The sequence below is a fragment of the Cyprinus carpio genome, chromosome B3 (genome assembly GCF_018340385.1).
Source record: "Cyprinus carpio isolate SPL01 chromosome B3, ASM1834038v1, whole genome shotgun sequence".
NCBI lineage: Eukaryota > Metazoa > Chordata > Actinopteri > Cypriniformes > Cyprinidae > Cyprinus > Cyprinus carpio.
This window is the reverse complement of record NC_056599.1, coordinates 13,827,432-13,899,520: the sequence shown is the minus strand read 5'-3', so window position 1 is coordinate 13,899,520 and position 72,089 is coordinate 13,827,432. Positions and strand designations below refer to the sequence as shown.

Below are 72,089 nucleotides of genomic sequence, written 5' to 3'. Positions count from 1 at the left end.
CATTTTATCCAGGTGCCATGTTACTATTCTTGCATTAAAGCTTATATATCCAATTTAATCACCAATTTACATTTTTTATATACAAGTCACATTCATTAAAATTCAACACACCTAAGCTTTATTTAGAAATTGTAACTTCATATTAGGCTTCATTCTCAACCTCTTCATTAAAATAAAATATGTGATATAGAAAGAGATCAGATTTTTAATACTTTATCAACAAATATTTTTTTATATCTTTCTACAGAATTGTTATATTCTTTCTATCAGGAGGGATTGTTATTTGATATACAGTTCGCATATTTTGTGATATTTGTTTTGCATACATCACATACTGTAGGTCCATTTTGACTTTATACGTAAAACATATGTGTAAGCAAACGTTGGTATGAGTTTGAACTGTAAGTAGAAGGAAGTGGCTTGGTGTTAGACAGTCTTTTGGCCGTTCTTTGAAACCAAATTCAATTTGAAGCTTGAAGAAGTGTAAATAGTTCTTAAGTTTGATTTCTGATTTGCGTTGTATCCTGACAAATGAAAAGTAAACGGTTACAATGCAAATTTTTGCAGCATTAGGCAAAAACCTTCATTTTTGACCAGGCAATATGGGTGAAGGTCCTTTCAAATAAATACAGCAGTTGACTTTGTAATACTGGCAGAACTCTTTAAACATTGCATTCATTATTTGAAGTGAATGATTTGAATTCAAGAGTCATTTATATGGTTCAGAGTTTGTTTGAGATATCCACTGCCTTTTGGAAATCAATTTGTGTGTTTTGGTATTGAAATGAATTTTGGGAAACTTGTGTATATAGTGTTAAACAGAATTGTTGGGAGAACTTTTGGGAGAACTTTTCATCAATTATTTGTTTTATTTTATTCTCTTATTTACCCAGAGCCAATTCTTTCAAAGAAAGTCCAGTTTCCTGAGAGAAAAAAAAATAACGGCTCATCCAGTCTACAGTTACTTGTGCAAGTTACCTTGGTGTAGGGGCGTCTCACTTACACTTTTGGGTTTATGAGAGTGGGAATGTGATTGATTTATTTTATCTCACATGAACACACTTTCAGGGAGCCACTGTACTGACACTTACTGAAGCCTACTTTTCCTATTCCTGTTGTTTTACAATTGTGTAAGCTAAAACATATGTACACCGAGTGCATTCTGAGACTAAAACACTAAAGCACTGAAGTGAGTACTAAGATCCTTTCACTTTTAAGGCTTCCAAGGACGCAGTAATTTCCCCCTACAAGACAGGACCTATAGTCTTTCATTTCATAGTCTGACATTACTGTTGCATCCAATAAAGTCGGCACAGCATCGTCTTTTAGGTAAAATCTTTTTGAAAATCCTGTGTTGTATTGTGCCATGTTTGTAAATGAATCCATGGTAAAATGAAGTAAACAAAAGACAGAGTTCTTCCTGATGTGGCCCGGAACTTCATTAAAAATAAAGTTCATTCAATCTTTCCCAATGCTGGGATCAGAAGGAAGGCAATGCAAATACTGTTCCCCCCGCCCCCACAAATTGTTGTCTTCAGAGCCATTTTATCATTTTGTTTCTATGTAGACCTGCGCGTTCACCTCTCTCGTGAACACATGCATGAATCGGTGGGCGGGGCTAAACAGGCAGTGATGTCAATCTTCTTCTGCAGAGGCGGTGCTTATCCACACTATTACATCATAGAGGACAACATTCCACAAGCTATCGTTTTGGCAGACTGCCTTTAATATAAGCTGTTTTTAGACTAAAAACAAAGTTTTGAGTTCTGAAACTTACAGGATGTTTTTATTGTACAATGACCTCTTATATGTGATGGGAATTTATATGGGAATTTTAGTTTCTCAGTTCAAGTTCAGTTGTTCCTCAGTTTGTTGTTGGTTGTTTTGTGTATTGTTTACACTATTGCCTTGGATTAACTTGTGTTTTATCTTTAATTAGGAACTTTGCGTCTTCGTCTTTGAAACTTTTATACTGTGACAGAACAACTGACCACAAAATGAATTACGCTGCGTTGGCCAGGAGAAGCCAAGATTTGATGGACTACACTCTTCACTTCTGTTTTCTTGCCATTCGTTCTCCTTATGATGATGAGACAATCAAGTCTCTATACTGGATCGGGGCTAATTATTACCATCAAGCAGACCTCACAGATACCCTAGGAGAGAGTCCATTTTGTGATGTCTGGAGAGGCTCTACTCCTGATCCATCTCATCACCGGACCCAGAGCCCAGCCCACAGCCAACCTGCAACAGAATACAAGCCAGAGCCCACTGCAGATGGGGTGCTTACGCTGTCCTCAGACACAGAGCCTGAGCACCATCACAAGTCTGACTAGTTGTGTGAGCCGGTGACTCCAGTGGGAGTTTTGGTGGAGCTGTACACTGAAGAGTGGCTAAAAGGCTACCCACCCTGCCCACCCACGAATCCTCTCTTCTTCTAGTCCCTTTCTGCACAAATGCTGCTTCATCATCGCTGATTTCACTCAGCTCAGAGTCTTCATCATGGACTCTTAGTTTATTTCGTTTCATTTCCTGTTGCCTTTGTTCTAGTTTCCTGCTCTCTTTAGTTACTATAGCAATTCATTTGTTCATCACACCTTTTAGTCTTTTAGTTTGTTATCAGTGTATACTTAAGTTCCCTTGTTTTCTCAGTTCATTGTCAGATGTCTAATAAAATTGAAAGAGATGTGGTAAAAGTTGTGGCTTGGTTTCTGTTAATCAAGGAGGGACAGCAGTTTTCACTAGTTTCTGCTTTTATTATTGTACTTCCCTGAAGTTATAAATAAAAGCAGTAGCTTACCATGAAGCCATCAGAAATACTGTTTCCCTATTCATTAGAAACAACAGATTTTTCTTGTTATAATGCCAAATAAATGCTTTTCAGTTCGATAATGTATGATAAAAAACATTCTGTATAAAACTTGTAGAGTATAGGGTGATTCATGGCACATTGACACCTCGGGTGCAGATGACGTTCTAAGGATTTAACACAGTCTGTCTTCAACCATCTATGATTATTTGGTCAGATATGGAGTTCGGGCAACTTCCCTTTGTGTTCTGTAAGTATTGTTTTCTTTCTAATATTTAATTAAATATAATAAAACATCATATTTATACATTTTCCAGACACTTTTATCCAATCTTCAATAAACGCGCTGGAAAAAAAAATTAACTCACTGATTGCCCCCAAAAAAAACTGACTTAATACAAATATTGTTGCAACAAAACAAAAAAAATTCCTCCCATCATTATTAAACTGTTCAGTGCTCCATAATTCAGTATGGTCCTGTGATTGAGTCATAGCAATGGATTAAGTCCATTTTTTACACTGAAGTACTAAAATTACAGTACATATCTACAACTAAAACTAAAATAGTAATGAATAGAACTATTAAACTATAGAAACTAAATACTTTTTGTAACAAACAAAAATCTATAAAAAGATTAATATGCACAACAGAATTACTAATACTGAAATTAAAAACAGCAACATTATGAAAAAAGCATTAATCTATCTGTCTTTCCCATATATGTCAATTACAAACTCAGCTGTGCTTCTTAATGTATATATTACACATTGACATAAATAGACCTTCTGTATAAATGAAATAATGTGCATGAAGAAAAACACCAAGTCACATATTATTACTCTTATGCTTGTGATCAGACTGTTGGCTTGAGGTTCCATAAACAGTTCTATACTATAACAATGTTTTAATGTTTACTTGGACACACATGTTGTCCCCCCAAAAATATCTTAATAAGAATTATTTTCAATAATTGTCTCTGCTTTTTCAGACACTGGATGGTTTTCAGAAAACTTTCAGGTTACTTAAATGTTTTCTACATCAGCAGATAATCATCTGCACTCATGTAGACACCTCTAGTTATATACAAATTAGACAAATCTTCTGAAAAATAAATAACTATATCCTTGTCAAGCAGAGAAACATTCGAGCATAAAATGATGTTTTACACAGAAATTCATCAGCTCCATGTTCATGCTGTAATGAGTTTTTCTCTTTGTGTTTTAGTGCTGATTTCAAACATCCACTCTGGACACACTGATGGTGAGTCAATTTGATTTATACATTTCATAACACATAGGTGATTCATGTGTTATGAAATTCATTCTGTTACAAATCAACGAAGAAAACCTTGGGTGTCAATCAGGACACAAGGGATGAGGAGACTGGAGCTTCCTTTCAAAGAGTCACAAATGACTGTTACTGCTCAATCCAGAATATTAAAATAACCCATTTCAAATTTACATAACAATCAAAGGCTTCGAATACATATTAAATGTGCAAATGAGGTCTATAGCACTTTTCATCTAGTTGCAAGAAATGTTGTCAGGAGTCATTGATAAATCCAAGAGAATTTACAAACGTATCGTTAATCCCATTCAACAACATCAAAGAAAATAATACTGGTTAATCCTTTCTGCAGAATAATTGATTCACAAATTACAGACAGATTACAAGGTAAACAACTCAGTATTTCATATAAATCATGTTCCACAATTTAATTAACAAATTAAGATTTTACTGAATCAATCACGTGCACATGAAAACATAAAGTTGGAAATTACACTTGAAACAAGTTTGAATATAAAGATATTGACAAACAATTAGAGCCTGTTCAAATACCCACATTTGCAGTCTTGGCCACTTGAAAGCGCACGCACACAACAGGAAGTAAATGTCCAAGACTGTCCCAGGTCTTAAAACGCCAAAGCGCAGTAGCCTTAACGCACACTAAATCCAAATTATCTTTAATACTGCGCTGAAATGGTATTCAAGGCTAAGTGTATCCCAGCATACATCACATTCTGGAAATAAATCACAAGACTTTTACTGAGATCTCGCGAGAGGTAGCAGAAATCTTTCCAGTGTAAGTTAAATATTAACAATAATTAATCATTACATATAATTTGGTATAGTAAAACCTAAAGTGTTGCACATTTGCAACATCGGTGCAAAGATGAGTATGTTTACTTTGTGCAACATTTGCAACTGCTTTTTTATCACTTGATTTGAAGCACCACAATTACTAAATTGTGTTATTTGTTATAGAACAGAATTATATTTATTTTAAAATCCAAAATATTGAAAATCAAAATAAAGTTTTGTAACACTTGTGTTTTCATAAGAGTGACCCATGGAGTAATGAAAAGTTCTACACAGACTTGTGGTCTTCAAGCAGGAAATATGTCATACAATAAGCGTTACATTTGTTGTATTACAAACACCTTTTTTACAAGCCAAATTACTCATATGACAGTTCTGAGGTGAACAAAAAGTGAACCAGTGAACAAAAAGTCTTCAGGAATACGTTCATACCTCTGAAGTCTTGAGTTTGAACAAGATGATTTAATTTTTTTTTTTGTCTTGATCATCAGTCATTGTAAAATTTGTTAACTCTTTTTACTTGTCCTGTTGGTTTACACAACCATTAACCATTTACAGCCTTGTTGATGAGTCAGTGATAAGCTGCATTTCATGATGCAGAAGTCATTATATATTTCTATAGCACATTTTCCTATAGAAATAAAAAGTTGTAACCCAAAATCAAGTAACTGCAGTCACGCAGTAAAAGCAGCACATTATTTTCATTGTGAATTGTTGTCATTGTACAGAAAGACCAAAAGTCAAAGTGAGCATTAAACCTGATCAACATGTATTCAGAGGAGAGAGAGTCACTCTCAGATGTGACATTGATGGTGAAGGAGTCACTAGCTGGCAGTACAGCTGGTATAAAGACGGTTCAGACAGTGTTTTCAGTGAACTACAGGAACACACATTCAGTTCTGTTACTGAGTCTGACGCAGGTAAATACTCCTGTTATGGAGCAGAGAGAGGAGGATCACGAACATCAAACATCAGTGATGAAGTTACACTGACAGTATCAGGTGAGTTTCATCATCTCTTCATAAACACACACAAGTTTAACATGTTATTAATGAGTGATTCCTGTATTTCAGATAAACCCAGAGCAGTTTTAAGTGTTTCTCCACAGAAGTGGTTGACTGAAGGAGATCCAGTGACTCTGATCTGTGAGGTTAAAGGCTCCTCTACAGGCTGGACATTCAGCTGGTTCACTCTAACTGTTTTATCAGGTAAGATATAGCGTGCTTCATGTGATAAGATCTGAATGATCTGGTTTTATTCAAGCAAATTACTGCTTAAAGGGAAAGTATACCCCATTTAATTTAAACACCCTGGTGTTACTCTAATGCTGTATGCATTCTTTCCTTCTTTTTCGGACCACCTGGGCATGCTCATCCACACTGTATAATGGCAGTGGGTATGATCAGCATCAAGCTTTTGAAAAAAGATGCCAATAAATCATAGAATGGTACCAAGCAACACATACTGTATATTTCAGGTGTTCTTGGGGTATATATATATATATATGTATGTATATATGAAATATATTATTTAACAAAAATCCTAACCTGGTTATTGTCTATAAATAATGTGAAGCAGCCAAAAAACAACCCAAAACAACAAGAGATGAGGCTTATTTGTGACACGTCAGTCATCTTTTACGATTGCGTCTTTAGGTTTATTTTATTCACCGGAAACTTTACAAACACTGAGCCATTACTTCATGGATCAGAAGATTAATCAAGGCAAAAATTTGAATGAATATATGGTCAATAAAAAATGTGTGCTCCCGCACTCACCCCCTTCTTTCCTAATTGATTAATAAAACGTGACATGTAATACAGTGCCTAGAAATCCCAGAAAGTATCCGTATACTTTCATCACAGCTGAACATCTTCAGAACTCTTGTTGTCATGACAGTCAAAATGACAGTTGACAGATGAAAGTGATAACTTAGATATAACTTAAATATCTACTAAAAAAAAGTACATGGATTTTTTAATATTGATCTTTCACAATATTGTTAATGTAAACTATCCCTTTAATGTGACTGAATCAACCTGACTGTGGGTTACATATATAAATTTCTACCCCAAACTCTTACAATTGGTGTGTCTGACTGATCTGGATGTTCAAACAAACATAGCAATGTTTTGATGACTATGACTTCCGTCTCTGCATATTAGGCTGAGCTAGGACACATTAACATTTAAAGCAATTCACTTTGTAGGTCAGAATACCTAGAAATACATCTTTACCGTAACAATTGCACGTTCTCACTTCATACAGACAGCAGTAATCATTATCAGCTGCTCTCAGACAGCAGCAGAGGAGCTGGAGGAAACTACACTGTCAGTTCTGCTGCTCTGAATCACACAGGAGTTTATGTGAGCATATAACACATAGTAAAACCTGCCTTTTACACAACCTACAGCAACACACAACCACTATGGGTCACCGGTCAGTATGTATTTATTTATTTTCATTATTGAATGCACAAATTTAATACATTTCTAAATTGTTGCTTTAATTGTCTTCTCAGGTGTTTCTCCTCCAGTCTCTCTGATCATCAGTCCCAGCAGAACTCAACACTTCACGTTGGTCTCTCTCTCTCTGAGCTGTGAGGACAAGAGTAACTCTAAAAGATGGAGAGTGAGAAGATACACAGACAATAAGCAGCTGGAAGATTGTTTAATATCAAACTGGGGATCACAAACAGGATCTACATGTAAAATCAGCTCCACCGTCCCATCAGACACTGGAGTGTACTGGTGTCAGTCTGAATCTGGAGAGAACTATCATCCTGTTAATATCACTGTTCACAGTGAGTATATATTTCTGTATATATTCATTTCACAGGCAGGTTACAGTAAGTGCATAATGCTGGTTAGTACAGGAAGCAGGGGTCCTTATCATTTTTTATACCAATGACACCGGTATTAATTTGTTTAAAAAAAAATATATATTTTTTTATGCATAAATAGTGTGATTTGTGTGTTAACACTGAAAATTCAAAAAAGAAAAAGTGCACATCAAATACCCAGATGATGCACTTAAAAAAAAAAAACTAAGTGTGGGAATTTTGCTCACTTCATGTACTATCACAGCTTTAATTACATACTGGAGGTGGTGTGGCTATCAGATTCTGATGTTGGATGACAAAATAACCATATAATTCATACACTAGACAGTTGAGTGCATAATGCACAGATTAATAGTGAATAGTGTATCGTGTATAATTTGGGACACAACTTATATTAGTGATATAAGTTGAGAGGTGTATTTTTTTGAACTGGGATTTATACTCTTAAAGGGGAAATCTCACTTTGTCTGTGTTTAAGTGCTATAATCAGGTCCCAGATACACCTACCAACCCAGAAAATTTAGTTTAATGCTTACATGCCATGTGACAGCTGCTTTCTGTGCATGTATTCCAGATGTGTGCGCTCAGAAAACCCTATATCAGAAGTTGGTGCTCTTCAGCCACCAATTTTTAAAAATCACAGCTTCATCGGAATGGTATAAAACTTGGTGACTTTATGGCATTTGGAATGTAAACACACAAAAAAATCGAGGGCATGATTCAAGCAAACTAAGTGGTCGTAAAAAAAATAAAAAGAAAATAGGCACACTTGTGGTCTTTGGTCAAAAATTACCAACCATAGAAAATGAATGGGAAATCGATAAAAGCACAAAAATTCAGAGAACGTTTGTGTGTACAATCTACAAATCTGCCACAATGCAGAAAAAAAGTACACAGCAATGATGGGGTGAAACTTTAAAACAAAAACCAAAACCAACACATTCACTCACACACACACACACACACACACACACACACACACACACACACACACACACACACACACACACACACACACACACACACACAATATGAACTGGTATGACTGTAACAGCAAATATATAAAATTAAAGCAATAATTCAACTACAATGCAGTAAAAAAGTGGACAGCAAGAAAAGAAACACACACTCAAAAAAAACAAAAAACAAAAACACAAAAACACACACACAAATCAAACACACACACACACACACACACACACACACACACACACACACACACACACACACACACACACACACACACACAGACAAACACACACACATACACAATTATACACACTCAAATGGACTGGTATGGCGATACCCAAATGGCCAAAATGAAAACTGAAATCAGATCAGACCCAGAAGAATTAAACTCTGATAAAGCATTCCTGTTCATTTAAGTTACATTTTTAAAGAACTTTAATGTTTTGTTTAACAAAATGCTTTCTGTGTGTTCAGGTTTGACTGTAATAATAATAATTAAAAAACTGACGCTTCAAATCAACATAAAAAAAAATAAAAAATCTAAACCTTTACAAAATTCTTTGAGAATGTCTAAATACATACCCAAACCCACAACTAAATGAAAATAAGTATTTTTGTCTAAAAACAATTATAGAATTTATAGGCCTTTTATATAGAGCTACATAGTTATCTATCTGGGTTTTGCTCTGACACTCTTTTTGTCTTGTGTGTGTTTCTTGTGTGTATGTTGTCTTGTGTCGGCACATGGCCCAGTTGATTGTTTTTCTCAGCCCCTTCTCCTTCTTTCTGCTTTACCACACCCTCTTGTAAGCCTTGATGGTCTAATTGTGCTCACCTATTCATCGTGTGTTTTCTTCCCTATTTATAGTGCCCCTTGCCCTATTGTCTTGGGATTTGTGGTCATTCTTTCCCTCACTGTCACTGTGTTTGTCTGTGGCTGTGGCTGAGGCTGTGTTCCTGTCTCCCTGCCTGTTTGATCTTGTGATCTAGTTCTTGCCCTAGTCTTGTCTCTTGTAATTCTATGTTCTTGTCTTGATCCTTGTTTTTGGATTTGGTCTGTTTTTGTTTTTGCTTTTATTTAAGTATTCATTTAGTTCTCTTAGTCCTGGTCTTTTGTGTGCAGTTTTGGATGATATTTAAGTAATTTGTGTTGGTTAATATAATTACTACTTTTTACCTTTTATTAGTTCTTTTGTTTTATTTATCTCCTTTCTTTCTTTTAGATAATATGGTCCTTCCCATACATCCTCATCTTGTAGTCCTGCCACTGGTTCCACCGGTTAAAGTCCAGGCTGTCCAAGTGGTGTTCCCTTACTGTCTCCCTTTGTTATTAAAATAAAGGTTCCTGGCACTTGGTCCTCTTCAGAGTTGGTGGTCAATAAGTATCTGAGCTCTGCTATGGTGCCTTTCAGGGGTTGGTCTTCTCCATCAGCCTGGTCCTTGCCGCTTCCTCTGCAGCTATTTGGTTTGTGCAAGTGGATTAAACTGGGCCAGGCAGCGAAGCTAAACGTCCAAGTGGTGTTCCCTTACTGTACCCATACTACAAACTTTTACCACTTTTTCATCACAATAAAACCATAACCAAAATAACATCCTCAACACAACCATACTACCCTCTTGTATCAGTTTGTTTTGTCTATAAACCCGTTACTCACCAGATATCCCCCCCCCCCCCCCCCCCCCCGTTACTCACACACAGTCCGTTCATATTCCGCTGCCACGCCCAAGCATGCAGCCGCTGTGGGAAAAATAAAACACAAACATTTTCAAAAAGAGAGCAAACTTCCTCTTCCATTACTCACAAGTGTTCTGCCCCCGTGCGGCCAGTCACTTGAGTTAATTCAACCCCTTGCCACGTGGGCCGAGGCCTGGCAGGCCATCCCTGGCCAATCGGTGGGCAGACACAGCACGGTCATCCACTTTTTAAGGGGTGCCAAGAGGCTGAATCCGCCACATCCCCCTACCATCCCTTCATGGGATCTGCCCATGGTGCTGAGGGCCCTGAAGGGCCCTGCCTTCGAGCCAATACAGTCTGCCAGCATATGGTCGCTATCACTGAAAACTGCCTTGCTTTCTAGCACTGGCATCAGTAAGGCGAATAGGGGAATTTGGGCCTAACAACACTAAAGTCATCCTGAAAGCAAGGCATGGTTACGTACCTAAGGTGCTCTCCACTCCATTCAGAGCACAGGTCATTACGCTCTCCGCGCTTCCTCGCTCTGAAGAGGACAGAGAGCTATCTCTGCTCTGCCCCGTCAGAGCCCTGAGAATCTATATTGAGAGCTCCGCCCCCTATAGGTGGTCAGAACAGCTCTTTGTCTGCTTTGGTAACCGCACCAAAGGGCTCCCGGTCACGAAGCAAAGACTTTCTAGGTGGATAGTAGACTCCATCTCACTAGCGTACTCTTCCTTGGGCCTTTAATGCCCCATTGGAGTACGGGTCCACTCGACTAAAGGTATCTCCATATTCTGGGCATGGTCCAGTGGTGTGTCCATCATGGATATTTGTGAGGCGGTCGGCTGGGCCTCGCCATCCACATTTGCAAGGTTTTATAACATGGAAGTCCCGGCCTTACAGGCCAGGATCCTTTCTACTTGAAGTGACATGAACTGCTTAAACAAATCCAACAGGGAGCCCTTGACTGTATCTCGCTCAAGCTCTTTGGCAATAGTTCACCTGTTAGCTCTCGACCCCTTGGTCTCGAAGCTACAGTAGTACTTTGGAACGATCAACCAGGCCGGGTGTGACCTCTGGAAGCTCAACACATTTTAGCCTTGGATTATTGTTAACTTCTTAGGGGCAATGGTTGCTTATGGAAGTTGATATCTTTAGTCGTTCCACTACATAGCACGGCGTGATTGTACTGAGTTCTCATATGTGTCTAGCAAGACACAGTACGAGTGTAGTATCAAAAGGGAACGTACTCGGTTACTTAACGTAACCTCGGTTCCCTGAGATACGGGAATGAGTACTGCGTTGCTAGCCATGCTATGTAGCTGCATTACTCAGTGGTTACTTCAGTCAAAGTAACCTTAGAATCCTGTGGTGAGCACCCACTTATATAGCCAGACACCCCGCCCATTCTGGTGGGCTTTGGCAGGACTTGGAGGGCTTTGTCGCCATAGGCTCGTACAGCTCCACTGCCTAGCCATTGGTTCGTTTTTAATACACCGCACGAACCAATGGCTGTGACGTTTCACTGCATGAATAAAGAAAGGCTTCAGTTTAGGAGAAAAAACAATTTTTTCCCATATGCATCTAGCGAGATGCAGTACTCGTTCCCGTATCTCAGGGAACCGAGGTTACGTTAAGTAACCGAGTACTTTTTCTCAAAAATACAAATATGTGCGTTCATGTTGCTTACATATGATTGTAGGCCAGTTTTTTTTTTTCACTGAATACAGTGTAATTAGACTTTACCCATTAATATGTTTTTAAGATGTTTTTTAAGAAAAAAGCACAAATACATATGATATGAGCATACGTAACGTATTCTTGGGGCAGTGTTAAGCACTACTGGCAAATAAATGTTTTTTTACAAGGGCTTTAGACATTCGTCACACCGAAGGTATTCCCATAGCAATGGCTTCGCAGCATTAAAGTGACCTTATGAAAGGGAACATTCCCATTGCACAAAAGTTTCTTTATAGTTAAAAAAGTTACATTAGATTATTCAAATTTTCTTTATACAAAGAAAATGAATTATTTTGGAACCCAAAACTGTTCTTCTGTGGCATCGCTGTGAAAACACCCTTTTTGAACCTTTATTTTTAAGCGTATAGAAAGTAATTATATAATTCTTTACTCCTTAAGTCACTCAGTGAGAAAGCAAAGTGTCTGTGGCATGAACTAAAACACATTTTGGTGTTAGATACAGAAGAAAAAATGGGGTTGTTGGGGGAATATAGTGTCATTCAGGGGCGGTTTCTTCATTAGGGCAATGCACCACCAAAGTGTTAAAGAGAGGGATTTTTACTATCACATTCAACCACAGTGTTATTCTAGCTGTGACAGTTATTAGACAGTTTGTTCTACCTCTGCGATCTCTATGTGTTCCAGGAGGGCTAACTCTAATGTGTTTTCGTCATCATACATAAACTTAACTTGTGCAACACTTGGTGGGAACAAACATACTCTATTAATTATCTTTAAAGTGTTAATTCACCCAAAAATGAAAATTATGTCATTAATTACTCACAATTGCTGCCGACCTAGAACACGCATGCGCTGCACCTTGTTTACGAGCAGAAAAATGCACACGCATGTGTGCTTTCGATAATGGAGGTGGACGGTTACTTGGAGGAGAAGAATTGTTGAATAAAGTCGTCACTTGTTTTCAGAAATTATTATAGCTTCGTAAAATTCAGGACTAGTCTGCATGGCCTGAATAAAGCAAACCAGTATCTTATCAGTAAAAATTTGATGGAAGACGATTATAATGGAGGTAAAGATGATTACAATATCAGGTTAAGGCAAATGGTATAATGGTCTGTTGTTGTCTTTCTGTGACTGTTTAAAGCACACGAATGAGACACGTGATTGGGTGTTTGTTGCTAATCATCTAACCGTAACATTTTAATACGGCATCATTTCACACAGTAGTAGTAACAACTTTGGCACAGCAAAGCGTTGTTTGCGAGCCATTCACACAGAACACATTTCTACTTTAAAAATGTTGAGAAAAGGGCAGTGGAATAGTAATTTAACCATAACAGTGACAGTTATAAAGTGCAATCAACTCTGTTTACATAAAGTTTGTGTTTTCTCTGTTTTTGTAGTTGGTGTGATTCTGGAGAGTCCTGTTCATCCTGTGACTGAAGGAGATTCTCTGAATCTATGCTGTCTATATCCATATACAAGACCACCAAACCTCAGAGCTGATTTCTATAAAGATGGATCACTCATCCAGAGTCAAACTACAGAGATGATCATCTCTACTGTCTCAAAGTCACATGAGGGTTTCTACTACTGCAAACACCCAGAGAGAGGAGAGTCACCCAAGAGCTGGATCTCAGTCAGAGGAGTTTCAAATGAATGTGAGCTGATTTATTTCTTCATATGCTCTCATTTGGATACAGTGCTTAATAAAGTTAATGTGTGTTTCTTTTTCAGTGTCTCATTCAGAATCTCAAATCTCTGTCCTCCACACACTCAGTTCTGTACTGACAGTTTGTCCGTATCTCCTAGTGACAGTCGTGCTGATCTTCAAATGCTGCGGGATGAGAGGTAAATTTCTGTCTGATTTATTTAAAACCACTGTAATCATTTTTCATTGATAAACAACTACCTCTTGTGTAACTTTCAAATTTGTTTTAAAATAGTTGGAAGATGACTGTAGCAATTAACACAGGAAAAAAAAAAGATGTGTGAGATGTTTGTGTTTAATTAACAGTTACATCTGTGGAAGAGGAAGAAACTTCTGTTTGACATTCTGTTGGGATGGTGAGAAATGTCAGCTTCATCCTGAATTTCCCTTTATTCCTCATTATCCTATTCACAAGCTTTTACTTGCCTTCTGGCAGTTTACTTGCTGTTATGACCAAGTTTTGAGAGTGATAACTGCATTTAAATGCAAGAATGAATCCCATTAGTTATTGTACTCACTGTTTAAGGAATACAGAAGTCACTCCGATTGACAATGGCTAAACTTTTGCTGTTTCTGTGTATGCCTGCTTCACATTATAACCACAGGAGCACAACACTGTAATTTGTATAAGCCATGTTATTCCTTATTTTAGCTCAAGATTCCTGACTTATATCGCTGCTACCTGTATGCCTTGTAGGTTTTGAGATTATAACATAGAGATATAAAGAATATCTCTTTGAATTTGAGACTTCAGTCTTTGCAACTCCACAGATCTTCTTTATTCACCGAGAGCTTGTAACACTCCAAAGAGAAAGGAAAATTAGAAATCGCATCATATGACCACTTTAAGAGGCGTAACATTTCCATTACACGCTTGAGGAATTCGGCCTATCACAATTCGCTGGCCAATCACAGCACACCTCGCTTTTCAGAGCGATGAGCTTTGTAAGAATCAACGCGTTTCAGAAGGCAGGGCATAGAGGAGAAACAATAATGTACAGTATGTGGAAAAGAAGGTGCTTTTTGTATCTTAAACCGCACAAACACATTTCATTACACCAAATACACAAAATAATGTTATTTTTAGCAGCATCATATGACCCCTTTAAAAACCTTTAACCTCAAGAATGAGCAACAAGAAACCCTCCCTCCTCTGTTGGACAGCTGGCTAATATTTTTCACTTTGGAACAAAATGCTACTTTAATCTACATAAATTATTACAGTTAGTATGGCGTTAAAAAGAATACTATAAAATTTTAAGCAATTTGTGAACTTGCATGTTTTGTTCAGAGCCAGTGAATTTACATGTGCTTATTTTTACACATGCTGTTGTTCTGACTGGTGTGTATGTTGCATATTAGTGTTCACATGGTGAGAACTGTGGGTTGTGGTGACATTGTGGTAATATTTGGATGTTACCAAACAGGAACACATGCTGTCAAAGGATGAATGTTTAAAGTGGTGAAACACATGAATAACAAGAAGAATAATAATAAGAAAAAAAAGAATGAATAGTTAATGCTTTTACAAAATGCTGTTATGTTTGTGATATTTGCTTATGAATTTTAGTGTCTAAGCAATCAAGAAAACACTGTAATAAGGATAGTGATTTACCCAAAAAACTATGAGCAACAGTGATACTGACATTTCTTAACTAATGAAAATTCTTATATGTTTGGTTTTAGTAACATTTCTCATTCTGCATTAAACACTAATAAAACAAGATCTGAAATCAGCTGGTATGAGCTTTTCTTCACACTGGATGTGGTATATTCATTGTGACACCATCAACTAGAAATTCCAAGCAATTTATCTAATCTACTGCAATCTCCTCATTTTCACACCACTCTATTAACCTAAATATAAATAATCATAGAATAATAATATTCTAAAAACACATTTTATAAGTGACTTTCCTCGGATTCCTCAGATCAGTGTCACTGATCAGTCAACAGTGTGAAAGATACAGTGACCAGTCTGAGTCTGATTTTTTTCTTTTTGTACAGTTTATTTCATGATAAGGACCGATTGTTTGGTCTGCATTCATCCTTCTAAAAAGTCTGTGAAAAGTCATGAAAAATGTTTGTAAATACAGTACATGTAAATGGAATAGTTCCTTCTAGAGACATCAAATACTTAACTAAGAAAGACCTCAGGTTGAACATGTTTTGTTGCCGTGTTATACTGTACTTTTGTGTTTGGAATTGCCGTGCTTTTGTTGTTGTTGTTCAGAGTCTACAGTACTTCACACAATTTAGTGTTTAGTTTTCCACCATGTGTGATCTGTATAAATGACATTTTAAGATTCATGACCTTTTTTACACGGTTAAACCAATTTCTGGGGGCTGAAAATATGAAATATGAATTTCTTCCTTACAACTGAAAAAAAAAAAAAAAAAAAAAAAAAAAAAAAAAAAGGACTGTTATGAAGGTGGATTAATTAAGAGGAACTGGAATCATAATTGTTAAATTTGTTTTAATGACCATCCCTTGTCTTTGTGTATTAGTATTAATCTGTGTTGACAGGTACAAATATATTATACAAACTCAAAGTTTTGTTTTGTTTTAGTTAAGTGGCACTAACCCGTGTGAGAGAAACAGCAGCTGTTCACTTCACTTCAATAAATTAAAAAATACAGCTAATACCAGCATTATAATAAAGAACACACCAGAAATATAACCTTTTTATAATGGTAAATAAATGTTAAGTTTAATACTTAATAAGTCAAGACAATATTTCTGTAGAAAACTTGCATATTAGTGTGTGTGATGTTTTCTGAAAACATGTTATAAGATCATCTACATTATCAAATGATTTTCTGTAACACATAAAGTACATTTGTACATCTTGAATCTGTCCTGATGGTTCCTAAGATCTGACCGCAGGTTTCAGGAAAGTCTTGAGTCCTTTAATACAGTCTGTGTCTTTAACTGTCTGTGTCTTCATCTTCCTCAGTCAGTAATGGAGCTCAGACAACCTTCCTCTTGTGCTCTGTGAGTAATTATTTATTTCATATGTATTTCAGTGGATGTTTAATTGCTTATATTATGTAAATGATCAAGTGAATTAGTGTTCCTAGGTTTTTCTTTTCGTTGTCTGCTTCTCAGAGTTTCAAATCCTGCTCTATCGTCCATGCTATATGAGTGAAAGATGAGTTTGAGATAAGAAGTGTGCAGTTTAGTGCTGTTTGTGAAGAGAAATGTACTCTGTTGTGTTGTGGATCAGTGTGTTTGTTCAGGGATTCAGTTTTTGTGCTGTTTAATGGTGTTGAATCAGTTCTGTTGGTTTGTTTTTATTACAAGTAGTTATTGTCCCCTGTTGTCGTAAGTAGAATTTGACTAGTACACAGTTAGTAAGATTTGTATTTATTCCTCTTGCTTGGGATGAGACTGTTGGCTTGATCTTCCCTAAAAAGCATGTTTCACTGCTGTGACCAAATCATGTAAAATATGCTGTCAGATGTCTCCCCCCCGTGTTTATATCTATATTCATAGAGAGTCCCACACAATATCTAAACATTTTATAAGTTCTTTATAATTATCATTGTTTACATACATATATAGATATAGTATACGTTATATATATCTAATATAAAATACTATATATGTATACCTACGTATATATATATATACGATATATATATATAGGTATATTAACATATACTATATATAATAATATATATATATATATATATTATATATATATATATATATATATAATATATATATATAAGTGGGTATGGAAAGTATTCAGGACCCCCTTAAATTGTTCACGTCATTTAAGTTAATTTTTTCCCTCATTGATGTAACACCGCACCCCCATATTGACAGAATAACACCATTGTTGGACATTTTTGCAGCAATTATTAAAAAAGGAAAAACTGAACTTATCACATGGTCCTAAGATTCAGGGAACCTTTGCTCAGTATTTAGTAGAAGTACCCTTTTGATCTAATACAGCCAGTGAGTCTTTTTGGGAAAATGCACAAGTTTTTCACACCTGGATTTGGGGATCCTCTGCCATTCCTTCTTGCAGATCCTCTCCAGTTCGTCAGGTTGGACGGTAACGTTGGTGGACAGCCATTTTCAGGTCTCTCCAGAGATGCTCAATTGGGTTTAAGTCAGGCTCTGGCTGGGCCCTTCAAGAACAGATCACGTCACGGATTTGTTGTTGTGAAGCCACTCCTTCGTTATTTTAGCTTGTGTGCTTAGGGTCATTTTCCCTTGTTGGAAGGTGAACCTCGGAACGTTCTAAGGTCCTGAGCACTCTGGAGAAGGTTTTTTGTCCAGGATATCTTTGTACTTGGGCGCATCATCTTTCCCTCGATTGGCAACCAGTCTTCCTGTCCCTGCAGCTGAAAACACCCCCACAGCATGAAGCTGCCACCACCATGCTTCACTGTTGGGACTGTATTGGACAGGTGATGAGAAGTGCCTGGTTTTCTCACACATATACCGCTTAGAATTAAGAATTAAGGCCAAAAAGTTATATCTTGGTCTCATCAGACCAGGACAATCTTATTTCTAACCATCTTGGAGTCCTTTCAGTTGTTTTTTAGCAAAACTCCATGCATGCTTTCATGTGTCTTGCACTGAGGAGAGGCTTCCGTCGGGCCACGCTGACATAAAGCCTGACTTGTGGATGGCTGCAGTGATGGTTGACTTTCTACATCTTTCTCTCCCATCCCCGACGGCCATCTCTGGAGCTCCAGCCAAAGTGATCTTTTGGGTTCTTCTTCTCTAGCTCCAAGGCTCAGGCTCACCAAGGCTCTTTCTCCACTGATAAGCTCAGTTTGGTCCGACGGCCAGCTCTAGGAAGGGTTCTGGTCGTCCCCAAAACGTCTGAATCCATTTAAGGATTATGGAGGCCACTGTGCTCTTAGGAGCCGTTAAGTGCAGCAGAAATTTTTTTTGTAACCTTGGCCAGATCTGTGCCTTGCCACAATTCTGTCTCTGAACTCTTCAGGCAGTTCCTTTGATGGACCGGTCATGATTCTCATTTGCTCGGACATGCACTGTGAGCTGTAAGGTCTTATACAGACAGGTGTTTGGCTTTCCTAATCAGTCCACTAAGTATAAATCAAACACAGCTGGACTCAAATGAAAGGTGTAGAAACATCTCAAGGATGAATCAGAAGCAAATGGACAGCACCTGAGTTAAATATATGAGTGTCACAGCAAAGGGTCTGAATACTTAGACAATGTGATATTTCAGTTTTTTCTTTTTTTTAATAAATCTGCAAAAATGTCAACAATTTCTGTGTTTTTTCTGTCAATATGGGGTGCTGTGTGTACATTACAATGATGAAAAAAAAATGAACTTAAATGATTTTAAGCAAATGGCTGGCAATATAACAAAGAGTGAAAAATTTAAGGGGGTCTGAATACTTTTCTGTTCCTACTGTATATACAAAATTGTCCCTTGAGTTTTGAATCTAAAAGATTTTCATTAGATCCCCACTGTCCAGCGTACAGGTGTCATTAGCTACCATTATTAGATGCCATTAAGACACAGTTGATCAGTTTATTGTTTCCTACTGTAAATAAGTTTTCCCCTCTCATCTCTCTCTCTCGTCGTCGGATTCTCTTCTCGTCAGGCTCCCCTCGCGGTCCTCTCTCGTCTTCGGATCGCAGGTCGTCCTCTGTTTTTATTAGGTGCGGATGTTCAAACATTCACGTCTGGACCACGGGGGGAAGGTGAGTAAATTTGATTCATAGATTTCATCAAATATTGATCTATTCTAACAGTAACTGTTAAAAGTTGCACTGTTCCAAGTTGAGAAATTACTTTAATTATGATTATAAATGCACTTTAAACAAGTTTGCATTATTCATGGATCTTATGTTAGGAACCCTGTGTTGAAAAACTATCTGCAAACTCATGTTTACAGAACTTCCCCATGATTGAACATTGAGGGCTTATTACATGAACAAATAATAACAACACTTTCCGTCCTACCCTGATGGTTGTAGCATGTGTGTTTTTACAAATCGGGACCAAAAATGGCACATTACAATTTCATTGTGCATTGTTGTGGTACAGAAAGATCCCAGAAAGCCAAGTGAACATCAGACAATGGGATCACCTTCGTGAATGCGCATGTGCAGACAGTGAAATTGGTGGAATGGTGTACATTTAATAACCTGTATTTTTATCATACCAGGGGCTATCAGCTGGTATAACCCCCCTTTATAAACTGTATTTTTTATTAACCAGGAGCTATCTGGACTTTCCTCGGATTTCCTCAGATCAGTGTCACTGATCAGGGGGGGAATCAAACAGTGTGAAAGATACAGTGACCAGTCTGAGTCTGATTTTTTTCTTTTTGTACAGTTTATTTCATGATAAGGACCGATTTGTTTGGTCTGCATTCATCCTTCTAAAAAGTCTGTGAAAAGTCATGAAAATGTTTTGTAAATACAGTACATGTAAATGGAATAGTTCCTTCTAGAGACATCAAATACTTAACTAAGAAAGACCTCAGGTTGAACATGTTTTGTTGCCGTGTTATACTGTACTTTTGTGTTTGGAATTGCCGTGCTTTTGTTGTTTGTTCATGTTAATATACAACACTACACAAAACAAATTTATTTATTATTCCACCAACCATTTATCATCATAAAAAATGACATTTTAATAATCACCACCTTTACAACACTAAAAAAACCAATTTCTGGCTGCAGAAAATATGAAATATGAATTTCTTCCTTACAACTGAAAAAAAAAAAAAAAAAAAAAAAAAAAAAAAAGGACTGTTATGAAGGTGGATTAATTAAGAGGAACTGGAATCATAATTGTTAAATTTGTTTTAATGCACCATCCCTTGTCTTTTGTGTATTAGTATTAATCTGTGTGTGACAGGTACAAATATATTATACAAACGTCAAAGTTTTGTTTTGTTTTAGTTAAGTGGCACTAACCCGTGTGAGAGAAACAGCAGCTGTTCACTTCACTTCAATAAATTAAAAAATACAGCTAATACCAGCATTATAATAAAGAGCCATCAAAATATTGTTTCATTTGCCTTGTTCATTGAACACACCAGAATATAACCTTTTTATAATGGTAAATAAATGTCCATTTTAATACTTAATGAGTCAAGACAACATTTCTGTAGAGAATTTGAATGTTAGTCAGTGTGACGTTTTCTGAAAACATGTTATAAGATCATCTACATTATCAAATGATTTTCTGTAACATAAAGTACATTTGTACATCTTGAATCTGTCCTGATGTTCCTAAAGATCTGACCGCAGGTTTCAGGAAGTCTTGAGTCTTTAACACAGTCTGTGTCTTTAACTGTCTGTCATCATTCAGTCATGGAGCTCAGACAACTTCCTCTTGTGCTCTGTGAGTATTATTTTATTCATATGTATTTCAGTGGATGTTATGTAAATGATCGAGTGTATTAGTGTTCCTAGGTTTTCTTTTCTTTCTGCTCTCAGAGTTTCAAATCCTGCTCTAGTCCATGCTATATGAGTGAAAGATGAGTTTGAGAGAAGTGTGCAGTTAGTGCTGATTGTGAAGAGAAATGCACTCTGTTGTGTTGTAGATCAGTGTGTTTGTTCAGTCATTCAGTTTTGTGCTGTTTAATGGTGTTGAATCAGTTCTGTTGGTTTGTTTTCATACAGTAGTTATTGTCCCTGTTGTCTTAAGTAGATTTTGACTAGTACACAGTTAGTAAGATTTGTATTTATTCATCTGCTTGTGATGAGACTGTTGGCTTGATCTTCCCTAAATGGTTCACTGCTGTGACCAAATCTGTAAAATATCTGTCAGATGTCTCAATGTTAATCTAGATTCATATAGAGTCCCACACAATATCTAAACATTTTATAATTCTTTATAATTATCATTGTTTACATATATATATATATATATATATATAGATATATATATTATATATATATATATATATATAATATATATATATATATATATATATATAGTGGGTAAGGAAAATATTCAGACCCCCTTAAATTTTTCACTCTTTGTTATATTGCATCCATTTGCTAAAATGGTCTGAATACTTAGGACCATGTGATATTTCAGTTTTTCTTTTTTAATAAATCTGCAAAAATGTCAACAATTCTGTGTTTTTCTGTCAATATGGGGTGCTGTGTGTACATTAATGATGAAAAAAATGAACTTAAATGATTTTAGCAAATGGCTGCAATATAACAAAGAGTGAAAAATTTAAGGGGGTCTGAATACTTTCTGTTCCTACTGTATATACAAAATGTCCCTTGAGTTTTGAATCTAAAAGATTTTCATTAGATCCCACTTCCAGCGTACAGGTGTCATTAGCTACCATTATTAGATGCCATTAAGACACAGTTGATCAGTTTATTGTTCACACTGTAATAAGTTTTCTCTCTCTCTCTCTCTCTCTCTCTCTCTCTCTCTCTCTGTGTTTTTAGTGCTGATTTCAAACATTCACTCTGGACACACTGAAGGTGAGTAAATTTGATTCATATATTTCATCAAACATGAGCTATTCTACAGTAACTGTTACAAAGTTGCAAACTGTTACAAACTGTTACAAAGTTGAGAAATTACATTTCATTATGATTATGACTTTAAACAAGTTGAATTATTCATGTGACAATTCTGAGGAGTGACAAGAAAAATATTAATCTATCAAAAAACAAAACAAAAAAAAACAAACATATTTCTTACATTCACACTGTAATAATTTAGATTTTACACAGAGAAACAAGATCTTATGTTAGGAAACTTGTTGAAAAACTTTCTCAACTCATGTTTACAAATTCCCAATGACTGTAAATTGAGGTCTTTTATAAACAAATATAACAAAACTTTAGTCTAACCTGATTTAGCATGTGTGTTTTACAATCAACTAAAAACGGCACATTATTTTCTTTGTGAATTGTTGTTGTACAGAAAGACCAAAAGCCAAAGTGAACATTACACCTGATCAACATGTATTCAGAGGAGAGACAGTCACTCTCAGATGTGACATTGATGGTGAAGGAGTCACTAGCTGGAAGTACAGCTGGTATAAAGACGGTTCAGACAGTGTTTTTCAGTGAACTACAGGAACACACACATTCAGTTCTGTTACTGAGTCTGATGCAGCAGGTTACTCCTGTTATGGAGCAGAGAGAGGAGGATCACGAACATCAACACATCAGTGATGAAGTTACACTGACAGTATCAGGTGAGTTTCATCATCTCTTCATAAACACACACAAGTTTAACATGTTATTAATGAGTGATGTCTCTATTTCAGATAAACTCAGAGCAGTTTTAAGTGTTTCTCCACAGAAGTGGTTGACTGAAGGAGATCCAGTGACTCTGATCTGTGAGGTTAAAGGTTCCTCTACAGGCTGGACTTTCAGCTGGTACACTGATACTGTTTCATCAGGTGAGATATAGTTTGCTTCATCTGATAACATCTGAATGAACTGGTTTATATATATATATATATATATAAGAGAGAATATATATATTTATATATATATAGAGAGAGAGAGAGAGAGAGAGAGAGAGAGAGAGAGAGAGAGAGAGAGAGAGAGAGAGAGATTAAAAATATTTTATCAGTCTGAATACACTGATTATACCAACAAATGTAATTTATAAGACTCCTACAGAAACAACTTGTTGAGTTAACTGCAAAATCTCACTTTATACAGACTGCAGTGATCATTATGAGCTGCTCTCAGACAGCAGCAGAGGAGCTGGAGGAAACTACACTGTCAGTTCTGCTGCTCTGAATCACACAGGAGTTTATGTGTGCAGAGCAGAGAGAGGAAAACCAGTCTATTACACATGGTACAGCAAGACACAACCACTATGGGTCACTGGTGAGTTCAGACTGAATCACAGAATGAATGAGACAGTGCTGAAATTTTCCTGGATTTTTTTCAGTTTGATATGTCTTGAAATTTTATCCTGTCATAATATGGCTACTTTTTAATAGTGACAATGTAGAAAGATGCTTTTGCTATCAGGTGTAGTTACTGCATCTACTAAAAGGGGCTAAATAGACCATATTAACAACAAAACCTTGAACACTTAGCTGCAAAAATGTAAAACGTTTAATTCTAATGGTGGAAAATTGCTATGAAAAAGTAAATATATAACTATTGTAGCGCAAAAGTGTTATGTCCATACAGTAAGAGGACTTGAGGGAAAATAATCAAACAGGTGCAATAAAAATGTATAATCTGACCCACTGAACAAAGAGTTTTAATTATGAAATTGATTTTTATTTTTTATGTGATTGACCACACCTTGATTCTAGGAAGGACTTCACCATCAACAGCCAATATAGGATGGACCATATCCATCTTATTTTTCAATGTGGAAGGAAAGCTGTTTTCTGTGAATGTGTGAGACTTCCGGTTCATTAGCAGCTGTAGGGAAATAATGAGAAGAATAACAAAGTGCAGTAAACAGTAAAACTGTTTGCACTACAAACCAGTTTTAGGATAATACTGTACATTAAAATAATACGGTGAGAGACACACCAGTTTGCAATATCAAGCAGCAAAATGCCGAGCTGATTTGCACAGCTAAAAACAGCTGTAAGCGGATGACACCAGAAGCCAGACACACTGCACCCGCTCTTACAGGAAAAATAAGGTGGTGGATAACACACTTAGTCATTTTAAAGTTTGATTAATATCCATTAGTTTGTATAAAATGCCTGCTAATTATATCTCAGTAAAATACAGCAAAATCAGCTAACTATAAATATTACTAGGTTTTCACTGTATGGGCAGAGAAGAACTGACTCCTGAGTCAAGCCTGGTTTCTTCCAAGTTTTTTTTTTTTTTTTTTTTCCAATGTCAATGCCTTATTGAGGTTTTGTTGGTTGTCACAGCTGTCTTCGGTAATGCTTGCTGATGGCATAATGACAAATATATTAAGGTGTAATTTTATTTATGATGTTTTAAATAAAAATACTCAGTGATGGCTTGTGGATTTTTAGATACAAAAACTGTAGTATTTTTCTAAAAAGCTGCTTTGATACAACATTGTGTCAAGTGTTAGGCTATATGAACAAATCTGACTTGACTTGATTTCATTTACAGCGATATCGTTGACTTGATTGCAAATGATTGCACAGATACGATTTAAACTGAACTGAGCTGCATGATGACATCACTGAATTCAATAGTGAACTGCCTTTAACTGTCATTTTGCATTATTGACACACTGTTTTCCTAATTAATGTTGTCCAGTTGCTTTGACACAATCTATTTTGTTTAAAGCGCTATATAAATAAAGGTGACTTGACTTGACTTGACTTGACTTGACTTGACTTTCCAAACTGTAATTGTCTTCTCAGGTGTTTCTCCTCCAGTCTCTCTGATCATCAGTTCCAACAGAACTCAACACTTCACATCTGTCTCTCTCTCTCTGAGCTGTGAGGACCAGAGTAACTCTGATAGATGGAGAGTGAGAAGATACACAGACAATCAGCAGCTGGAAAATTGTTCATCATCTCTGAGGGGATCACAAACAGGATCTAAATGTACAATCAACTCCACCATCACATCAGACACTGGAGTGTACTGGTGTCAGTCTGAATCTGGAGAGAACTATCATCCTGTTAATATCACTGTACACAGTGAGTCTGTTTCTGTATTTATTCATTTCACAAAGCCCCCATTTTGTGTGTCAGATTTAAATAGCCAGATCCAATCACCCACACAATCTTATTCCTAAATGACAATAAATCCACTAGACCAGTGGTTGAAGTGAAGGGCTACGTGAACAAAATACTGAAATGTAGCCTACCGTTAATTTAATTATATCACATTTGTAAATAAAATTTACCTGAACATGTTTCTCACAGTCAAAATATAACCCATGCTCCCTCTAGTGTACAACAAAATGGTAGTGCTATATTTTGCGGTCAAAAGGTGCACCTCTGTTTGCTCACGTGCATCAATCGGAGTGAAGTGAGAGATGTTAAGGTATGAGTGACGCTTAGGACATTGCTCCATTATGGAATAGTAGAGAGGAAAAAATATTTAAGGTAAGGTGGCAACTAGGTAGACTTAATAGTGTAGAAGGACAGGAGGGTTGCATTGTCAATTTTAATATGTGCATCAATCGGAGTGTCTAGTAGCAATGAGAGATCTTTGGGTTGGTAAAGCTGCTAAGGTACAATGCATAATCTGCATTGTAAAAAGTGCTAGGCCTATATAAATAATGGTGACTTAAACTGACAGGTGAAAAGTGTGTCACTGTGTACCGTTGCGGCTCCCATAACTATTTTGTTATTGTGTAAGGTGCCAGACAAGGGGTGGCTGGGAGGAGGGAGATACACGGGTTGCATTGTCTGCAGAGGTTGCTTAATTTTAGGTTAGGATGATTCCAAGAGCCCGACGATTGCAGTTCAGGGGGTCCAGAAACCATAGTGGCACCCCTGATTGTCTGTGTGTTCTCAACACTTACTGGCATAAAGAACCATATTGGCACAGACTTCCACAGAAAACTGATTTAAGACTCAGACTCTCTCTGATACAGCCAATGAGCCAAACATCGTAGAGTTATCATATCAAGCACACCCATCTCAGTAAATGGCAATTTATTAAAGAAATAAGCCCCAAGAGTCTCTTTAAGACAAGTAATGTTACTTGGCAGCCATCTTTGAAACACCTCTCAGGCATGCAAGTGCAACTCCTATATCTTTGAATGGGAAAACATAAAATTCTCCAAAACTGGTCACTGAGTTTACGATTAAATTTCATATTTGAAATCACCAAAGAAATCTGATATCAACTGTATCATAAATATTGTTTATTTTGCTCAAATAGCATTATAAAAAGCTTATTTTTCAGGCTAGATCAGCCAGTGTGCATGCGCAGTCCTAAGCGCACGTCTTGGAATGCTGACTGTTTCTATAGCAACCAGCTATATGCGCTGACTTTACTGATTAGTGATTGGGTCTCTCATTCAGAAGGCGGGGCTTCCTGCGATTGAGCGGCCATATTGAGTGTTGCATTTTTCCCCATTCAAAATACAAGTGACACGTCTTGGGTATTCTATAGTCTTTGATTATAAATTAACTGTAAACCACGGCTTCACAGGGCTTATTGCTTTTATAAAACTATTATTCCATATACGTAGTAAGGTTTCACAAAATAAAACAGAGCAAAAGTGTAACAATATTAATATAAAACATTATTCTTCCAAACAATGTAGTTCCTCAGAAACGGTTGTGGTTCCAAACAAGTTGTTGCTGAGCAAAACACAAACATAAACAAAGGTATTTGTTTGTAAAGTAATTTACAACAGCTGCGAACTTGGCTCAACCAATCAGAATCAAGGACCTATTTGTTTTATAATTAAAAATATACAATTGGTTGCAAACAAATTATGTGTTTGATAAAAGGGAGTTATTTTACAAAAGCATTTATGCTGCATGTGCACTTTTTTTTTAAAAATACTTTGTGTGGCTATGTGAGAGAGGTGTATGCAGAAGGATGTTAAATGCTCGGGGGGTATGCAACTGTAAAAAGTTTGAAAACCACTGTGCTAGTCTATTAAACCTTTGACTAGTAAACCTTTGGTCAACCTTTGGCCTTTTTTTCAGAAAAAAAAATCTCAATTTATCCAGAATCGTGCAGCTCTAGGTCTTTTTCAGCTCGTAATGTCTCTGTTTCTGTAGTTGGTGTGATTCTGGAGAGTCCTGCTCATCCTGTGACTGAAGGAGATTCTCTGACTCTACGCTGTTTATATGACCATTCAACCCCACCAAACCTCCAAGCTGATTTCTATAAAGATGGATCACTCATCCAGAATCAAACTACAGAGATGATCATCTCTACTGTCTCAAAGTCACATGAGGGTTTCTACTACTGCAAACACCCAGAGAGAGGAGAGTCACCCAAGAGCTGGATCTCAGTCACAGGTGAGAGTCAATGAAACTGTGAGATGATTTATTTCTTCACATGCTCTCGTTCAGATATAGTGCTTGATAAAGTGTTTGTGTGTCTCTTTTTCAGTGTCTCATTCAGAATCTCAGATCTCTGTCCTCCACACACTCAGTTCTGTACTGACAGTTTGTCCATATCTGCTAGTGACAGTCGTGCTGATCTTCAAATGCTGCAGGGTGAGAGGTAAATGTCTGTCTGATTTATTATAACATTATATTCAGTTTAACACCAAATTGGTCACTATTATCATTAATAATGTGTAGCTTGTCATCTTCTGGGTTTGTAAGGTGCTTACTAAAGCTGCTTTGAAACAACTTGTATTGTGAATTTTTTTTTAATACAAATCAGTTGAATCGAATCTGTCTTGCTCATCCTGTATATTTTTTTATCCTACAAATACATATATTTCCTCTCTGTAGTGTCTTTTGGTCAAATGTGTTTAAATTTAGTTAAAAGATCATGATAGGTCATTCATAAAAACAATAAAGATAAAGAGAAAAAAACAAAAAAACATGCATACCTGTTCAAGTAGAATAAATGCTTGAGTAAATGTTTTGTATGTATTTAACAGTTACATCTGTTGAAGAACAAGAAACTTCAATCTTTAATCTGTTGTGATGGTGAGAAAACTTCAGCTTGATCCTGGAATCTCTCAGTATCTCTTTCAATATTTGGGCTGAACTTACTTACTGTAAAAGTCACGTTTTGGGAGTGATTCCTTTTTGCATCTCTCGTTTGTTAAAGTCAACATGAACCAGCATCAAGACCCTTTTGACCTCTGAGAGAAATTCGGGATATTCAACAAGAAAACGTGTAGAGAAGAACTTGATTTTATTTATCTGGAATTAACTGGAATGCAAATAATTCCTGTTACATACAGTGTTTTTGTGTACATATGTGTAACACCTCATTTTTTTAAATTAAAATAAAATCACACTCCTAACAACAAAAACACACTAACTTTACTTCATAAACATAAAAAACAGAAAAGCTTATCTCACAGACGTTAAATTTTAAAGGTGATATTTGCTGCCTTCATGTTTCATCACACAGTAAATTTGTGGACTCTCAAGGCATGTTTTGTTACTGTAACACTTTATAATAACGTTCATTAATAAATCATTAACAAACGTTATACAGGTCCTTCTCAAAAAATTAGCATATTGTGAAAAAGTTCATTATTTTCCATAATGTAATGATAAAAAATTAAACTTTCATATATTTTAGATTCATTGCACACCAACTGAAATATTTCAGGTCTTTTATTGTTTTAATACTGATGATTTTGGCATACAGCTCATGAAAACCCAAAATTCCTATCTCAAAAAATTAGCATATCATGAAAAGGTTCTCTAAACAAGCTATTAACCTAATCATCTGAATCAACTAATTAACTCTAAACACCTGCAAAAGATTCCTGAGGCTTTTAAAAACTCCCAGCCTGGTTCATTACTCAAAACCGCAATCATGGGTAAGACTGCCGACCTGACTGCTGTCCAGAAGGCCATCATTGACACCCTCAAGCGAGAGGGTAAGACACAGAAAGAAATTTCTGAACGAATAGGCTGTTCCCAGAGTGCTGTATCAAGGCACCTCAGTGGGAAGTCTGTGGGAAGGAAAAAGTGTGGCAAAAAAAAACGCTGCACAACGAAAAGAGGTGACCGGACCCTGAGGAAAATTGTGGAGAAGGACCGATTCCAGACCTTGGGGGACCTGCGGAAGCAGTGGACTGAGTCTGGAGTAGAAACATCCAGAGCCACCGTGCACAGGCGTGTGCTTTTGAACCAGAAACAGCGGCAGAAGTGCCTGACCTGGGCTACAGAGAAGCAGCACTGGACTGTTGCTCAGTGGTCCAAAGTACTTTTTTCGGATGAAAGCAAATTTTTGCATGTCATTCGGAAATCAAGGTGCCAGAGTCTGGAGGAAGACTGGGGAGAAGGAAATGCCAAAATGCCTGAAGTCCAGTGTCAAGTACCCACAGTCAGTGATGGTCTGGGGTGCCATGTCAGCTGCTGGTGTTGGTCCACTGTGTTTTATCAAGGGCAGGGTCAATGCAGCTAGCTATCAGGAGATTTTGGAGCACTTCATGCTTCCATCTGCTAAAAAGCTTTATGGAGATGAAGATTTCGTTTTTCAGCACGGCCTGGCACCTGCTCACAGTGCCAAAACCACTGGTAAATGGTTTACTGACCATGGTATTACTGTGCTCAATTGGCCTGCCAACTCTCCTGACCTGAACCCCATAGAGAATCTGTGGGATATTGTGAAGAGAAAGTTGAGAGACGCAAGACCCAAACACTCTGGATGAGCTTAAGGCCACTATCGAAGCATCCTGGGCCTCCATAACACCTCAGCAGTGCCACAGGCTGATTGCCTCCATGCCACGCCGCATTGAAGCAGTCATTTCTGCAAAAGGATTCCCGACCAAGTATTGAGTGCATAACTGAACATAATTATTTGAAGGTTGACTTTTTTTTGTATTAAAAACACTTTTCTTTTATTGGTCGGATGAAATATGCAAATTTTTAGAGATAGGAATTTTGGGTTTTCATGAGCTGTATGCCAAAATCATCAGTATAAAAACAATAAAAGACCTGCAATATTTCAGTTGGTGTGCAATGAATTTAAAATATATGAAAGTTTAATTTTTATCATTACATTATGGAAAATAATGAATTTTTTCACAATATGCTAATTTTTTGAGAAGGACCTGTATAATGTTTAACTAATCATTACTTAATATATAGTCACATATCTAGAAATATGATAATGTGCTTGTTAAATGTACAGTATGGAATTTTTGGCCACCAGGGGTCACTCAATCAAAATAATAACAAAAGACGTACTTTGATGACGTCGGGAAAGAGCGTGGGCTCATGGGAGTTGTTGTTACTGTCAATGACAACCAGCCATCTAGCATCTCATCATCTCATAACCCATAATACAGAGTAAACGAGTGAACCAGCAATACGATGTTCATTGAAACACGCGCTCTGTCGCTCCCCACATTCCTCACTCATTCTAACTTAGTATTTTGACTATCACGTCTTTTCGAACTGAGAGATATATGAATTATGAGACCCCTATCAAATCAATATTCCATCTAGCTAGTAGTAATATATGTTAAAACACGGTCGCCTTTCGTTAATAATTATAATTACGTTTATACTATGATATCGAACAATTGCATTTGAAGCTACTTTATCCAGCTAGATATAGAACAAATGTGGATTTACATTATACTACACATGAGAGCTAGTCCGTCTGCGTTTTACACAAGACATCATATCGTTTCACAAAATATACGGATAGATAAAGTTAGCTGAATGGATGCATACCTGTTTATCAGAATGCAAGCGAGTTCGGCATCTCTCTGTAGTTTCAGCTTGTCACAAAGCTCTCGGAAATGCAACTCCAATATTTACCTTTGTCTTGTTTCTTCTCTTGTCCCAAAACCTTCTCGGGTCATTTATTTCACCCGTTCGTTTGCGCTTCAAAGAACGTGCAGGCAAAGCATAATCATGATCCATAACTAACATAAGTGATTGATTGAGGTATAAATACTAATATAAACAATATAGATATAAAAATATAATAATCTCGATCAAGGCTAGCTACTACTTTTTCTTCTTCGTCTGTTCTTTGCTTCTGTTGGCTCTGTGTTCACCTTTGTATTTGGCGGTTCCGCCGTGTTCCGCAGGAAGTTAGAGAAACTAGAGAGGTCAAAGTTTATATGACGCCATAGACGGGAGACAAAACGGAAATAAAGAAACGTGCCGTGTCTTCTAATTAAACTATAATTTTCTCCGGATTTGAAAGTTCGTGGAAACTGTTGAGATAATGTAAGTACACAACTAAAAAAAAATATATAACATAGATATAGTGATTTCTGCTATTTTTAAAGCAGAAAAATTACATATTGTGCCTTTAATGTTAACTAATAAACTTATTAAACATTACCAAATGATTAAATGTAAATTTGAATGCTTACAAATGTCATTAAACTTTTGATTCATATGATCATGATTTTTTAAACTTCAAATGATTTTGACAGATGGTTTACAAATGATTTAAAACTTCATTAATGAATCATTAACAAACATTACATAATGCTTAACTGGTCATTAGTTAATGTTTACCAATGTCATTAAACTTTCAATGTGTTTTAAAAATCTACAAATGATTTTAACAGAAATTACTCAAAATTTATTTGTAAATGTACTTTTGAATGCTTACAAGTGTCATTAAACTTCAGTTCACATATTAGCTAATGCTCATTTTTACATTTAGAAATGTTGTGAAAATATAGCTTAATTATTAATTTTAAGCACTTCACAAACTATTCATGTAAATATATTTATTAACTCATAATCACAGTCTGTAAAGGTCATATATTTGGTCTTTGTTTGTTGTGTACTTCTAGCATTTGCACATTTTAAATCATTTATGAATTATTTGTTAATATTTTTCAGTACCCAATCTAAAGTGGAAACTATTTATCAATTGTAAATGTTTATAAACATTTACTATTAATTAGTACCTTTATGAGCAGAGTCCCAAATGACTGGAATTTACCCTATTTTCACATCTTTACATATCATTTATTAATCATTTGTTCATGTTTTTGCATTAGCCAATCTAAAGTTGAGACTATTTATAAATTTGTAACTGTTTATAAACTTAAAATTAACTTTATAAACTTAAATTTAAAAAAAAATCAAGAAAATGCTTCATTAATCATTTATCAAAACAATGCAATATAAACCGATTGAATCGTGTTCCCTTATAGTAATGAAATTGACCCCTACACTGTTGACCCCTTAAACCAACCCATACACCAAATCTGTCCCTAACCTTACCTGTATCACACCTCAACAGCAGCAAAAGTGTTGTGCATTAACAAAAGCTTTTAGTCTTTGTATAACATCAGTTAAATCCATTTGTAGATTTTCAAGATGTGCATGATCATATGAATTAATGACATTTATAAGCATTTTAATTTACATGAAATGTTAATTATTAGGTAATGTTTAATACATTTATAAGCAAACATTAACAAGCACATTATTTCACGTTTCTAGATATGTTCCGTTAAGAATTATATAATTTTTGTTAATTATTTATTAATGAAAGTTATTATAAAGTGTTATCCAATATTATGGTACATTTACAGTTATTCATGTAGCCAGGATTGGACAAAGATACATCAAAATGTATTTCAAAATAAAATACCAAATACCTTCATTTTAAGTGTATCAAAATAAACTACAAAATACAGCAGCCACACCATGTACCAAAGTAAACTACTGCATTTTTGTATTTTAAAAATACTAAAAAATGCTTTTACAAGGGAGCATAAATTCCTTCGCAAACCTTCCATCATTTGGCCTATTTAATCTTTCCCTTCACCATTACACTGACTCAGTTGATTAAGTGAACAATGTTTGATAGCAACAGCTTTTCTCTGCCCGAGCCATGCAATAAATCTGACATATGCAACCAGTTAACAGATAACTAAATATTCACATATCCCTGTGATCTCCCAGATGAAGGTTAGTTTTAAAGTTACCAGCAGTTTAATGTTTAACAGTTTGCAAATGACTCATAATTGTATCCTAATTTAGTTTCTTGGTGTTTGGCAACTACATTGCATCAGCAACTCATTGACAAACAATGAATTTCATAAGAAGACAAATGATGGCACCTGTATTCATAGCAACTAGTTTCTAACTAATTAATCATTTGATTGTTAATCATAAATATAATAATATGGAAATTTTTACATTTGCATTGACTGATCTCACTCAAATACAGTTATCTTACATATATCTTTTTAACATTTATATCTTTTGAATGTAATCATTAATCTGTAATCAAGTATTCAATGATCAAGGTATTGTGTAGTCTAGAGAGTAAATGGATTTTCTTGTGTAACTCTTAAGGGGTCACTCAGCTAGTGTGAATTTGCCAGGTGTGTGCATACACGTCAGTCTTTACATGTTTTTATGAACGTTAGCAATATGTATCAGATGTGACAAGGCATGATGGAATGTACCTGTTGTCTTTATAAGCTGTGTTTATAAGCTCTTTGTTTACAGACAGCAAGCTGTGTGTAAACCAGATAATTTTCTTAAAAAAAAAATCCGGTGACATGGTTTTTCATTCTCGGTCTTCACAATTATTTTACTACACCATAAAATCATAACTTCATTAAATTAGAAATTCGGCAACGTGTCAGGCAGTCATTCATGCAATGGCGTTCAAACTCATGATCCTACTAAACAGCTACTTCAATTAGGCTACAATATTCAACAATCAAATATTTATTTATCAATTATTGGACACCTATTTGGAAGTTGAAAACAAACATTTTAGCATTATTAAATGATCAACATGTTTTGATTTTAAATGTAGCCAGAAACGTAATCAGAAAGTAGCAACAGAACTTCCACTGTTGGGCCAAAAGCGGACTTGCTAGTGCATGCCAGTGCCAGTCTGATGTTGTCACGGGTTATACTACTGTGAAGAGCACGGAGTGAGGAACGAGGAGATGCAGAGTCCAATTCAAACAATCAGTCTTTAATAATGTCCATGGAAACAGGAGAACACATGTAGCAAGGGGTGTACATGAACAATTCCAAACCAAGACCTTAAATGCACAAGGAAATGAGGATAATAACAAGACACTCCTGGAACAAATTGGAAGCAATTAGGACAGGAACGGGAAGGACCAAATAAGGGCATACAGGAAATAAACAGGAACATATCCGTGACAGATGGATTATGATCACCATACAAGGCAGAAATATTTATAAGCAATGCAAAGGACTATGCTAGCCATTACCATAGTAAACATGGTAAATACGACTGCTTGAAGAAATCAGACAAATATAGGATATCACAGTCGTTCATTTATTTAGTGACATATTTTATTTGTCAGTAATTCTCACCTCTTTATAACTTCCACGTATGTCATGTGCTACAGGTCCGAGGCTATTAGCCCCGCCCGGCCCGTTTAAAGCACTGACTCGCACTGGCCCAACAGTGGAAAGGCAGAGTATTAACCCAACTCCAGCCACTGAATCTACTGAGAGCCATAGAAGTATAGAGGACACAAACACATTAATATTGTAGTAACAAGTCTGGGCAAACTACTGAGCAGGCTCCAATCAGAGGCCTCATTTTTATGATGTCATCATGTAGACTTCTTACAAGGTATTTAACAGTATTTTAAAACTACAAAAATACAAAACACTAAAGGATTTTAATACAAATAATGAAGCTATATTCATCAACCCTTTCAAATACATTTACACAATCACTATTTTGTATTTGAAATACATATTTGATAAACATGTATCATAAATACTGCCCATCCCTGCATGTAGCTTTTATCCAAAGTGACTTATAGCCATAACCAATAGCCCATGAAGACAAAGCCATGCTACTGCATTCTGGATCATTTGAAGAGGTTTGATTGCACGTGCTGAAAGCTCAGTCAGAAGAGCGTTGCAGTAGACCAGTCTAGAGATGACAAGAGTCTGAATGAGGAGTTGTGCTGCATGTTCAGTTAGGATAAGCGTGATCTTCCTGATGTTGTTCAAACCTATATGACAGTGTGTCTTTGCAATGTGGTCTTTGAATGTCAGCTGGTCATCAAAGATTAACCCAAGATTACTGGCTGATCTGGTTGGGATTATTATTGATGATTTTAGCTGGATGGTGAAGTTGTGCCATATGAGTTGCTAGAACATAAGAAGCTCTGTCTTCACTCGATTGAGTTTGAGTAGATGTCGTTTTTCATCCATGCAGAAATGTCTGTCAGGCAGTCTTAGAGTTGTGTAGCTGCTGTGGGATCGACTGGTTGAAATGAAAAGTAGAGCTGAGTGTCATCATCATAACAATGGTTCATATCACACACTCCTATCTTAAAGCAGTTCAGTCCTTTAGAATAAAAGGCTCAGTATAGCTGTTATGTAGCCTTTGTGATGTTTTCCTGCTTCACCTTATAACCACATGAATCCACACTGTAATTTATAAGCATGTACATTTATTAATGTAAGACTTAATGTATCACTGTAATGCATTGTAGGTTATTCTAATTTTAAACTGTTCATGTTTCCTTATTTTAAAAGAAAGAAACAGTGCTTTTTAAAAAATATTCTGGAGCTGGTGCTTTGTTAAAACATTCTTACAGTGTCACAGTGAAAGCAAAAGAACCATAACCTCTTGCTGCAGTCAATTATGAAATATTTTGCACTTTTGAACATAACCCAGTCAACACATGAGATCATGCGATGATCAGAGTGACATCACACCATTCTGATATTGTGATACTGGCAGTGTGAGTAACATGTGAGCTTATTGTGAATTCAATATGTTGAGTAGGTTGAGAGGAGGCAGTTTAAATATCAGTCACCAGGGGACATTCTACTTCCTGTTTCTCAAAACTGGAAAAACGGTGATACTGCAGGATTTGTTAGCAAATCTTTTGTGCTGTAAACTTGTGTTCTGGACTCATCTTGCCAGCTCAGATGTAGAATCACAGTAGTTTTTATCAACTGATTGATTGCATTGACAAATTGCTCTCTATGTTTCAGGATGTGTCAAGTTTTTTAAGGAGAAAGGAAATAGAGGTTAAGAAGCAAAAAAGAAGTCACCAAAACAACACAAGAATCTGAATGCATCTGTCAAATAGAAATATTTGTATCAAATGCCATCACCAGGCTGAAAAGAATACAAAATAAACAAGTAAACATAACTTTTGATACAAAAAATATTACAAAAATTAGAGAAATAGACTAGAGAAATATTACAGATCACAGATCACTGTGAGATCAGATTGTTGACTTGTGATGCTACTGTAATCTACATAAATTATTAAAGTTAGTATGCAGCAATTCTTGAACTTGCATTTTTTTGTTTTTACTGTAAGGCCAATAAATTTACATGCATTTTTACACTTCCTGTGATTCTGACTGGAGTGAGAAAATGCTGAGTTCTGGTGTTCACATGGTTAGAACTGCCAGTTGTGGTGACAACCTTTAACACCATGCATATGAGCAACAGTAATATTGATGCTTCTCAAGCACCATTTAAAAAAGGCCAATTCAAATTCTTATGTGTTTAGTTTTACTAACATTTCTCATTCTGCATGACGCACTAATAACACAAGATCTATAAGCCACTCTGTGAACTTCTCTTCACACTGCATGTGGTTTATATTGCATCATGGCATGATCAACTTCTTGGTAATGTCTTAGTTAAGCAAACTGTTTTTCTTTCTAAAGTACTTCCTCTTTCATCTTAGTTTCACAGTTAAATGTTGATGCATGTCTGATGTAAGCACATCTTTCTAAAAATGTTTATAAGAAAAAAATTGAATAGCATTTTTTACTGACTGTGTCACTACTCAGTCAAAAGTGTGAAACATACAGTGACCAGGGCCGGGTTTCCCGATAACGATTGATCTTAGCACTTAAGAGCGTTTTCTACGAGTAATTTTACGATCGTTCGTTATTGTTTCACGTGCATTTCCCAACAATGCACGTAAAGCAGTCGCACGTAGATGTGCTTTAAGTGCTACTTAGAAGTCGCTATCCGTTTGTCATGTGCTGAAATGTCACCTTATAGAATGGCTCTTAATTGTAGTACACGATCCTTTATTGAAATGTTAACCTAATGCTGCATTCCAGACAGACAACTTGGATATAATAACTATAATACAATACAATATTATATTATATTATAGTGTATAATATTATACTATACATAATAATATATAATGTACTTTATATACAGTATAGCGAGAGAGAGAGAGACGTTATTTCCGTGTCCAATACATATTTCGTGCACTTCAGCAAGTCATTGACAGATTTTTTCACCCATTCAATCAATCACTTCACACAACACTTTTATAATCTTTTTTTCCACCAATCAAATAAGACGTGTTTTTTATTTTTTCTGCCCTTTTTAATTATTTCAGTTATAAATTAATAAAAAAAAAAAGAAAACGAGTCATAAAGTGTACAATAAAGCACAATCAAATCCTTATATTATAATCACATTCCACTTGAATAAAGTTAAAGGTGTAATCTGCCGATTGTCCTGCAGGTGACCGCATAAATCTGTCTTCTTACGATGCACTTAGGGCTTTACGATTACTCCAGAGCACTCGTAGATCAATGATGATTTTCAAGTACTACTTAAGTTAGGATGCTTTTGGGAAACAGACCGTAATATTAAGATAATTTGTACGATCGTTTTTACAAACTTCTTAGGCTTACGAAGCTTTTGGGAAACTCAGCACAGTTTATTCTGATTCTTCAACAAATAACTTGGGTCCATTCTTTTTAATGTAAATAATTTATATAAATATTAAATTATACAATGTGACAACTGTAATACAATTACTGAACAAATTACTCTTATGAGACGGTTGTTTTTAGTGAATCATAAACACTAGTGATTACTGAAATAAGGAGAATTTACTGGACTATGAACTTTTACTTTCTGTTGTTCTGATGTTACTGTTATCTTGTACTTAAGGCTCGTGAGACTACAGACACTGACCTGTTGTTCAAGACAACCCATAGTTTAAGATACACCTTATTTTATAAAAACACATTAAAAGTGTTTATAAATACGTGGTAAATTGAATATTTTCTTCAACAGGCATCAAAAACCAAGAAAGGCACATCAATTCATTAACTGAAATCATAATCATTACATTTGTTTTAATGCCCATCCCTTGTCTGTGTATGAATATTAAACTTTGTTCACAGGTACAAATATATCAGTCAAACTAAACACCATCAGAATGTGATAGATATATAGATAGACCAGTGAAGGAGGATCAGCAGTTGTTCTAAAAAAGCCATCAAAATATTGTTTCATTTGCCTTATTCATTAAACAAGGGAAATGAAACAATTCACATTAACATAACTCATTAAACAAATTACCTGAACAGAACTTTTATAACAATACATTTTCATTTTAATACTGAATGACTTGTGACAGCGTTCCTATAGAAAACTTGCTTGCTACTCTGACATTTTCTGAAAACATGTTATAAGACAACAACATTATCAACTGATTATTTTTAAGACATGAGGTACATTTGTATGTCTTGAATCTGTCCTGATGTTTCCAAATACCTGACCGCAGGTTTCAGGAAGTCTTGAACCTTTAACTCAGTCTGTGTCTTTAACTGTCTCTCATCATTCAGTCAGTATGGAGCTCAGGCAACTTCCTCTCGTTCTCTGTGAGTATTATTTTCTCTCTATGTATTTCAGTAGGTGTTAATTGCTATTATATTATGTAAATAATCACATTATTCAGTGTTCCTGGATATACTGTATATATATATATATATATATATATATATATATATATATAGGATATATATATATATATATATATAATATATATATATTTACATGTATATGTATATTATTATCCAGGAACTATAGTTATCAAATCCAGGTCTATAAATGCTGGATATTTTTTTGCTGGATATTTTTTTATTATTGTGCATCAGTGCTGCTTGTTAGAGTTTCAAATGTACTAGTTTATGATATATGAGTGAGAGATGATTTTGAGAGAGGAAGTGTGCAGTTTGTGTTTTGTAATGGTTGGTTTGTTTTGCAATTATTGTCCATCTTGTGTAAGAAACATTTAGATACCACTGCTATCAGTCAGATGTTTTAATGTTTATCTGGAAACATTTCCACTGTTAGTATGTTTTAATCTGTTTTATTCTAAGCAATTATCTTTTCTTTTTTTTTTATTCTCAGCTTCCTTGAAACTCATCAAAACTGATCTAAACAGATCAAGCTTTCGATCATAAAATATTAATTTTATAAACAAATCAACAACATCTTAAAACAGATGCAATTATTTTTTAACCAGATCATCATCATCTGTGCTCAGATGCAATTAGCTCTAGACAAATTACAAAATAAAATAAAATAGACAAATGATCAGCTCAGTGTTCACAATTTAATGAGTTTCTTCTCTGTGTTTTAGTGCTGATTTCGAACATCCACTCTGGACAAACTGAAGGTGAGTCAGTTTGATTAATGTATTACATCACATACGAGTGATTGAAAGTGAAAGTGAAAGTGAAGTGACATGTGGCCAAGTATGGTGTCCCAAACTCGGAATGCGTGCCCTGAATTTAACCCATGCCTGTGCACACACACAGCAGGTGGAGACAAAGCTGCACATTCAAACACCTGGAACAGTGGGCAGCCAATGCTGCGGTGCACGTGGAGCATTTGGGGGTTTGGTGCCTTGCTCAAGGGTCTCACCTCAGTTGTGGTATTGAAGGTGGAGAGAAAGCTGGTTATTCCGTCCCCCCACCAACCTAAGACTTGAACCCATGACCTTCAGGTTACAAGTCCAACTCTGATTACTAAATACTGATTCTGCAGTAATTTGAGAAATGAGTGTTACATTTTATTATGATTATAAATGCACCATTTTAAGACTGAGGTGTGACAACAAATGAAAATGAAATCAAAGTACAGTAATTATTAAACAATGAGTGGACAAGATTTTCTGCTGAAAATCATTCAACACTCAAGATTGATGTTTCTAAATTCTCAATGACTTTATACTGACAGATTTTCCCAAACCAACTCTGACTGTTGAGCCACAGAGTTCACTGTTCACTGGAGACTCAGTTACTCTGAGATGTGAGGTGGATCAGTCACAGGATGGATGGGAGTTTTTCTGGAGTAAAAACTCAAACACTGAATCTATTGAAGCTGCAGATAAATCAAGCAATTCACTGAAAGTCTCTGATGGAGGAGAATACAGGTGCAGAGCACAAAGAGGAGAACGTTACACAAGTTACAGTGAACCAGTAACAGTGACAATATACGGCAAGTATTTTCATCAAATAATGATCTCCTCAGAGAACACAATGAAAATAATTCACAAGACTGAATCAGTTATTATAACAGGTTTAGAGAACAAAACTTCAGTCTAACCTGATTTAGCATGTGTTTTAAAATCAAGTAACTGTTAATACAGTAAAAACTGTACTCATTATACTCATTATTTTCATTGTGAATTGTTGTTGTACAGAAAGACCAAAAGCCAAAGTGAGCATTAAACCTGATCAACATGTATTCAGAGGAGACACAGTCACTCTCAGATGTGACATTGATGGTGAAGGAGTCACTAGCTGGAAGTACAGCTGGTATAAAGACGGTTCAGACAGTGTTTCCAGTGAACAACAGGAACACACATTCAGTTCTGTTACTGAGTCTGACGCAGGTAAATACTCCTGTTATGGAGCAGAGAGAGGAGGATCACGAACATCAAACATCAGTGATGTAGTTACACTGACAGTATCAGGTGAGTTTTTATAATTTCTTCATGAACACACACAGGTTTAACATGTTATTACAGAGCCGTCACCAGCACAGCACTTAAGAGGGGACACCTGGAGTAATGAAAGGGGTTGATGACGTAACATGAAGTGCCCCAAACTATTCATGAAATACTGCAGGTCATTCACATATTTTTTTCAGGTGTAAACAAACCTGTCATTACTATGAAACTAAAAAGTGCCACATAGCACAGATGGCATTGAATAAATTTGTCTAGGCCAACATAGTCAAAAATTTGACTCAATATACATGATATAGTTTTAGACCACCTGATATAAATACAAAATTTCAACTGATTTTACCATGAATACAGAAAAGTTACCATGATACTGTACTACCACAACCAAATATAATTTATTGAGTCTGTTTTACTTTAAAACACACTCATTTTGACCGCTTCACTAATGCAACACACTCATTTTGAGCTGTTTAACAAATGCATATTGAGTTAAAACAGCAAAAAGTGCAAACAATGTCAAACAAAAAGAATACAGTGAAGTAATCAACTAACTATCGCAAATTATCTAGTCCTCTAAACATGAAAAGTTTGCATAGAGCTGAATTCTTAGTGGTGTGAATGTCTCAAAAGTACCAATTAAAACGTGACTTTGTGAAACAGACTGTCCTTAAAAATAATATATATATTGCTCAGGGTTTGCTCTTCCTAAGCTCAGAAGACTTAGTTGTGATTATTATATATCTCCCATTTTATATCAACAGCATTTTAGGTGTTTCTCCTTAAAAAATAAAAGTAGACACAAATGAGACACGAGAAATGTTTGAGAAAAAAAAAAGAAGTCAAAACTGAGAATGTGGTGAAAGAGACATAAAATATATCTCTTTACTGTCTTGCTTCTATCTCTTTCAAGACTCCATTATAGGATTATTTTATTGCTAAGAGTTTGCTCTTTCTAAGCTCAGGAGACTTAGTTGTGACTCTCATATATTTCTTATTTTCACACACATCAACAGTGTCTAGATACCTTATGAGAAATAAAAGTAGACCAAATTAAAAAAATAGTGCATTTTCGTTTTAAAATGCATAACTTTTGCTATGGTTACGCCTGTCATTTTCGACCTTTGAAAATGCTGCAGACCCCGTTTTAGTTTGAAAACTCTGTGGTTGCATTTCAGTGTAAATGGTCCAAAACGGAGACTTTTGAAAATGATGGCATGGCTCTCATTCTCTCTGCATATCCTTAATGACCATGTAAACAATAACATCAAGCTCATTGTTGTACCCATAGATATGTATAGGTAGATTCTCCATTCGACCGCTCAAAGCAATCTAAATAATAGGGAATCTACCTATACATTCTGTGGTTGTACCTGCATGAATTGTCATGTGACATATGTTTTCGATTGTTTAGAGTAGACAGAGATTATTTCTAAAAACACAGTAAAAACACCAGTGTAGGCGAGCATCTTATTTATTTTAAAATACCTTTATAAAACTAAAATACACTAATATAAACAGGGCCTAAGAGAAAGGAGAAAATGAGAATGGGCTGTGAGAAACAGGAAATTTCTTTGTCTTCCTGTAATCTCTTTCAAGACACTATTTCAAAAATGTTTTATTGCTCAAGGTTTGCTTTTTCTTTCTTTGGTTACACTGGGGTTTTTGCACCTTTAAATGATAGCTTTACACTCCGGAATATCAAGGTTTACTAGTTTAAATTTATCTTCAATGCACTGAATGCAGCACTTCACAGAGGAAAAAAGTAGAGGGGAAAAATTAGGTCTTTAAAAAATCCCAAAAAATACAAATAAATATAAATTAACATAAAACAAAAAAAAACACACAATAAAAGCTCCAAAAAAAATCTAAACAAAATCACACCATCACAAAACTTCACACATCAGATATTTCTGCTAAACTAAAGATATGAGAGCTTTCACATTTGTCAAATTTCAGAAGTGATCTCAACAATGTTAAAAAGTTAGCACCAAGTCAAATGTCTCAATAATAGCTTAAACATTTCTACCATATAATATGTATTAACCAATAGCTAATAATAATACATTTCATTTTTGCATTTAGTAGACGCTTTTATCCAAAGCAACTTACATTGCATTCAGGCTATATATTTTTTTACTATTATTTTTATTATTTAAGTCATTAAATGCAAAATGGTTCATCTAGTTGTCATAAACTGCCAAGAATTTGGCATGAATTGTGCAAGTGAATCTTGACTAATGAAGAGAATGTAGATCAACCAATGATAAACCATTTCTCTGAAACAGCTCAAAGGTTCATCTCATGAATCTTCAGCTGGAAAGCATATACTGTATAGACAGAGCACAACACAAGTTACAAATTCTGACAGTGGACTTATTTTTTATTTTCATCTTTGTGCCCATATTACTTTTTCCTTTTCTATATCACAATGACATTTTAAAGGGTATTTTTTTTTTTTTGTCAGACCACTAGTAAAAGTGTAACTAGGAGTTCTATCCATCTCTTTCAGTCAATATTCCTCATACATTAATGTGTAAATTTGTACTTTTGAAATGGATATATGGCATACATAAGCATATGGCATACTGTTCAATACAGTAATTGTCGTCCAAAATGTTGCCATAATTTACACAAGAACATCCCTCCAGAGTACACTTATATTGATAACATAACTAAGCAATTTGACTGTCTTATCCGTACACAATGACACAAGAACTTTTCATTCTGATGGCACTGACATGTTCATTGACACAGATATTTATTTTTGAGAGATGAACTAAGGATTTTGAGCAAGAGACTGGCTTTTGCAGGTAATCCATTGTGTTTTGCTATTTGTACGAGTTGTTTTGAGAAATGCACTTACTGTTTTGCAAATGTCAAGGATGATTCGAGAAATGTACCAAAGTGACTTTGTTTGGACTTAATTTTCAGTAAAGCTGCTTAGCAACGATTTGCATCGTGAAAAGCGCTGTATAAATAAACTTGAATTGAATTCAATCTTCTATAGAAAAGGTTTCACAACTCACACTCTCATTGATTTTATATTTCCAGATTTTTTCAAACCAACTCTGACCGTTGAGCCACAGAGTTCATTGTTCACTGGAGACTCAGTTACTCTGAGATGTGAGGTGGATCAGTCACAGGATGGATGGGAGTTTCTCTGGTATAAAAACTCAAACACTGAATCTACTGAAGCTGCAAATAAAACAAGCAATTCACTGAAAGTCTCTGATGGAGGAGAATACAGGTGCAGAGCACGAAGAAGAGGACTTTACACAAATTACGACTGAATCAGTGATTATATTAGTTTTAGAGAACAAAACTTCAGTCTAACCTGATTTAGCATGAACACAATGAAAATGATTCACAAGACTGAATCAGTGATTATATTAGTTTTAGAGAACAAAACTTCAGTCTAACCTGATTTAGCATGTGTGCTTTAAGTAACTGATCATATAAACAGCACATTATTTTCATTGTGAATTGTTGTTGTTGTGCAGAAACACCAAAAGTCAAAGTGAGCGTTAAACCTGATCAACATGTATTCAGAGGAGAGAAAGTCACTCTCAGATGTGACATTGATGGTGAAGGAGTCACTAGCTGGAAGTAACGCTGGTATAAAGACGGTTCAGACAGTGTTTTCAGTGAACTACAGGAACACACATTCAGTTCTGTTACTGAGTCTGACGCAGGTAAATACTCCTGTTATGGAGCAGAGAGAGGAGGATCACGAACATCACACATCAGTGATGAAGTTACACTGACAGTATCAGGTGAGTTTCATCATCTCTTCATAAACACACACAAGTTTAACATGTTATTAATGAGTGATGTCTCTATTTCAGATAAACCCAGAGCAGTTTTAAGTGTTTCTCCACAGAAGTGGTTGACTGAAGGAGATCCAGTGACTCTGATCTGTGAGGTTAACAGTTCCTCCACAGGCTGGACATTCAGCTGGTACACTCTAACTGCTTCATCAGGTAAGATATAGTGTGTTTCATGTGGTAATATCTGAATGAAATGGTTTCATCAATAAAAAAAAAAAAAAACAACTATATATATATATATATATATATATATATATATATACAGAAAGAGAGAGAGAGAGAGAGAGAGAGAGAGAGATTAAAAATCAAACAAATAAACTAGTCTGAATACTGATTATACCAACAAAGGTAATTTAAAAGTCTCATGTAAATATAACTCCTTATTTCTTGAGGTAACTCTACACTTTCACTTTTTACAGACTACAGAAAACGTTATGAGCTGCTCTCAGACAGCAGAGGAGCTGGAGGAAACTACACTGTCAGTTCTGCTGCTCTGAATCACACAGGAGTTTATGTGTGTGAAGCAGATGATTTGTTATGGAATTTGCTTCTGTCATACAGCAACAAACAACCACTATGGGTCACTGGTGAGTTCAGACTGAATCACAGAACGAATGAGACTCTCCTGAAATTTTCCTTGGTCTGTAAGAGCTTGATTTGTTATGGAATTTGCTTCTGTCATAATACAAGGCTACTATTGAATTGTGTCGATGGAGAAAGATGTTTTCTCTACTAGCAGGGGTTACTTCATGAAGTTGTCTCAGTTGTCTTTGGCTTTTGGCATAATTACAAATTTTTCATTATTTCAGTGAAAATTAGTTTAACAATAATGTACTTGACTGTTTTATTGCCCACAACACAACTGAATACAATTAATTTGTACTTAATTAGAATTGAGATAATGGTGGATCAAATCAAATAATTAAATAATAATGGTTTCTACGAAGGTTTTTTTTCCGCCAGTTCTAACACTTCATGAAGTTGTCTCAGTTGTCTTTGGCTTGCATGCTGATGGCATAATTACAAATATGTTATTCTGTTTTGAAACAGTGTACATGGTGTAAAGTGTTATATCAATAAAACTGTCTTGATTTCCAAATAGTAGCTTTAATTGTTTTCTCAGGTGTTTCTCCTCCAGTCTCTCTGATCATCAGTCCCAGCAGAACTCAACACTTCACATCTGTCTCTCTCTCTCTGAGCTGTGAGGACCAGAGTAACTCTGATAGATGGAGAGTGAGAAGATACTCAGACAACCAGCAGCTGGAAGATTGTTTACTATCACGCTGGGGATCACAAACAGGATCTAAATGTACAATCAGCTCCACCAGCACATCAGACACTGGAGTGTACTGGTGTCAGTCTGAATCTGGAGAGAACAGTCATCCTGTGAATATCACTGTACACCGTGAGTCTATATTTCTGGGGTTTTGTTGTTGTTGTTGTTTTTTCATTTCTGATTTTTTTTATTATTATTATTTTTATTTACAGTCAGTACACAAAGCAGTTGATTAAACAAAAACAGGACGCATCAGTCTGCACTACAAACAAACAAACAAAAATTAATACCAAAAATGTAGTTTTGTAAGAAAATAAAAAAAAAAAAACTATTATTATTATTATTATTATGATGAGGATGACAATGATTATTATTATTATTATTATTAAATATTTGTTACCATATTTGCCATATACTATTTACAATCAACACACATTTCCTGTTTCTGTAGTTGGTGTGATTCTGGAGAGTCCTGTTCATCCTGTGACTGAAGGAGATTCTCTGACTCTACGCTGTTTATATAAATTTATAACCCCACCAATCCTCAGAGCTGATTTCTATAAAGATGGATCACTCATCCAGAATCAAACTACAGAGATGATCATCACCACTGTCTCAAAGTCACATGAGGGTTTCTACTACTGCAAACACCCAGAAAGAGGAGAGTCACCCAAGAGCTGGATCTCAGTCACAGGTGAGAATGTAGATCAATAAACACAACTGAAATATTTCTGTATCATTTACAGCACTCATCTAAATGTAAAATCTACTGTATGTATCTCAGCTTCCTCCAGATCATCAAGATCTGATGGTCTAAATCCCATGATAATTGGAGTGACTGCAGGACTGAGTGCTGCATTTTTGTTTGTTTTCCTCTTGGTCCTGCTGTGGCGCTACAGAAACAACAAAGGTTCATCTTCTGCCATATAACTCTGCCTAAGCTGGTTACCTGTATATAAATTTGTATCTAAAACTTGTGAGCTGCCATCCTACAACAGCACTAAGCTGGTTTTCTGGTCTCAAAACCTGGTAAAGATGGTATGTTGTCTAGTTTTAGAAGCTTTCTGGACAGTTTTCATCTGGACAGGCTGGGGAAATATTTATGTCATCAGTATTGAAATCAGCTGTCATGTACAGTAGAGCTGAGTCCTCCATCTTATCCAGTAACTGCATTTTGTTGCCTTGTACCTTACATGTGCAATGACAATAAAGCTGAATCTAATCTAATGTGTATGATGCATATATTTACTGTGTATGTAAAGTGCTCTAAATTAGACAGTTATTTGATTCCATTTGAGTTACAGTAGGATGCAGCCTATTAAGACAGCAGACAGTGAAGCAAATTACTGTTTTTTAACAAATCCATAATGTGATAAAAGCATGCCACTAAACACTCTGTCACTCTCAAACATGTATGCAGGAGGGAGATTAAAAGTTGATTTTAAAACTTTGACATAATCATTGTGTGTTTATCCCAGTCTCCCTCCTCTAGAGTCAGTCAACAGCAGAACAGAACAGCAGTCAGACATCAGAACAGAACCAGAATGAAGCGGGATATAACACACTGCTGTCTGGGCAGTCTTTACCTGTTAACCATAAATAAACACCCATAAATCTTTACAAGCTGTGCATTAAAACTCTTAGAAATAACTTTCAAAACTGGCAGGACAGATCTGACTAAATAATTTTAAAAGTGTAATATGATATTTGTGCAAACTGTCATTTATATTTCAATAAGATATGTCATTTGGTTTTATTTTATGATCAGTAATGCATAACAAAACATATCATATAATTTTTTCTGTGGGCTTAAATTAATAAGATGCATGACAAAATGTTTATTATTATTGGAAATTAATCCATGCATCAATTTATTACAGGAACTGCTCATATTTATGACTCGGTTGATGCAACAATTAATAAAGACTTTAGCACAGGTAATTAATGATGTTACAGAAAGTACTTATGTAATGTTGATCATTTACTAAGGCAGTAGTTATTAATACTCAAATACATCTTTGTTTTTCATTTCGCTGTGTCATTTAAAACAATGTCTTATTTCTTTTTTTCTTTGTTGTTCACTGTAGATAGTGTAAGCGGACCTACTGACGTCACCTATGCTGAGATTGAACTCAAATCTACAGAGAAACAGAAGATAAATAAAGAAAACAAAGGTAAACTGAAACAATGGTTTTATGATCATGTCAGTAGTGTAGCAGAGCTAAAGACCTCTGGGGTAAAAAGCCCCTTTAATTTTAATTTCTTCCACATCAGTAAAGAGCAACAAATAACACCACAGTATTTTTCTAAACACCTGTTTGTGGCTGTTCACTGTGAAATTCACCTGATCCATGAAGGTCATTGCAGGTTGTTGATTTTGAGGTAAATTGGTAAAAATAAATTATTTTATTCTCTCTGTAGAAGCTAGAGATATTATAAATATAATTATGTATTTCATATCACTGTTGAAGACACAGTAAGCACTAGTGATATTCATGTAACTGTTGGCATCTTTTAGGGAAAACCAGTGAAGGTTCTGACACTGTTTACTCTAAACTGAACCTGGTGACCCATCAAGGTGAGTGTTAAAGTAAAAACATCAGTCACAATTCACAAAGTGCCACTGAAAACTGCATCTACAAGCATCATTGACAATCTAAGAATAAATTGAAATGTGTATTTTAGCATTTAAAATTCATTTCTATATTCTCAGGTGCTGGATCTAGTGATTGTGACGTATGCTCAGGTTAAATAAATGCCCAGAGGAGAAACTTAAATGAGCTGGATCATCAATGCTTTATCATGGATCATCAATGCTTTATCATAGATCACCAGTACTTTATCATCTTTGTGATACTGAGCAATTGATGGCAATAGATTTATCTGTACTAAATATTAGTGACGCAATCCTTCATGTGCTTCAATAGTTATGCATGCTAATATTTGAAAAGAAGAGAGCTGATTATACATTGCATAAAAACAGGAAAGGTAGATTATCTTTTAACACTGCACAGAGTTTATTTTTATTGGTTGATACCAGGAGCAGCAGCAGCTCATCATTAGACTGAAAGATGGACAGAATATTCAGCTTAAGGCCTTTTTCCTGAATGTTAATTGACCAAGTTTCCTTTTTTTGTGTGTGTGTGTGTGTGTGTGTGTTTGTGTGTCCTCTTGATTTAAAATGTATTTGTAGCATGGTAATAGACAACCTGGATATACCTTACAGGTCTGGATGAGTTGTATTAAAAGTAAATGTATAGAATATATATTTTTTCTATGCTCAACTGTTTAATGTTTAATTGGCTACAAATAGTGTTTTGTGTGCAGTCTTTTTTGCTTTTAAAAATCCTTATTCAGCAATCACAAACCACTGAAAAAAAAATAACAATTAAATAGGAAAAGCCATGGAAATTGATTAAATGAAAAAAGTTAGGGAATTCAGTTGTAGCTTGTTTGTCTTAGGATATTTTTCAGTTTTCAGAATACATTTATAAGCTTTTTGTAATTTTACTGTAATTTTAAATATTCTCATATGTTCAATAAGATAAATAGTAATGAATATTCTGAATATTCTTACAGTTATTTTTTTCAATTGCTAACAAGTGTTTACCAATACTTAAAGTACTTTTTCTAAACTCTTAACACAGCAACACACCTACATCACACAATTAGCCAAATAGTAAATTTTCTGGCCAAAATCACATTTTGTTAAGTAAATACAAGCTCTACATTTCAAAATCCTGAATATCTTTTTCTACATATACTAACTCTATCGAAACATAGCAAACCCAATTCAAAATCGAGTCATTCGGACAAAACATTAGTACTTTTCTATCCAATAGGAAGATATAGTCAGTCAAAGCACAGTGACTGTCAAAATACTAACAGTTGATGGCTTTACAAAAACGGCATTACTTTCTTGTACATATTTGACATACATGTTTCAGTTCTATCTGCATATACTGTAGACAATATAAAAGTCCATTGTTTTTTGTAATTTAGTTACCTTCAACTGAAACCCATTTGACATTTTTACAGTTTTTTCCAGTCGCTAACAAGCATTTGTCCAACCAGTTGTCACATTTTCAAAACTCTAAACACAATTAGCACAGCATCGGTCTTTTGTGGCCATACCATTCACACATTTCATGTCATTTTCACACAATATGTAGTCAATGAACACATTTCCACAATGCTTACATTTTCTTAACAGACAAGCCATACCTCCCAACAAAATTATGGACTGTTTTTGTAGTATTTACGAATGTTAACACAAAACATCCCACAATAGCAAAAACAATATTCCAAACCTTAGATACAGTATAAAAAACTCTGCTTCTGCAATGATATCAGTTCAAAAACATCAACAAATATCTCAGCTGATAATAAACAAACAATTGAACAATTGACACACAGCTGATTTATGTTGGGTAAATTGGGGTAACATAACATATTATATTTCTATTACACTAAAAGTGGTGGGGGGGGGGGTTCTAATACATTGACACTTATACAGTAAAAGGACGACTTTGAGGACTGATGTTTTTGGAAACAGAAACAGAAAAAGACAAACATTGTAATGTCTGGACGAGGAAGAGTAAGAGCAAGGGGCCCAGGGAGAAGAGCAGGCCAAGTGAGAGATGCAGTGAGAGGTGCAGGAGCAGTGAGAGATGCAGTGAGAGGTGCAGGAGCAATGAGAGATGCAGTGAGAGGAGCAGGTGCAGTGAGAGATGCAGTGAGAGGTGCATGAGCAGTGAGAGATGCAGTGAGAGGTGCAAGAGCAGTGAGAGATGCAGTGAGGAGCAGTGAGAGATGCAGTGAGAGGTGCAGGAGCAGTGAGAAGAGCAGATGCAGTGAGAGGTGCAAGAGCAGTGAGAGATGCAGTGAGGAGCAGTGAGAGATGCAGTGAGAGGGTGAGCAGGAGCAGTGAGAGATGCAGTGAGAGGTGCAGGAGCAGTGAGAGATGCAGTGAGCAGAGCAGGATGCAGTGAGAGATGCAGTGAGAGGTGCAGGAGCAGTGAGAGATGCAGTGAGAGGTGCAGGAGCAGTGAGAGATGCAGTGAGAGGTGCAGGAGCAGTGAGAGATGCAGTGAGAGGTGCAGGAGCAGTGAAGCAGTGAGAGGTGCAGTGAGCAGTGAAAGATGCAGTGAGAGGAGCAGGAGCAGTGAAAGATGCAGTGAGAGGAGCAGGAGCAGTGAGAGAATGCAGTGAGAGGTGCAGGAGCAGTGAGAGATGCAGTGAGAGGAGGAGCAGGAGAGATGGGAGTGAGAGATGCAGTGAGAGGTGCAGGAGCAGAGAGAGATGCAGTGAGAGATGCAGGAGCAGAGAGAGATGCAGTAAGAGGTGCAGGAGCAGAGAGAGATGCAGTAAGAGGTGCAGGAGCAGTGAGAGATGCAGTGAGAGATGTAGTGAGGATCAGATGCAGTGAGAGATGCAGTGAGGTGCAGGAGCAGTGAGAGATGCAGTGAGACGTGCAGTGAGGTGCAGTGAGAGATGTAGTGAGAGGAGCAGAGTAGGGAGAGATGCAGTGAGAGGTGCAGGAGCCATGTGATCAGGCATGTCAACCACCATGTTGCCTTCTTTCACAAGAGAGGCAAACCAGCCCAGGTTGAGGCAGTCATTGCATTTTTTTCAACAAACCAACAGGTAATGGATTGTTTCTATTCTCACTTGACATGTCAATAATGTCATACAGTAATGCATATGTAGAATTTTTTGTCCCTCTAAAGAATGCAACGTCTTCCACTCTCTGGGGGAAGAGGAAAGCTCCTCAATAATGATCAAGAGCTTGCCATTGTAGAAATGGTTGTTGCAAATAATGCAATAAAACTGCATGAAATTAAAACTATAATTGTGTAGGACCATGAGATATTTGACAATATCGATAGCATCAGCCTCACAACCATTACGCGGACATTGTCCAAACACAGAGTGCGGATGAAGCAGCTCTACACTGTTCCCTTTGAGAGGAACAGTGAGAGAGTCAAGGAGCTATGACGACAATATTGCCTTTCTCAATGATCTCCACCAGCGCCTGGTTCCAGAGCAGGATCAGGAGGGTGAAAACATGCGGACCTTTGTAATTACCTGGGACAATGTGGCTTTCCGTCATTCGCAAGCAATAACAACATGGTTTAAAGTCCAACCAAGACTGTTAAGTATCTTCCTTCCACCCTATTCACCTTTCCTCAACCCCACAGAGGAGTTCTTTTCTTCATGGAGGTAAAAGGTTTATGACCATCAGCCACATGACCAGATGTCCCTCCTTGAAGCCATGGATGCTGGCTGCAGGGACATCACAGTTCATGATTTCTAAAGGTGGATCCGACATACCAAGCGGTTTTATCCCAGGTGCATCGCCTTGGATAATATCAGATGTGATGTTGATGAAAACATGTGGCCTAACCCTGAAGATCGCAGACATTAGATACAGTAATTTTGTGCTTTTTTAGTTCCCCCCCCTTTTTATCTGGGCTTTTTGCTGTTGTATTTTTTTTTTCTCAGAATGCTCTTGTATGTTTCATGGATATTTTGTTCACTGTAAGCAATACTGTAAACCTTTTTCTGTTCTATCATACTGTGTTTCTACTGTACCTCCTGTAGTAAACAGTAAAGAAAAAAAAACTGATTTGCTTTTTACTGGAATGCTTTTGAATGTGAACATTACTGTACATGTGGACATACAGTTCCCAACCAAGAAATTTAGTGTAAAAATGGTGGGTTGCATGTTTTTGCATGCAAATACCTGTAAAACTGAAACATAAAAGTCTATGCAGTTTTTGTAATGTCAATAATATCCAGTATTTTGAAACCTGGTGTACTTTGATTGACTGCATGTACCTTGTGAAGTGAAAAGTGTTATTCTTTGACAGAATAATTTCATTTTGAGTCAGATTTCCAGTGTTTTGGTAAAGTTAGTGTGTGTAGAGAAAGATGTGCTCTATTTTGAAATGAAGAGTTAGTATATACTTAACAAAATGTGTTTTTGAGAAGAAAATTATCCATTTGGCCAGTTGTGTTTTGTAGGTGTGAGTCTGTGTTAAGAGTTTAGAAAAAGTATCTGAAGTATGGATAAGTGCTTGTTAGCGATTGAAAAAAAACTGTAACATAATATTTTATTTAATGTATAAGCAGGGGAGTCATGCACTCATTATTTTTGAGGGGGCACGAGTGGAGGGGGGGGGGTCGTCATGTGACACACAGGAGCTACAACAGCATATTGGCAAATTATTATTAAGCTCGATATTATTATTATTATTATATCTCGATTCTCACCTTCATAGATTATGTTAGATAATATGCGATGGTCAAAGTAGCCTAATAATGTAATCTATTAACCATGCATATAAACCTGTCTGTTTACTTAAGTAACAGATATGGGTGTCATGGCATAACATATTTTTAATACGACTGACTTTATATTAAATGTGAATTTAACAATGAAAGTTAATGTGATATAAAAACGTTGTAGGTTAGGCTACTAATCTTTTATTGTACAGAATGAAAGCAAAGAACATTTACATTATAAAAAAACATTTACATTATCAAAGAACATTTTCACTGACAGTCTAGAGTTCAATCACTCTCAAAAACTCCCATTAAAATTACTTGAAACTGTTAACACTGTGAAATCAATATCTTATTTACAGATTCGTACACACATCTGCACTTTTGTTGTTTCTGACGAGAAAAATGCGCCAGAAAGAGGTATTCAGTCCGCCAGCGAGTGAATGAAGCACCGGCACTTTAGCGATGACTCATCGGAACACCTTTGATTGGTCATTGCATTCATAAGCTCAACAGAATCTTGTGTGATTGGTTATAATACGCAGTGCTGTGAAAACGATTCTGTCTCAGGATCAGAGCCAGCCAGCGAACGCAGATCTGAATTTCGCAGCTGATGATATGACTCGTTGAACGTTCTCACGCCGGTGTGATTGTATTAAATATAGAAAATATTAATCGGCTATTTTTTGTCTTTTGGAAGCTGCATTCAACTTGGCTCCCCTCTTTTATAAGTTACACGTACAACAAACTAATGTCATATAGTATCGTGTACTCGAATGTAGCCTAAGTTATACCTGTTGAACCGTAGACAGCACACGCGGTGTTCATCTAATAAAGATCTTCATCGCTAGCCTTTGCAGATCTGCTTTCAATTCAGTGCAGATCCAAAGCCACGTCTTCAACGCTCTTGATGTTCTTAAACTTTCTCTTACAGCACTGAGTGAACCGCTTCAGACAGTCAGCGCGTGCGGCAGGGAACTGAACGAATCATTCAAACTGATTCGCGAACCAATTCACTGGTTAGCCAACTGGTTTGATTAAGCCTTTCAACAGAATTGACACAAAAGAATGAATAATTCGCGAATGGGCATAGCTCATTGCCCAGAGAAAAGTAGACGGCGCGTTTGGAATAAACTGAAGCATTTATAACTTATATTGCATTAAGATAAAGTAACGAGAGGAGTGTCACCCACAGTAACAAAGTAAAAGTACAGATTTTTCCCGAAAAATTTACTTGAGTAAGAGTAAAAGTACCCATCTTTAAATATACTCCAAAAGTATTAGTTACCCAAAATATTTACTCAAGTAAATGTAACGAAGTAAATGTAACTCGTTACTTCCCACCTCTGCTGATTGGACTTGATTAGGAAAGCCACACACCTGTCTATATAAGACCTTACAGCTCACAGTGCATGTCAGAGCAAATGAGAATCATGAGGTCAAAGGAACTGCCTGAAGAATTCAGAGACAGAATTGTGGCAAGGCACAGATCTGGCCAAGGTTACAAAAAAAATTCTGCTGCACTTAAGGCTCCTAAGAGCACAGTGGCCTCCATAATCCTTAAATGGAAGACGTTTGGGACGACCAGAACCCTTCCTAGAGCTGGCCGTCCGGCCAAACTGAGCTATCGTGGGAAGAAGAGCCTTGGTGAGAGAGGTAAAGAAGAACCCAAAGATCACTGTGGCTGAGCTCCAGAGATGCAGTCAGGAGATGGGAGAAAGTTGTAGAAAGTCAACCGTCACTGCAGCCCTCCACCAGTCGGGGCTTTATGGCAGAGCCTCTTCTCAGTGCAAGACACATGAAAGCCCGCATGGAGTTTGCTAAAAAACAGAGAAAAAAGATTCTCTGGTCTGATGAGACCAAGATATAACTTTTTGGCCTTAATTCTAAGTGGTATGTGTGGAGAAAACCAGGCACTTCTCATCACCTGTCCAATACAGTCCCAACAGTGAAGAATGGTTCTGGCAGCATCATGCTGTGCGGGTGTATTTCAGTTTCAGGGACAGGACTACTGGTTGCAATCGAGGGAAAGATGAATGCGGCCAAGTACAGTGATATCCTGGACGAAAACCTACTCCAGACTGCTCAGGACCTCAGACTGGGCCAACGGTTCACCTTCCAACAAGCCAATGACCCTAAGCACACAGCTAAAATAACGAAGGAGTGGCTTCACAACAACTCCGTGACTGTTCTTGAATGGCCCAGCCAGAGCCCTGACTTAAACCCAATTGAGCATCTCTGGAGAGACCTGAAAATGGCTGTCCACCAACGTTTACCATCCAACCTGACAGAACTGGAGAGGATCTGCAAGGAGGAAAGGCAGAGGATCCCCAAATCCAGGTGTGAAAAACTTGTTGCATCTTTCCCAAAAAGACTCATGGCTGTATCAGATCAAAAGGGTGCTTCTACTAAATACTGAGCAAAGGGTCTGAATACTTAGGACAATGCGATATTTCAGTTTTTCTTTTTTAATAAATGTGCAAAAATGTCAACAATTCTCTGTTTTTGTGTCAATATAGGGTGTTGTGTGTACATTAATGAGGGAAAAAAATGAACTTAAAAGATATTAGCAAATGGCTGCAATATAACAAAGAGTGAAAAATTTAAGGGGGTCTGAATACTTTATATATAATATAAGAGTATATATATATATATAAGAGTATAACATTACTGTAATCTATATACCAGTCAACAGTTTTTGAACAGTAAGATTTTTAATGTTTTATAAAGAAGTCTGTTCTGCTCACCAAGCCTGCATTTATTTGATCCAAAGTACAGCAAAAGCAGTAATATGTGAAATATTTTTACTATTTAAAATCACTGCTTTCTATTTGAATATATTTTAAAATGTAATTTATTTCTGTGATCAAAGCTGAATTTTTAGCATCATTACTCCAATCTTCGGTGTCACATCCTTCAGAAATCATTCTAATATGATGATTTGCTGATTATCACGATTTTAGTATTCTTTGATGAAAAGAAGGATCCAAAGATCAGCATTTATGTGAAAAAAATATATCATTCAAAAGCTTAGAGTCAGTATAATTTTTATTTTTTGGAAAAGAAATTATAGAAATAGAAATGATAAAGACATAATTTTACAAAAGATTTCTATTTCACATAAATGCTGTTCTTCTGAACATTCTATTCATCAAATAAACCTGAAAAAAATCTAAGTGTTTTTGAGCAGCAAATCAAAACTATCAGAATGATTTCTGAAGGATTGTGTGACTGGAGTAATGATGCTTAAAAATTTGCTTTGAAATCTCAATAAATTACATTTTGAAATATATTCAAATAGAAAACAGTTATTTTAAATAGGCTAGTAAAAATATTTAAAATTGTACTGTTTTGCTGTACTTTGGATAAAATAAATGCAGGCTTGGTGAGGAGAAGAGACTTCTTTAAAAAACATTAACAATCTTACTGTTCAAAAACTTTTGACTGGTAGTGTATACTATAGGCAACTTTAATTTTTCTCAAATTTTTTGCTTTTAATTGGTTTAGAAATCTATAACTGCTGGACAATAACCAATAATAATGATTTGTTTATATACTACAAACACTTTTTATCTATCACATAATAAGGCAGAATGGTTTCTATACTGTAGTAAATGCTATGTCAATTAGCACTGCATTGTTCATAAACTTTATTTATAACCTGCTGAAGATGACTTGAAAAACACAAATAAACCATATATTGTCTTATATATTTAATGTCTTTGTGTTTCCAAACATTTCTGTTTTTCTTTGAAAACAACTGTTTTCATACAGTGATATCTGGACGCTTTTGTCCATATTAGGAATTTCCTGGTACAACTTTCTGCGCTAGAGCGCCCTCCAGCTTTGAGTATGAATGAAACACACACTGCATAAAAGTTTAGCGCGCCATGATGTTCATCTCCCCTTATTCTGGATCCGAATAAAACATCAGATCATGCACAGATTATCCTATCTCTTTGAATTTAAATCTGTATTTATTCACACCGGCTTTTGAAAACCTCTATGCGAACACACTTGCCCGAAAAAGTGCGGGGGACGAATTTCCATGATATTAAAAGTGGAGGGGACACGTCCCCAGTGTCCCCCAGGTAATCTACGCCCCTGCACTGAATAAGTGACTATAACAGCTACAGAGAACAACACTTCAGTTTAACCTGATTTAGCATGTGTGCTTTAAGTAACTGATCATATAGTAAAAACAGCACATTATTTTCATTGTGAATTGCTGTCATTGTACAGAAAGACCAAAAGCCAATGTGACCATTACACCTGATCAACATGTATTCAGAGGAGAGAAAGTCACTCTCAGATGTGACATTGATGGTGAAGGAGTCACAAGCTGGAAGTACAGCTGGTATAAAGACGGTTCAGACAGTGTTTTCAGTGAACTACAGGAACACACATTCAGTTCTGTTACTGAGTCTGACGCAGGTAAATACTCCTGTTATGGAGCAGAGAGAGGAGGATCACGAACATCAAACATCAGTGATGAAGTTACACTGACAGTATCAGGTGAGTTTCATCATCTCTTCATATACACACACACACTTACACGTGGTTAATGAGCGATTGTAAAGATCAGTCCACTGAAGGCGAGTGTAGATGAACCCAAATGCAGTTTATTTACAAAAGTTATAATCCAAAATCCAAACAATAATCCAAACAAGATACACAGACTTGACTAGAACAGACTTGACGTGGCATGAACAGACTTGACTCACCGACAGCAGGCTACAACATTGCGTTAATACACGACAAATCACAATGGCAAAAACATGACTACTTATACCAAACAATGAGGGTAACATGACAGGAACAAACCAATGGGAACAAGACACATGACTAAAGCAACCAATGAGAACAAACAGAACTGATAATCACATGACCAGACAATAACCAATGAGAACATGACACATACACAAAGCAGAGATACATGAGGGCAAGGGAAGCATGACACAAACTGCAAAATCAAACAAAAATAAAAGACATGAAAACATGAACATGAAACAAAACCCAAAACAGACATTACATATCCCCCCTCTAAGGGCGGCTCCTGAAGCCCAAACAAACTAACCCCAAAAAATTCCAGGAGGGTGGTGGAGTGGAGGAGGAACAGACCATGGAGAAAGGCGTTGCAGGCCCAGCGGGGAGCCATGGCGGTGCAGGCCCAGCGGGGTGGCCAGGCAGTGCAGGCAGAGCTGGAAGCCATGGTGAAGCAGAGACATGGACAGACCACTTGGCCGTGACAGGACAGACAGTGAGTTCATGGATGGCCGCTGCCTCTGGGGGCACTTAAGTGAATTCAGGGCCAGGAGAAGCCTCAGGAGCAGACTCATGGACCGAAAAAGTCTCTGGAGCGCAGTGTGCAGCCCACACGCTCAAAATGGTGACTACCATTACTAGAAGTACTGAGGCCATGGGAACAGTCTCAGTGACTGCCAAGACTTGACGAGACTCAGGCGTGGCGGCCATCTTGGCTGGGGACTCTGGCGTGGTGACCATGTTGGCTGGGGACTCTGGCGTGGCGGCCATCTTGGCCGGGGACTCTGGCGTGGCAGCCATCTTGGCCCTGGCTCGACAGGCATGTCTTGACAGGACTCTGGAATGGCGGCCATGTCGTGATGGGACTCTGGAATGGCAGCCATGTCGTGACGAGGCTCTGGAAGTTCAGCTGAGGCGTGACGAGGCTCTGGAAGTTCAGCTGAGACGTGAAGAGACTCTAGAAGGGCAGCCATTCTCTGAAGAGACTCTTGAGTGGCAGCCATTTTGCGATGGAGCTCTTGAATAGCGGCCATGTTGCGGAGATTCTCTTCTTGCATAGCAGGTATGACATGAGTAGGCAGTGGTTTGGCAGGCATGACAGGCGGGACATCACAATGCTCCGGTGTGGTAGGAACTGGAGGATAGCAGGGTTTCTCATCCGCACTCCCCATGTACAGTAAACGAGGAACCACTCAACCGGAGTGCAAAGTCGATATAGCTAGTCAGAGTCCAGTGAGGTGTGTGTTGTGGCATTAACAAAGAGATTTCTTTTGTGAGTCCAAAATGGAAAATGTATTTGAGGGCCACATAATTATCAGCTGCTCTCAGACAGCAGCAGAGGAGCTGGAGGAAACTACACTGTCAGTTCTGCTGCTCTGAAACAAACAGGGGTTTATGTGTACACAGCAAAGAGAGGAAAACGAGCCTATAGCACACAGTACAGCAACAAACAGTTAATATGGGTCACTGGTGAGTTCAAACTGAATCACAAGGCTACTATTGAATTGTGTCGATGGAGAAAGATGTTTTCTCTACTAGCAGGGGTTAAATCAACGGTGAAGGCAGGGGTCAGCAGCAACTCAGGGTGGCACAAACATTTTCATTCTTTCAGTGAAAAATGAGTTTAACAATAATGTACTGGACTGTTTTATTGCCCACAACACAACTGAATACAATTCATTTGTACTTAATTAGAATTTAGATAATGTGGGATTAAATCAAATAATTAAATAATAATGGTTTCTCCGAAGGTTTTTTCTGCCAGTATTAACACTTCATGAAGTTGTCTCAGTTGTCTTTGGCTTTTGGCATAATTACAAATATGTTACAAATATGTTATATTTTGTTTTGAAACAAAAGAAGTGTACATTGTTTAAAGAATTATATAAATAAAACTGTCTTGATTTCCAAATTGTAACTGAAACTGTCTTCCCAGGTGTTTCTCGTCAAGTCTCTCTGATCATCAGTCCCAGCAGAACTCAACACTTCACATCTGTCTCTCTCTCTCTGAGCTGTAAGGACCAGAGTAACTCTGATAGATGGAGAGTGAGAAGATACTCAGACAGTTTGGGGCTGTTTAATTGTTCATCACGCTGGGGATGGCAAACAGGATCTACATGTACAATCAGCTACACCGTCCCACCGTATACTGGAGTGTACTGGTGTCAGTCTGAATCTGGAGAGAACAGTCATCCTGTGAATATGGGTTTTGTTGTTGTTGTTGTTTTTTCACATTTTTTATATGCTTTTTTTTCATTTAGGCAAGACAAGGCAAGTTTACTTATATAGCACATTTCATGTACAATGGTAATTCAAAGTGCTTTACACAAAAGAAATTAAAATAATAATAATTAAAAAAAATAATCACAACAGTAAAACAAGGAATTTAAAAACTTGCTCCTAATGATATAATGATCTAATGATCTGAGTGGTCTGTAAGGTTTATATTCAGTGAACATATCTGCAATGTATTTAGGTCCTAGGCCATTGAGTGATTTATAAATGAATAAAAGTACTTTAAAATCAGTCCTAAATATAACTGGAAGCCAGTGTAAGGACCTGAGGACTGATGTGATATGCTCAGATTTTCTGGTTCTAGTCAGAATCCTGGCAGCAGCATTTTGGATGAGCTGCAGCTGTCTAATGGTCTTTTTAAGAAAAAGAAGGCCTGTGAGAAGACCATTACAATAGTCCACTCTGCTGGTGATAAAGGCATGAACAAGTTTCTCCAAGTCTTGACTGGAAACAAAACATCTGATTCTTGATTGATCTTTTTTTAGATAATAGTGCTGATTTAGTTACTGCTTTGACATGACTACTGAAACTAAGGTCTGTCTCCAGAATCACACCAAGATTCCTGACTTGATTTTTAGTTGTTTGACCCCTAGAGTGAATGTATGCATTCACCTTGAGAACTTAATCTTTGTTTCTAAATGCAATGACTTCAGTTTTTTCCTTGCTTAACTGAAGAAAGTTCTTACACATCCAACTGTTAATTTCATCAGTGCATTGGCAGAGGGACTCAGTAGGGCTATGGTTCACTTCTACCATAATAACCGCAGTCTATATTCCACCGGATGCTAATGCCAAGCTTGCTTTGAACTAACTTCATGCAGCCATTAGTAAACAACAGACTGCTCACCCAGAGGCTGCTTTTATTTTCGCGGGTGATTTTAATCACTGCAAATTAAAGACAGTGCTCCCCAAATTTCATCAACATGTTTCCTGCCACACCAGAGGAGACAAAACTTTGGCTCGTTTACACAAACATTGATGGAGCTTACATCGCGACCCCCCTCCCCCACAGCGGACAGTCTGATCACCTATCTTTGTTTCTCACCCCTAAGTATTCACCCCTCATCAACCGTGTGAAGCCATCAGTGAGGACCATCAAAGTGTGGCCAACTGGAGCAGACTCTTTACTTCAGGACAGGTTTCAACACACTGACTGGAGTATGTTTGTTTCTCAGACTGCCTGTGGCTTTCACATGGACATTGACATCTATACCTCCTCTGTACTGAATTACATCAACATTACCATTGACAGTGTTACAACAGAAAAAACAGATAACAACATACCCTAATCAGAAGCCATGGATGAACAAGGAGGTGCGACTTCTGCTGAAAGCCCGCAACACTGCCTTCAGGTCAGATGACGCTCAGGCCTACAGTAAATCCAGGGCTAACCTGAAAAGGGCCATCAAAAAGGCCAAGTACTGCTACAAGCTGAAGGTAGAGGAACACACGCCCCGTAGCACTCACACCCATCATTATGAAGTGCTTTGAGCGATTGGTCCTAGCACACCTCAAAGACTGCCTCCCACCCACACTGGACCCACACCAATTTGCCTAACGCAGAAATAGGAGCACAGAGGATGCAGTATGCACAGTGCTGCACTCTGCACTCACACACCTGGACAATAAAAACATGTATGTAAGGATGTTGTTTGTTGACTTCAGTTCAGCATTTAACAACGTCATTCCCTCCAAGCTGACCACAAAACTTGGAGACCTGGACATTAACACCTCCCTCTGCAACTGGATCATGGACTTTCTGACCAACAGGCCTCAGCATGTTAGGTCAGGCCACACCCACTCCACCACCATCACACTTAACACCAGCGTACCACAGGGCCGTGTGCTGAGTCCATTCCTCTACTCCCTCTACACCCACGACTGCAAGCCTGTGCATGGATCCAACTCCATCATTACGTTTGCAGATGACACCGCGGTGATTGGCCTCATCAGAGACAATGATGAGACTGCCTACAGGGAAGAGGTACAGCACCTGGCCACATGGTGCGCTGACAATAACCTGCTCCTTAACACCAGTAAGACAAAGGAGCTCATTGTGGACTTCAGGAAGAAGAAAGGAAGCACGCATGACCCCATCCACATTAACGGGATGGTTGTTGAACGTGTCTCCTGTTGTGTTCTACCACTAGGTTTTCGGGGTTACGAGGGGGTTAAGTTTTTGTCTGCTGTGTGCGCATGCGTGGGAGTAAGTGACACAGAACTAGTAAAGAGATTATCCGTTCAGCCGTGTGTGCTTCATGTTTAATAGCTAACTGAACTACTCCAACATAACATTGGCGACGAGGATGGCTGAGTTTAGCTTACCACTGCCGGCCCCTTTTCTTCCCGTGCATGGTGAACCGCCTATTCCATGGGCGAGCTGGATTGATGGCTTCACGGTGTATCTCGAGGCCATGGACTATGATGACATACCAGATCGGAGGAAAATCGCTCTGCTTCGTCACTGCCTCGGGGCAGAGGGACAGAGAATATATCGTGCGCTCGGGGAAGCTGAGACGTATGAGGAAGCGGTTGCTCTTCTCGCACACCACTTCACGGGCCAACAGCGAGTCATACTTCGCCGATATAAACTACGCAAGCGTCTTCAGCGGCCGGGCGAGTCCGTGCAAGATTACGTGACTAATCTGCGTGACATGGCGCGCTCATGCAATTATGGGACACTTCAAGATCAGATTGTTCGTGATCAGTTTATTGAAGGCATACTATGTGACAAGACTCGGGAAAAACTGTTGTTAGAACCTGACGAATTGACACTAAACCAAGCAGTTGTAATTGCACTGCAAGTGGAGGCCGCTCTGGAATGTTCCACACTACTTGCTGACGCGCGCCCCCTGTGGACGTTTCCACGCAACAGCTGCGATCTTCCTGCCATTCAGGCCACTGCCATTTACCCACAGAAAAGACTGAAGATAACAATGCAGGTTTTCCAGTGCAGCTTGCACAGTTACAGAGAAACCAACGCAGTTTGAGCTTCTGTGGCAACTGTGGCTCCAGTTTGCACAATTCAAGAGCCCAAAATTGCCCTGCACGTGTACAGACATGCAGCAACTACACAAAAAAAAATCACTTTGCCAAAGTTTGCCGGTCGGCTCCTGCTACACAAGCAGCACGGAGGAGACCCTCACCTGTCCGTAATGACTACACTGAGATCAGGCATGTATCAGCTGGCCAGGCAGCTTTCAGGACATGTACTGTGCTGTTGGAGGAGGTAAGCTTTCCACTCCTGATGGATACGGGAGCAGCGGCATCGTTGCTTAATGCTAGTACGTATCACAAGTTTTTCTCGCATCTGCCATTACAACAGCCCTGTACTTCCCTCTGTGGTTATGACAGCTCCAAGATTGTGATGCTCGGCATTCTCCGGGTCTCAGTACGTTACGGCTCTAAACATCTGCCATCATTTCCCTTCTACATTACTGAGCAGGGAGCCAACCTTCTGGGACTTGATCTATTTACAAGCTTGGGATTCACACTTCGAGATGAAAAGGGCTCTGATATCCACCATGTCACCTCCACCTGGCAACAGAGATGGCCATCGCTGTTCAACGGACTGGGCTGCCTTAAAACATTCACCCATAGGCCTTTGGTTGACCCTGGTGTGCCACCGGTCATACAGCCCCTGCGCAGAATTCCCCTAGCCCTGCGGGAAGAAGTTACTGCGGAGCTTCAAATGATACTGGACATGGGAGTTATTGAGCCGGTCAATGCATCTCCCTGGATTTCTAACCTGGTCATTGCAAAAAAAAAATCGGGAGGAATACGAGTATGTGTTGACCTGCGCTCTGTAAATAAGGCGGTTATCCCAGACAAGTACCCCTTACCCACAGCTGAGGAGCTGACCGCTTACTTCTATGGTTCAACAGTCTTCTCAAAACTGGACCTGCGCCAAGGTTATCTGCAGGTGCCACTTCACCCTTCTAGCAGAGACCTCACAGCATTCGTCACACACGCTGGGGTATTTCGATATACTCGTATGCCGTTTGGCCTAAGCTCCGCCCCCAGTTGCTTTCAAAAGGTAATGACCACCATTTTGGCTGGAATTCCCGGAGTTGCAGTATTCCTGGATAAAATATAATCCAATCCCCAAAATTCTCCAGACCCATAACGACCGTCTCAGCAGGGTGGCCAGTGCTCTTATGGCACATAACCTTACGTTAAATGGAGAGAAATGCACTTTTGCAGCCTCAGCCATAGACTTCGTTGGGTACCGCCTCACGTCTAGGGGCATCGCCCCTCTTCAGTCAAATATTGAGGCGATACACAGAATCCCAGAGCCCACCTCCACCTCCCAGGTGGCCTCGTTTCTGGGCATGACGGCCTATTACCTTCGTTTCCTGCCTCAGTACTCCCAAACCACGGCACCCCTTCGCCAGTTACTAAAGAAAGAAGAGCCATGGAACTGGACTAGTGCGTGCTCCGAGGCCGTTCGAACACTGAAGTCCCAGCTTACCACACCTCCTGTCTTAGCTCACTTCAATCCCGACAGTCAGCCTATCGTCACCTGCGATGCCTCCACACAGGCACTGGGAGCAGTGCTGTCGCAAATGCAGGATGGAGTGGAAAGACCTGTAGCATTTGCCTCCAGAGCTTTGACCCCCACGGAACAGCGCTACTCTGTAGGTGAACGCGAGGCCCTTGCTTGTGTCTGGGCAACTGAACGATGGCATCTCTTCCTCTATGGTCGGCATTTCACCCTCCGCACAGACCATCAGGCTCTGACCACACTCTTGTCGGCCTCTGGCTCAGGTCATAAACCCCTGCGTCTGCACAGATGGGGTGAGCGTCTAAGGCAGTATGACTACCAACTCAAGTTCACGCCAGGGAGGGACAACGTGGTTGCTGATCTCTTATCTCGATCAATTGATGCACCCACACCAGCAGCCTCGCCAGGAAATGATGACATGGAGCCAGACCTCATTCAGATGCTACACACACCTCTGCAAGAATCGGTCTCCTTGGAGCAGCTGCAGAGGGAGTCCAAGTGTGACCCCACACTGACAACACTGCGCATATATATACGCTCAGGATGGCCAGCACGGGTGCCCGAGGAGCTAAAACCTTTTGCTAAGGTACAAAATGAACTGTCATGTTGGGGCGATGTTTGTGTCTCTTTGTACAGTGGTGCCACGCAGCCTGCGTGCACGCGTCTTATCAATGGCTCATGAGGGGCACTTGGGTATTGTAAAGCTTAAGCAAAGATGCAGAGACCTGGTTTGGTGGCCAGGCATTAAACGTGACATTGAAGGACTGGTCAGAGACTGTGAACCATGTCTACTCAGTGGAAAGACTGGACAACCGGTCTCACCCCCTTTGCAGCCTGTTCCATGGCCATCTCATCCATGGGAGCACCTTCAACTTGACATTTGTGGGGAAATTCATGGCCATGGCGTTCCCCACCATCAGCGCTTTCTGGTGGTCGTGTATGATCTCCATTCTAAATGGCCTGAGGTAATACCAGCCGGGACAGTGACAGCACAGACCATCACTCAGAGTCTGTTTGCTCGCTGGGGCATGCCCCGTGCCATCACTACTGACAATGGGCCGCAGTTTACCTCTGCAGACTTCTCCAACTTCCTGTGCAGTAAAGGAATTGAAAGATTCAATCAAAGCCTTAAGAACGGCATTCGTGCACACCAGGCCCAGGGGTATACATTCCAAACAGCACTCAACGCTCATGCATTACAGAGCTAGCCAGCACACCAACACTCAGGCCTCTCCTGCTCTGCTCATGCTTGGCCGAGAGATGGACTTGCCATTGGACAGACTGAGACCACAGGAATTGTCAGCTGCAGCCTCAGGTGGCACCTGGGCAGCAGCCAAAGCTGCCGTAACTTCAAACCAGAGGCGAATGAAGGCCAACTTTGACAGAAGACACAAGGCCAAACCTAGTACGATAACAGTTCTAGACTGGGTTCGGGTCCAGAGACCACACCGTAGCAATAAAATGGCATCGTTTTGGTCTAAACCCCTCCAGGTGGATCGTCAGTTAGGGCCTGCCACATTCTTGTTGAGCGATGGTTCTCACTGGCATGCTAGCAGACTGCGGAAAGTGCCAAACCCTTTCAACTCAAACATGTGCTCACAGGCAAGGGAGCCTAGTGGAGGACCAACACACAGCTCGGCTTTTGCACCACCATCACTGGGGCCAGTACAACCACGGGCAGGCCGGGTGCATCAAGGTTCCCCTGTCAGGGTGGGCCTCAACCTCTTCATCCACTGCTTGATGAGAATCAGGAGGGCCAAGAGGTGCCGCAGTCAACAGTAACTGAGAGTCGGCCGATTCGAGCAAGAGCTCGTCCCGCATACCTAAAGGACTTTATCACTGACTTTAATGCTTAGGTGTTTGGTCATTTCCTCTAGCTATAGCTTGAGAGAGCACAGTTTTTGTTCTTTGAAAAGGGGGGGGAGATGTTGTGTTCTACCACTAGGTTTTCGGGGTTACGAGGGGGTTAAGTTTTTGTTTGCTGTGTGCGCATGCGTGGGAGTGAGTGACACAGAACTAGTAAAGTGATTATCCGTTCAGCCATGTGTGCTTCATGTTTAATAGCTAACTGAACTACTCCAACATAACATCTCCAGCTTCAAGTTCCTGGGAACCACCATCTCGGAGGACCTGTCCTGGACCACATACACTTCCAGCCTGGACAAGAAGGCTCACCAGCGCCGCTTCTTCCTCAGAACAATGAAGAAGAACCAACTGTCTTCAGCCATAGTGGTGAACTTTTACCAGTGTGCGATCGAGAGCATCCTAACCAGTTGCATCACAGTCTGGTATGGGAACTGCCCAGTGGCTGACCGCAAAGCACTGCAGAGGGTGGTGAAAACTGCCCAACGCATCACAGGGACACCACTTCCTGCTATTGAGGACACCCAGAGGAAACGCTGTCAACGTCAAGCTCGCAGCATTCTTAAGGACTCCTGTCACCCTGACCACAGACTGTTTAACCTCCTGCCCTCAGGGAGGCGCTTCAGGAGCCTCTGGACAAGGACCAGCAGATCCAGGAACAGCTTTTTCCCTACAGCTGTCTCCTTGCAGAACTCTGCCCTCTGACATCCCCCACACCATACACACAGACTCCTCCCCCACTTCATCACTACATCTGACCAATTATTTATTTATTTATTTACAACAAGCAAAAAAAAACAGTAAACTTGCTATTACTTGCACTACTGTCTGTTCATCCAGAAACACTGAATAACCCATTTGCACACTGAAATATTTTCTATGCACTTTACTGTCCATTGCAATAGTGTAAATTATGTTCATATGTTCATAGTTCTGCCTATAGTGTACATACACTTTCACATAATCCATCTGTATAGTATGTTCATAGTACACCTATCTGTATATCATGCTGATAGTATTTAAAATCTGTAAATTATGTCCATAATACTTATCTGTATAGTTATTGTACATATTGTTGACCTTGTATATTCTGTACTTACTGCTTATTGCACTTCTGGTTAGATGCTAACTGCATTTCGTTGCCTTGTACCTTACATGTGCAGTGACAATAAAGTTGAATCTAATCTGATCTAATCTAAAGATGGGTATCAGCAGCATAGCTGTGATAGGCAATTTGGTTCTTTCTTATTATTTGACTTAGTGGGAGCATATACAAGCTAAACAAGAGCAGTGCAAGAATAGAGCCTTGTGGTACTCCGCATGTCATGGACGTCCACTTAGTCTTATGCTCTCCTATACTCACATAGTAACCTCTCTCTTCTAAGTTTGAACTGAACCATTTTATTACCATCCTAGAAAGTCCGACCCAGTTTTCCAGTCTCTCCAGTAGTATGTTATGATCGACAGTGTCAAACGCAGCACTGAGATCTAGTAGGACCAGCACTGATAATTTGCCAGAATCAAAATTTAAGTGAATATCATTTATTATCTTAATGAGCACTGTCTCTGTGCTGTGATGCGGTCGGAAACCAGACTGAAAAATGTCCAGGTATCCATTTGAGTTTAAGTATTTGTTCAGCTGATTAAAGACTACCTTTCAGTAATCTTGCCTATAAAAGGAAGATTTGATATTGGTCTATAGTTGCTTAATATGATGTTATCAAGATTGCTCTTTTTCAGAGGGGTTTAACAACTGCAGTTTTCAGGGTGTTTGGAAAAGTCTCAGAAAGAAGTGAGGCATTCACTACTTCTAAGAGATCTGCTTCCAAACAGTCAAGCACCCTTTTGAAAAAATATGTGGGAAGTGTGTCAAGATAGCAGGTTGATGATTTAAGGTGCTGTACTATTTCTTCCAAAATGTTGCTATCAATTTCTCCAAAAGCAGACTTTTGATATCTTTTTGATATTGCAGTCGAATCTATCTGACCTCTGCATAACTTGAGGATGTGCTAATCACCTTTCTAATATTATTGATCTTCTCAGAAAAGAAGGAAGCAAACTCATTGCATTTGCTGTCAGAGAGCATTTCACTGGCAATCTGACTTGGAGGGTTTGTCAGTCTCTCAACAGTAGCAAAAAGAGTTAGAGTGTTGTTTAAGTTACTGTTTATAAGGTTTGAGAAGAAAGTTTGTCTAGCTGTGGCTAGTTTCACATTAAAAGCATGAAGGCTGTCTTTATAGATGCTATAGTGAATTTCAAGTTTCGTCTTCCACCACATCCATTCAGCTTTTCTGCATTGTCTTTTCATACTCTGCACTGCTGTTGATTTTCTCCAAACTGATTTCTGTCTGCCTGTCTTCTTGCTGACTTTCACAGGAGCTATGTCATCAATAACATTTTTAACTTTTAAGTTAAAGGAATCAAGGAGAAGATCAACAGAGTCTGCAGAAATGGTTGGTATTAGAGATATACAGTAGCCTCCATAAATAGCACACTAGTGTTTTCGTTAATGCATCTCTTTCTGACAGATACAGATCTAGATTCAGTGGTAGCAGAGATCAATATATCAAAGATAATACAGAAGTGATCAGATCCTTAATAACAATGGATGAATTGTTTAGACCTCTATTGATGATTAAATCTAGAGTATGTCCACGTTTGTGTGTGGGTCCATGCATATGCTGAATTAGGTCAAAAATGTTTAAAACAGTTATAATTTATTTTGTAGTTTTGTTTTCTGCATTATCTATGTAAATATTTAAAATCCCCTACAATAGCAAAACAGTAAAACTCTGAGGAAATTATTGATATCATTTCTGTGAACTCTTCAACAAAGGATGGAGAGTATTTTGGAGGCCTGTAAATAATGATAAACAGAATGCATGGAGCACCTTTCAACACAATCTCTAGATATTCAAAAGACAAGTACTGACCAAATGACACTTGCTTTCATTGATAGACATCTTTAAATAGAGCAGCTACACCTCCACCTCTCCTAACAGTCCTGCAGACACTCATGAAAGTAAAGTTAGGAGGGGCTGTTTCATTGAGGGCTGTTGCACTGCAGCTGTCTTCTAGCCATGTTTCGTTTAGAAACAAAAAATCCAGGTTGTTTGTGTTTATTAAGTCATTGATTAGATATTATTTATTTTTTAGTGAGCGAATGTTTAAAAATGCTAACTTGATGGCATTGCATTTTGTCTCAACAGCAATATTAGTTTGATGCATAACAGGCCGCAGATTAGACGAGTCAGCCATATGGCTTGAGAAGGCCTTAGACTTTCTATCACTTGATTAAACAGATATAGAGAAAACTACAGGCACAGGCACACTGGGTTCCCACTTGTTCTGTAAACATTTGTGAAAGTTGCTGCTATTATAGCGGGAACCCAAAATATATCACTGAGAGCTGCTATCAGTTGTTTTTGGTTCACCTAGCTCTCACAGGGGGAGAAGGACGAGCTGGGCCGACAGGCTTTGGTGCTTGTGGGGCTCGCTGTTTTTAGTTGATTTACAATCAGTACACAAAGCAGTTGATTAAACAAAAACAGAAAGCATCAGTCTGTACTACAAACAAATAAACAAACAAACAAAAAACACTCAATGGGCAAGAGATACCAAAAATGTATTTTTGCAAGAAAATGTAAAAATATTTATTATTATTATTTTTTGTTACATATAGTTGCCATATACTATTTACAATCAGCACACATTTCCTCTGTTTCTGTAGAGGATGTGATTCTGGAGAGTCCTGTTCATCCTGTGACTGAAGGAGATTCTCTGACTCTACGCTGTTTATATGAACATTCAACCCCACCAAACCTCAGAGCTGATTTCTCATCCAAAGTCTCATCATCCAGAGTCAAACCAAGATGATCATCTCTACTGTCTCAAAGTCACATGAGGGTTTCTACTACTGCAAACACCCAGAGAGAGAAGAGTCACCCAAGAGCTGGATCTCAGTCAGAGGTGAGAATGTACATCAATAAACACTACTGATATATATTTTTGTATCATTTACAGCACTCATCTAAATGTAAAATCTACTGCATGTATCTCAGCTTCCTCCAGATCATCAAGATCTGATGGTCTCACCGTGGCAGTTGCCACCCAGTGCCACCCCGGTAGATCCGCCCCTGCAGGTTAGATGATTCAGATGACACATTATCTTGCTCATGCAGTGTCGTCCATTGTTTGCTAGCTTAAAATCTTAATAACGTGAATAATTATTCTGTTCAATTAAATCCCGCTGACGAATCCAGTTTGCCTGTAGCACACTGTTCACATCACATGACATTTGAATGGAGTGCGAAAACAATCTATCCTACAATGCAATGCGTTTACAGTATGATACTGTATTACAAATTTAGCGGGCTGAAAACAGAAAACTGCTGTATATTTACAGACATTCTGTAAAATATACAGCATGTTACTGTTTTATAAAAATACAGTATAATACTGTTATTAAATCCCTGTAAAATTACAGTAAAGTTTTGTGAATTCAATATGTTAAGCAGGTTGAGAGGAGGCAGTTTAAATATCGGTCACCAGGGGACATTCTACTTCCTGTTTCTCAACACTAGAAAAACATGGATACTGCAGGATTTGTTAGCAAATTGTTTGTGCAGTACACTTGTGTTCTGGACTCAACTTTGCCAGATCAGGTGTAAAATCACAGTTGTTATCAATTGACTGGTTGCATTGACATATTGCTCTCTGTGTTTCAGGATGTCACATTTTTTAAGGGAAAATGAAATAGAGGTTAAGAAGCGAAAAAGAAGTCACCAAAACAACACCAGAATCTCAATGCATCTATCAGATAGAAATATTTGTATCAAATGCAAAAAAACAGCCTGAAAAGAATACAAAATAAACAAGGAAACTGAACTTTTGATATACTTTGTGTTTCAAAAAATATGACGAATATTAGAGAAATAGCCTGCTGTTACATGGTGAGATCACTGTGAGATCAGATTGTTGACTTGAAATGCTACTGTAATCTACATAAATTTTTAAAGTTAGTAAGCCAATAAATTTACATGCATTTTCACACATCCTGTGGTTCTGACTGGAGTGAGAAAATGCTGAATCCTGGTCTTCACATGGTGAGAACTGCCAGTTGTGGTGACAACCTTTAACACCATACATATGAGCAACAGTAATATTGATGCTTCTCAATCACCATTA

The 72,089-nt window shown here is 37.7% G+C and overlaps 3 pseudogenes; all 3 read left to right on the top strand.

Annotated features, from left to right (window-relative positions):
- The first annotated feature begins 2,798 nt into the window (after positions 1 to 2,798).
- Positions 2,799 to 14,654, top strand: LOC109099514 (annotated as a pseudogene).
- A 6,053-nt stretch (positions 14,655 to 20,707) lies between these two features.
- Positions 20,708 to 27,935, top strand: LOC109068683 (annotated as a pseudogene).
- A 10,846-nt stretch (positions 27,936 to 38,781) lies between these two features.
- LOC109101279 lies at positions 38,782 to 48,944 on the top strand (annotated as a pseudogene).
- Positions 48,945 to 72,089: the final 23,145 nt, after the last annotated feature.